The sequence below is a fragment of the Pseudophryne corroboree genome, chromosome 5 (assembly GCF_028390025.1).
Source record: "Pseudophryne corroboree isolate aPseCor3 chromosome 5, aPseCor3.hap2, whole genome shotgun sequence".
Classification (NCBI taxonomy): domain Eukaryota; kingdom Metazoa; phylum Chordata; class Amphibia; order Anura; family Myobatrachidae; genus Pseudophryne; species Pseudophryne corroboree.
In genome coordinates this window covers 28,856,072-28,917,019 of record NC_086448.1, presented here as the reverse complement: position 1 = coordinate 28,917,019, position 60,948 = coordinate 28,856,072, and the positions used below count along the sequence as shown (strand labels likewise).

Below are 60,948 nucleotides of genomic sequence, written 5' to 3'. Positions count from 1 at the left end.
CTGCTCTTGCTGGTTGGGCCGTGCCCACCTGAGTATTCTGTATGGTGCGATTAGACATAAAGAGAAAAGGTCGCACAAGTCATTTCTATTTCTTTTAAATGACCCCCTTACATTTTTAAATTTTATTCGTGTGAATTATCTTCACTGGGGGGTGCTACCACAGGCAAAATAGGGTAATATGTATACAAAGAAAAGAGAACAGAGTTGCATTTTTGTGATGCACACTACTAATAATAAAAATTAACTTTTAATTTGTATCAATAAAATCGTTGCGAAATATAGAACAAAATATAAAGAGGTGAAAAGATAGGAAGAGTCTTTAAAATATATGACTTCCTGAGCACAAGGCGTCCGCCAAACTATGGGTTCTGTATGCCTGTATAGTATACAGATATCTAAACGTCTTCCCGTATTTATGGGTAGACGTTATATGATCTCCGGCAGCAGTTCTAATCTTATTTCGTGTTGATATGCAAGTGTGCAGATGCTAGCAATTTGTATCTTATATCTTAATTTTTATATAGATGCCTTTGTTGGCATATCGTATGATTTTTAGGAATGTTTGTGTATTGCTTGTTAATTTTATATATTTTCAGTGTGACTATTATAAATCGTATATAGCAGAATAAGCTGTCATTCAATCCTGTATGTGGGGTGAGCACTGTGCTGATCTCTAAGGAATCCGTCTGCACACAGAGAGAGCCCTAAAGTATCGATCTCTTTAGTTGTCTCACTGGAAGATCCAAAAGGGTTCAATGTTATACATCTGTTTGTCTATGACTCATATATGTGCTCCTTATTGTACTTAATTGGATGGAATAAATCCCTTTTACACAAATATTTACTAGCAAATATAAATATAATCTCCCAGAGTGTGTGTCTTTTATTGTCAGTAAACGATGATACAGTCCAATCGTTTCTTGTATGTTACTTGAAAAGTTTCAATATTGTAGCTGTTTCTCACAGATGTAACCTCTGTTGGCACACACAGTTACGAGTTTATTATACTGTGTCTATTCCCTTCAATGATGATTGGATTGTGGAATCTTACTATGACTTATACAGCATTATGGCCCTCATTCCGAGTTGTTCGCTCGGTAAATTTCATCGCATCGCAGCGATTTTCCGCTTAGTGCGCATGCGCAATGTTCGCACTGCGACTGCGCCAAGTAAATTTGCTATACACTTAGTAATTTTACTCACGGCTTTTTCATCGTTCTGGCGATCGTAATGTGATTGACAGGAAATGGGTGTTACTGGGCGGAAACAGGCCGTTTTATGGGCGTGTGGGAAAAAACGCTACCGTTTCCGGAAAAAACGCAGGAGTGGCCGGAGAAACGGAGGAGTGTCTGGGCGAACGCTGGGTGTGTTTGTGACGTCAAACCAGGAACGACAAGCACTGAACTGATCGCAGATGCCGAGTAAGTCTGGAGCTACTCAGAAACTGCTACAAGGTGTGTAATCGCAATATTGCGATTACTTCGGTCGCAATTTTAAGATGCTAAGATTCACTCCCAGTAGGCGGCGGCTTAGCGTGAGCAACTCTGCTAAAATCGCCTTGCGAGCGATCAACTCGGAATGAGGGCCTATATATGTTACAATTCTGCAACAGTTTCAATAGGAGTGCCTCTCAGGCAAACAGCTATAATGACATGTATTTCACTGTTGTGATTGCTCCAATAAGATTAATTCCTGTTAGCATGGGCAGCTTTCAATGAATATAATTACACAGCGTCTGTCTATTGTTGTCAGTGCAAGTCACACATATTCTGGCCGTAGCTCAGTGGTCAGTATTGTTACTGTGTCTGTACAGATCAGCTACGGTTGACTGTCCCTTATTATCAGCATAAATCACAAGCACTTACAGTAGTCAGTATTATTACTGTCTCTAATGGACTCAGCTCCTGTTGATAATATGGTTACACTGCATTAACCCTTTATTGTCAACATGGGTTACACACGCTCTATAATATTGAACCCTTTTGGATCTTCCAGTGAGACAACTAAAGAGATCGATACTTTAGGGCTCTCTCTGTGTGCAGACGGATTCCTTAGAGATCAGCACAGTGCTCACCCCACATACAGGATTGAATGACAGCTTATTCTGCTATATACGATTTATAATAGTCACACTGAAAATATATAAAATTAACAAGCAATACACAAACATTCCTAAAAATCATACGATATGCCAACAAAGGCATCTATATAAAAATTAAGATATAAGATACAAATTGCTAGCATCTGCACACTTGCATATCAACACGAAATAAGATTAGAACTGCTGCCGGAGATCATATAACGTCTACCCATAAATACGGGAAGACGTTTAGATATCTGTATACTATACAGGCATACAGAACCCATAGTTTGGCGGACGCCTTGTGCTCAGGAAGTCATATATTTTAAAGACTCTTCCTATCTTTTCACCTCTTTATATTTTATTCTATATTTCGCAACGATTTTATTGATACAAATTAAAAGTTAATTTTTATTATTAGTAGTGTGCATCACAAAAATGCAACTCTGTTCTCTTTTCTTTGTATACATATTCTGTATGGTGGTTGCTAGAGAGAGTGCCGATATCGTGCTGGGCTTTTCTGCTCGCAGTCCTGGGGAAAATTTAAAATGGGATACAACTGGCAAGGGTTAACGTTAGTACATTTATCACCTATACTTTTATCTGATACCAATATACCATTGTCTGTAGCCACTTTCTCCCCCACAATATACGGTGGTGGTGGTGGTGCGGTTGCCATCATTTTCCTGCTAGGTTTGGAACCTGCTGCATGAGCTAATTCTCTTTGCATATCACCCTCTTGCTGCCATAAATTTAAACAATCTGTATGTCTGACCCTTTGTTTTGGGGATTTTATCAGACATATCCTAATCCTTAAATTCTGCAATACCTCTGGTTCAAAACTGCCTACCTTAGGGAATGGTTCCCTGTCTTCCGCAGTCATATGTTCCCATTCATTGCATAAAACTTCTGTGTATGAACCATACTTTTCACACATAATAAACCTCGCTGACCCCCTGGGCTTCGGTATGTCAACCTGAACCCTGGTTGCACGTCCCTTACTTGAGCAACTGGCCCCCATAATTTGCAGGTATTGGCCCTCATTCCGAGTTGATCGGTCGCAAGGCGAATTTAGCAGAGTTACACACGCTAAGCCGCCGCCTACTGGGAGTGAATCTTAGCTTCTTAAAATTGCGACCGATGTATTCGCAATATTGCGATTACTAACTACTTAGCAGTTTCAGAGTAGCTTCAGACTTACTCTGCCTGTGCGATCAGTTCAGTGCTTGTCGTTCCTGGTTGACGTCACAAACACACCCAGCGTTCGCCCAGGCACTCCCACCGTTTCCCCGGCCACTCCTGCGTTTTTTCCGGAAACGGTAGCGTTTTCAGCCACACGCCCCTGAAACGCCGTGTTTCCGCCCAGTAACACCCATTTCCTGTCAATCACATTACGATCGCCGGAGCGAAGAAAAAGCTGTGAGTAAAAATACTTTCTTCATAGTAAAGTTACTTGGCGCAGTCGCAGTGCGAACATTGCGCATGCGTACTAAGCGGATTTTCACTGCGATGCGATGAAAAATAACGAGCGAACAACTCGGAATGAGGGCCATTGCCCTTTCGGCTAATCCCACAAAAAAACAAAATACTCAATATAAGGCAACGGTGAAAGTTCTCCGAGTGCTTTCACCCACTCACGCCCACGTTGGCCAGTACTACCATACACTGTTGATAGCGAAGGCAATGTACCCAACCTAGGGCCCCTATGTAACCTCTATTTACTGGAAGTTTCTGGGAATAATTTACCCTTTCCAGTAAATATAGGCCGCTGGAGATTTCCTGAGAGAGGCCAGTGAAAACTCCCTAAACCTTTATTATACACAAATCACGCTTGCGTATGCTATATACAGCGCTAATGATACCGCGATTTTACGCAAAGCTCGTAAAAAGAGTATCACGTTGCGCTAGATATTGCACCCACGAACGCGCGGTCCAATCGCACAGCGTATAGGTACTTGTTACTTATCCGCCGTACGACCACTGGAATCGAATCACAAGCTGCGAAACCTCAGCCGGAGCGTATCAAAAACTATATGGGTAAACCTCGCTGACCCCCTGGGCTGCGGTACTCTAAACTTCGCTGATTTCCTGGGCCGCGGTACTCTAAACCTCGCTGACCTCCTGGGCCACGGTACTCTACTACCTTGCTCCTTTGTACTTCAATCTATATTAACATGAGTCAGCTGCCTCACGCCACCAAGCCTCCACTCACTTGGTGTACCACTCGACGGGATCCCGAATTCCTGGGGTCCACTACGTTCAATGTTACGTTCGCTCACTCACGTTCACTCACTCAAATACACTTTGGTTTTTCTGTACAGAAAATTATCTTTCATTCAGATAAACAGCTTTATTCCCAGAGGCAATACAGTAAAAAAGGTTTTATTTAAACTAAATCTTGGAAACCGTGCAATTTGTGCTAATGTAGCGTGGCTACTGTCCCGCCTTTAAACTAAACAATACTATTGTGTAATTTGTACTTAGCGGTCGTACACTTACGCACGTTGCGTAAACACGCGACCGTGCATATGTCTTTACGTTGCGTACGCAGTCCCGTACTTTGTCCGAGACACGTGTACAAAAACCGTACGTCCGCAATAGTACAAATCCCACACTTCTATAAATGTAAGCGATATTACCTATAATCGCTCACTTAACACAACACAGTGTCTTTCTGTATAAACCTTTTTAACTAGGCCAGACTGTGTTTGTGTTTTACGTTTACTTCCTTAATATTTATTCTATATTTTAACCATACTTGCCTACTTTTGGAAATTAGTTTCAGGGAGATTCTAAGTGGTATGAGAAGTCGCACAGAGCGTCGCTGAGCTGATATGTCATGCTACGCCTAAGGGGTGTGTCTATCTCCACCTATGGTCGTGTCAATTGCAGCTCTTGGTGATATTATGCAGTGGCAGGTGGAAACTAAGGGGGCAATGTTTTATAGCAGAAAGGATCATGCTGCTATAGTACTTCCTGCTTTGCCACATTACCGAGGCGAAGCAGGAAGCTACATTGACAGGATGTATGAATATCTTGTCTGCTTTAGCAGGGGAATGAAAACTTCCCCTTCGGTGATGCCCGCCTTAGGACACAGCACATCAGCTTAGTGCTGATGTGCTGTGTCTTCCTGCCCAGCCGGCTCCACTGCGCATGTGCGGGATCTTGCTACTCTCACTATCTCCTAAGCAGCCTGGAGCCGACACCTGCCACAGCCAGGGACAGCTCTGTCCCTGCCGTGGTGTGTGGGCATCGCCACCATGCAGCTGTTGAATTCGTTAGCTACAGGTGTCGGAACAGTCAGTGCTATTGACCGTTTATACATTGCCCTGCACGTCATCATGCTATCTTTTATATAGTTAGTAATACATGGAGGGGAGGGAGAGGGCAGTATCAGTGCAGACTATCTGGGCAAGTAATTCTCATCTGTTGTCAAATTCTATTTCCAGATGATACATCTACCCCTAAATTACTGCCAGAGGGGGACTGTGTATGGGCAGTCGGAAAATATTGCTAATTTATGTGATCATTAACACTGATCGACTCCTCTCAACATGAGCCCTCTTGTGCTTCTATAACTTCCACTGCTTGAGCACACAGGAGTCTGTGCCACCACCACACACACACACACACACACACACACACACACACACACACACACACACACACACACACACACACACACGAGTGCCACCACACACACACACACACATGTAACACTCTTGCTCACCAATGGGGTTCGATGGTTTGGGTAGGATGGTCTCTCTGGTAGTCACTCCATCCCCTTCCTTGGCAGAGAGGTAAAGGATCTCCCAAACCCAGACACAAATAACTCACCATATATAAATAATTTTTTATTTATTTATCAGGCTGCGTTTGGAGACAGCATATGGCTCTGGTGTTAGGTGATGCATAAGTTATTTAAGTTTAACATTAACACTTCCCATATACATACAATGGAAACATTTAAACATTCCCTAAGCAGATACCTTAAGATCAATATTTTAGAAATATCCTCTCCTTAGGGGTATTAAACCTGGTTTAAAGTGAACCTTATAGCGGATTCAGAAACACAGCGACAGGCAAGCATTCAATATACACATTTCTAGGTGAGGATACTTTAAAGATATAATATCAGCATATGTTTTTCTATTATGCAAAATAGATTAATCAGTTTCACAGCAGTAGTGAATATTTATATGGTATCAATAATTACCAGCAGTCCTATTCTAATATGAATCATAAGGTACTGTACATCTGTTCAGGTGTCAATATACAAAAACCACTTTGGAGTTCAAAAGTACTTCCTAAGTGAGTGAACTCTGAGCTTACACACTCACTTGTACTGAATTAGCTGACTCTCCTACGAAGCTAAACAACTGTAACCATACTGTACGGATAATTACTTAGTCCAGTTGCAAAATGTTTAACCTCAATAAACTGCAAAGATGAGTACTGTAGATTCAGCGGTAAAGAATTTGCCTCCTGAAAAGAATTGCTTGCCTGATCCTTATGGTGTATCAGGTTATACACAGTGGTGTATTTACTTTACAGTATAAAGTTGTAGGTGCTAGCAGAGGGTGTGTAATGTGGCCACTGTCTCTAGAGGTAAATTACTTGCAGATACTGGGAATAGAGGGGGTTAATATACTCAAGGAGGTGACTTGGAACACTGCAGCTGGGTGATAATTTCCTAGTTTAGTGGAGAAACTGCTGTATGGTAGATTATTGCCAGAGATAGTCATGAGGGCAGTTATTTCCGTATCCAGCGATCAGCATTCATCCCGATTTCTCTCAAATATCACCTTATGCGGGTTAGCAGTTTATTATTACCCCAGAAAGGGGAAGGAAGACATGCAGTGTATTAGCTACGAATGTATTCCTGCTAGCAGTGAGGGGCTGGTGTCTGTCCTACAGATGTGAGGTTGGGTACCTCTTGACTGACTTTTGGAGCTATTCACTTGTCAATCTGCAGAGCCATTACACATACATACAGTCTGATTGGCTGCTAAATGCAATGTGACAGCATTGAACAGGGATCTGAGGAACAGCAGCATATAGGTGTCATCATGGGTGCTGGAGAACTGCTCTGAGGCACTCTGATATGACCTGTTGTCAGTGTCAGTCTGTAGTTTTGTTGTACTGAGGTTACCTGGGTAGTCTGGTATCAGCAGCAAGCTCCCTCCATACTGATCTGAGGTATCAAGCCTCTCACAGGAGCTCCTTTTCTGTCAGTCTCTGAGGGGAATCACCTGTCTGCTTTCATAAGCCTCTCTTACTGAGGGTCTGGGATCACACAATGAAAGGCAGGTAGCTTTCTTCTGTTGAACACTGACTTACAGTCGCACACAGCCGCCCTGACACACGCAGTCAGCAGCAGTGCAGCTCCTTCCATTGTACCACTGCCTCACCAGACTCTGCCTCCGGAACTTTCTTTTCCACACAGCTGGTTTAGTCTCCGCCCCCTCTCACAGGCCCCGCTTCTGACACAGAGCACTTCAATCCTGAATTTCAACTGCTGCTGCTGAGCATCAGAGATCCATTTTTATATACAGCTGGGCTGAGTTCCCAGATCTTCCCCCTCTGACTGTTAAGTGATGCCCCATTTTAGGGGTATCACACACACACACACACACACACACACACACACACGGGAGTGCCACCACACACACACACACACACACACACACACACACACACACGAGTGCCAGCCTACACACACACACACACACACACACACACGGGAGTGCCACCACACACACACACACACACACACACACGGGAGTGCCAGCCTACACACACACACAGGGGAGTGCCACCACACACACACACACGAGTGCCAGCCTACACACACACACACACACACACGGGAGTGCCACCACACACACACACACACACACACACACACACACACACACACACACACACACACACACACACGAGTGCCAGCCTACACACACACACAGGGGAGTGCCACCACCAGTGGCGTAACTAGAAATTTTCCTCCCCCAAGCCAAAAAATCCTTCGGCGCAACCTGCACGCCCAGACGTTGGCCACCACAGGAAAGAAAAATAATCCTGATTCATGCCCCTTACATTATTTGTCATTTTTCCTCCTTATAGTAATGCCCAGTATACATTATGCCACATACTGCAATGGCCCTTAGACATTATTCCACACACAATAATGCACATGACACAATATGCACACACCGTAATGCCCCCGACACATTATGCCACACACCGTAATGCACGTGACACATTATGACAGGAATCGCAATGCCCGTTATACATTATGCTACACACTGCAATGCCCCTGATACATTATAGCACATACAATGTCTGTGACACATTATGACACACACCGCAATGATCCCGAGACATTATACCACATACCACAATGCTGTGATATAGTATACAACACACCGTAATGCCTGATACATTATGACACACTGCAATGCCCCTGATACATTATACCACATACAATGTCTGTGACACAGTATGACACACACCACAATGATCCTGAGACATTATACCACAATGCCCGTGATATAGTATACAACACACCGTAATGCCCGACACATTATGACACACACTGCAATGTCCGTGATACATTATGCCACACACCGTAATGCCCATTACACATTAAGTTCTACAGTAAGGCTTCTAATTACTTTTAAATTACCTGCTCGTTGCTAGGGGTTTCATGCTCTTGGTTCCATACATGGTGCCAGGGGTTTTCATGCTCAGGGTGTCATGCACAGTAGCAGCCTACACACAGTGCCAGCCTGTGGAGCTGCTAAGTTAGAACCATATACACTGACCTTCGGAACGGCCACTCATTCTCCTACAGCCTCTCCTATGAGCTCCCAGCCAGCCTGGACTGTAAAACTACCCAGCAGACCAAAGCTGCTTTCCGTGCCAGCTCCCCATCACACCCCCTCCTGTATGTCAGTCTGCAGCTCCCAGAATGCGAGGGGGGAGGGATCAGTTACTTCTGCCACGGCTAGTGGAGAGGGAGCAGCGCTGTAAACTCTCCAGAGTAGCTGGCTGTTTACAGACTCTGCTGGGCTGGCCTGGGAGGCTCTGAGGTTCCCCAGCGGTGCCAATGTTGCAAGCTCCTGCTTAGCTCCGCCCACACCTCGGCCGGACTCGTGCATGCGCTTTACGGATTTTTTCAGACGGGGCTGGGGGAATCCGGGGTACTTGGAGAACTTGGTGGGGGACGGAGGCATAATACGGGAGCCTCCCGCAGAATGCGGGAGTGTCGGCAAGCATGATTTTAACTATATAGCAACAAATTTCTCTGGCCTTTACACAGGTCTAAATGAATCTAGTAATCAGTACTTATGGCAACAATGCGAGCTGGTATACAGAGTATGTGTGTACGCTTGTGTTGTGTGCGCATTTGGCGCCAAACAGAAATTCACATACTTTTTAAATAGCTTTGTGTATTTACTTTACGGGTCCTACCAGCATCCCTACAAACCATGCAGAGCAGACGCCATCTAATCAGCAATAAAAATAGGGTTTTCCAGTGTATCCACCGACCAGAAAAAGGTTTTCGTAGGATACCTGTCCGCCCTTTGCTGATAGATAAAGTCTGCTTTAGCCTGCTAGGCTGCGGGTATGAGGAAAAACCGGACGATGCCCCCAATTGATAATGTCGATTTTATATTAAAACATAAAGCTATACCTTTAAACACACCTTTACCTAGACTTAATATGCACTCTACGTACCTTTTACGCTATTTACGTAATGAGTCCCGTACAATGTACGGACTCTGCGTACAAACGCCGCGCTGAAGGTACAAAGTACCCGCAGCGCGTACACACCCAATTGATAACGCTTTAAAACCTTATACAGATAAGCAATACAATAATGAATACACTTCAAACCTTAGCAGGGAAAATAGGACACGACACCAATTGCGATTTTACCACTGGGTTCCGACACCACAGTGGATTATTTCTGAAAGGGGGTTTACAATGCAAATTATGCACTACAATACAACAGAGTAAATGGCTACAGTCAATGTACATACGTGAGTAGATTCGCTTGCGCAACCCGGCCCGGTCCTCCGCAATCAGGTTGATAGCATTGTGAGTCTTGTGTGTGGCCAGGCTGCAGCAGGCTTTATTTATACAATTCTTCCAAAAGCAATACAATGAATACTGTAATTCCTTTGTCCATTGGACACAGGAATGCACCTTTACAGTACAGGAGAGTTCATAGGTTGATTTGAAAAGGTAGGCGATGTCTTTCCTAACTGCTCTTGTGGGTGGTCTCCTCTGGATTCCCGCCGCATACATAATATACAGTAAATACAGTTTATATCTATATTCTGCTTCTGCACCTAACTATCCTCAGGAACATGCGATCTTCCGCAAACCAACACCGGAATGTTACCCTTAAAATACCCTACAGCTGGATACCAAACACCACCTTATATCCTTAGTCTGTCCCCTCTTATCCTGTAAAGGTGAATCCCTTTGTTCTGGAATCATTTAAACTGTTGTTACTTTCTGATGTGATGCAGGGGGACTATGTGTACAATGTGCACTATTTGGATTAAATATGTAATGTTTTGATAGCTCTCCATGCGTTCACAAACTCTGCCGTAAATACCCACACCGCGCGCTGGACCGCGGGAGCGACCGTACGCAAATTGCGGATATGTGCACGCACGGCAGAACAAGTGCACGCGCAGCGGGCATGAGTGTGTGGTTTGTACTTGATGTGTGTGCTGCAATATTTTTCGACTTTGACACTGCAGTACAGGACAAAGTCACTTAAACATACCTCCCAACTGTTCTGATTTTCGCGGGACAGTCCCGTTTTTTGGGGACTATCCCGCTGGCCGCTGTGTCCCGCGGTGGGGGTGGGGCAGTTGGGAGGCTCATGCACTCGCTGCCCTGCTTAGCAGAGCAGTGGTGAATAGACGCTGTGAGCATGCGCACAGCGTCTATTCACTGGAGTCAGAGGGAGAGGGGGCATGCCAGCGGCTCACAGAGCGCTGGGCATGCCCTCTCAGTGATGAAAACAGGGCGTGGCTCACGAGTCCTCCCGGGAAGCCACACCCCCTTTTCTTATGCCACACCCTTTTTTCAGGAGGGCGCGAAAAGTTGGAAAATGTCAGCACAGTTTCAAGCCCAGAGTACCTTCAGAGAGTCACAGAGTATAAGGAGCCAGCCACACAGGGCCCCAGTAGGCAGTTATGATAAATGCCTGGCGCTGACTGAATAACCTCAATATATTACACAGTGAAATATAACACTCTCCCCCCTTTGACTAATACACCCTGGTACCGCAGCGGATATCTGGACTGAAGAGGAGAGCAGCGCTCCCTGTCAGCGTCTCTGTAGTGTGATCTGCAGGGAGAAAATGGCGCTGGTGAGTGCTGGATCTACTCTGAGGAAGAAGCCCCGCCCCCTGTAATGGCGAGTCTTTCCGCTGCTGAGATTATACTGGCCTGAGGTAAATGTGGTTGCTAACAGCGGGATTAGCCTCTGTATACCAGTGTAGGGTCTGTGTGCTGGCTCAGGGCACCCCTCACAGCGCTGCACATTATATCGCTGAGCCCTCCGGAGCGCAACTTCACAGGGCTGCGCTCCAACCCTTATGCCGCCATTCTCGGCGGCGACCCGCTTATCGGGGCGCCAGCGTCATACTCACCACTCCATCTTCTGGCTCTGTTAGGGGGTGGCGGCAGTGCTGCGGGAGTGAGCGGTCGCCTCGGGGGCTTGCGATCATCACCCTCAGGAGCTCAGTGTCCTGTCAGCGGAGATAGGAGCCATTAACCTCTAGGGTTGGATCCTACTCCCCCTCTAAGTCCCACGAAGCAGGGAGGCTATTGCCAGCAGCCTCCCTGTACCTTAAGGCCCATACACACGGTGAGATTCGGGCTATACCCGATTCTCACTATGCGACAGGGGCTAGGTTGGCACATAGTCAATATCGCAAGCACACTCATTATGTGCTTGCAATTCTGACTATGTGCGGTTCTGGCTAAGTGTCAATTTTGACTATCTCTTCTATAGAGATAGTCAAAATTGACTTGCCTGCACAGTCTATCTAGGCTTGCGATGCCAACCGCGCATCTGCATCGAATCGGGATCGCAAGGTGACTTTCACGTTGCGATCTGCACTAACTTTTCTTACGATTTTGACTATATAGTCAAGATCGTAAGAAAATATCTCACCGCGTGTACACACCATAACTCTTTTAAAAAACAATAAAACTAGAAAAACTCCTAGGAGCTCCCCTAGCTGTGACCAGCTCCTCCGCGTACATTTTGTAATCTGAGTCTGGTAGGAGGGGCATAGAGGGAGGAGCCAGCCCACACTCTCAAACTCTTAAAGTGCCCATGGACCCGTCTATACCTCATGGTACTAAATGGAACCCCAGCATCCTCTAGAGAAATAATAATACATACAAACACAGACCTGGGGTCCACTCCATTTCCCAGATACCCATACACCTAGGACTGGGAAATGTAAGGCTTCCTGATTGTCGTAGAACTAGAAGTCCCAGCATGTCCTTTCAGTCTGAAGAAGTAGATGGTGTTTGCTCTACTAACAGGGCTGGAAATACATTATATGTCACTAATATATCAGACTGTGCAATGTTCCAATGTTCTAGGGGGCTCTCTATCGTGTTTCACAGTCATGCAGTGCCGCCGTTCCGCCTGCAGGTGGCGCTGTCTCTCCCAGGACGCTCCGTGTCTTCGTGAGTAATCTCATTCTACTGCTCCCTGCTCTCTATGATGCGGAAGTGCCTGCAGTGTGACAGCTGATGCTGATGCCGGAGGTGAGGGAGCAGCTGACCGTCTGTCTGTTATACTATAGCCCCTGTATTTTATATCTATATCCCCTGTCTGTGGTATTATAGCCCTTGTATATTATACTATAGCTAATATCCACCCTATTATGCTATAACCCCTGTCCATGATCTAGCATCAACCATGGTACTATGGTTGGTTCTATATCGGAGGGGCTGAAGGGACCTTGTGACGTATTGAGAGGAGGAGCTACGTCACCAGGGGGAGGAGCTACGGGCGAACAGGGTACCCGAAAAGTACGCTCGCCACGCTTCGGGCACGGTGGCTCGCTCCGCTCCGCTTCGCTCACCACCTAATTACTAAAGGTAATAGTTGGTGGCGTGGATAGTAGAGGAACTATCCCGCTGGCCTAGCTCCTCCCCCTTACGGAAAAGGTCCCTTAGCCCACTTGATTCTAGCATCTACCATGGTTACTATAGTCCCTGTATGTTATGCTATAGCTAATATCCACCTTGTCTATTATACTATAACCCCTGCATATTATACTGTAGCTAATATCCACCCTATTATACTATAACCCCTGTATATTATACTGTAGCTAATATCCACCCTGTCTATTATACTATAGCCCCTGTATATTATACTGTAGCTAATATCCACCCTGTCTATTATACTATAGCCCCTGTATATTATACCATAGCTAATATCCACCCTGTCTATTATACTATAGCCCCTGTATATTATACCATAGCTAATATCCACCCTGTCTATTATACTATAGCCCCTGTATATTATACCATAGCTAATATCCATCCTATTATACAATAACCCCTGTATATTATACTGTAGCTGATCTCCACACTATGTGACACCTCTGCTATGTAAAACTAGTCCTTTACTCTCCATAAATGTATGATGCCATTAATCTAGTTGATTGATTGATTGATTGATTACTGATTATATATTTTTGTTGAGTTATCTACAGCCCAGATTTCATGTTTGGGTAAGAGGGGGTTTGTGGCTGACTGTGGCCCCTGTGTAATGAACAACTATATCTCTGTGGAACAGTAGCCTGGTGTTTAGTGAGCAGCCAGTTTGGAAGCATGAATGCAAGATAGAGTGTTCTACATTAACCCGACACCCACTACAGCTCTGCTAAAACTGAAACTGTTACCTCTCCATGTTATAGAAAGCTGAAGCTCCCCACCCCACATCTTTAGGACATTATCCTGATTAATCTAATGGCGAACTGAGACTACAGTCATTTCAGCTGCTGTGACTGTGCTGGGCCCACCCCTGTGTATGATTCTTCCCATCCACTCTTTATTTCTGCAGTGCAAGACTACAAAGCTGTCATTCACTCTGTGCCTGTTCTGTTAGAGGAGCCCCTCCCCTTTAACATGGGGGATTCATACACAGGGATCACCTACAGATGAGGCGAGAGAGCATTGTGGACCTATTTAGTTAGGTATATACTCAGGTTTTTTTAAGGAATATTTATCGGCTCAGTAACCCACAGTCTGCTATATATAAATGTGACATAGGTGGTCATTCCGAGTTGATCGCTCGCTAACAGTTTTTAGCAGCCGTGCAAACGCTATGCCGCCTCCCACTGGGAGTGTATTTTAGCTTAGCATAAGTGCGAACGAAAGGATCGCAGAGCGGCTACAAAATATTTTTGTGCAGTTTCAGAGTAGCTTCAGACCTACTCAGCGCTTGCGATCACTTCAGACCATTCAGTTCCGGATTTTACGTCACAAACACGCCCTGCGTTCTCCCAGCCACGCCTGCGTTCACCCAGCCACGCCTGCGTTCACCCAGCCACGCCTGCGTTTTTTCGAACACTCCCTGAAAATGGTCAGTTGACACCCAGAAACGCCCACTTCATGTCAATCACTCTGCGGCAGCCAGTGCGACTGAAAAGCTTCGCTAGACCTTGTTTGATACTACATCGGCCTTTGTGAAAGTACGTCGCGCGTGTGCATTGGGCCGCATACGCAGAAGTGCCGTTTTTTTGTATCATTGCTGCGCAGCGAACGAATGCAGCTAGCGATCAACTCGGAATGACCCTCATAGTGCTTTCACTTGCTCCTTAAAGTGTAGTCGTAGCTTGTATGTGGTGGTATGATGAAACATCGCTATACATTCACCAGCGACAGCATGGCTGGGGTGTACTACACTGCCCTGTAATTGCTATGGGGTATATTGTTTTTATTGATATCACATGTTTGGCTTCTATACATGGATTCAGGGAGAAACCATTGTGTGGAATCGGTGACTGTATAATATTGGATCTTCTAAGTGCCGACATGGTGATTTATGTATAGTATAAAGATATAATTGTTATCTGTGGGCTGTCTTTCTCTAGTTACCCTGCCGCTCTGGAGAGAGGAACGGGCACAGACACAGAATGGGCCTCCTTTTGGACCCGAATCGCCGACAGGCCCTGTCCCGCATTGTGACCAGGCTAAACGCCCCCCTCTGGTAAGTGACCACCTCTGTGTCTGATGTATATATGTACATAATGAATGTAATCTTAGGCTGCGGGGACAGAGATCACTGAATCATGTTACCTCCACCTGTAAAGGAGCGTATGTGAGTGGTGGGAGAGGGAGGTGAGTGTACGGTATGTAGGTGATATAAAGGAGCGTATGTGAGCGGTGGGAGAGGGAGCTGAGTGTACGGTATGTTGGTGCTATAAAGGAACGTATGTGAGTGGTGGGAGAGGGAGGTGAGTGTACGGTATGTAGGTGATATAAAGGAACGTATGTGAGTGGTGGGAGAGGGAGGTGAGTGTACAGTATGTAGGTGATATAAAGGAACGTATGTGAGTGGTGGGAGAGGGAGGTGAGTGTACGGTATGTAGGTGATATAAAGGAACGTATGTGAGTGGTGGGAGAGGGAGGTGAGTGTACAGTATGTAGGTGATATAAAGGAGCGTATGTGAGTGGTGGGAGAGGGAGGTGAGTGTACAGTATGTAGGTGATATAAAGAAACGTATGTGAGTGGTGGGAGAGGGAGGTGAGTGTACAGTATGTAGGTGATATAAAAAAACGTTTGTGAGTGGTGGGAGAGGGAGGTGAGTGTACTGTATGTAGGTGATATAAAGGAACGTATGTGAGTGGTGGGAGAGGGAGGTGAGTGTACAGTATGTAGGTGATATAAAGGAGCATATGTACTGTACTACTCACACTGGTACACCCTTACACCTCCCCTACTCCCACCTATACTACTCACACTGGTACACCCTCATACCTCCCCTACTCATACCTATACTACTCACACTGGTACACCCTCACACCTCCCCTACTCCCACCTGTACTACTCACACTGGTACACCCTCACACCTCCCCTACTCCCACCTGTACTACTCACACTGGTACACCCTCATACCTACCCTACTCCCACCTGTACTACTCACACTGGTACACCCTCACACCTTCCCTACTCCCACCTGTACTACTCACACTGGTACACCCTCAAACCTCCCCTACTCCCACCTGTACTACTCACACTGGTACACCCTCACACCTCCCCTACTCCCATCTGTACTACTCACACTGGTACACCCTCACACCTCCCCTACTCCCACCTGTACTACTCAAACTGGTACACCCTCACACCTCCGCTACTCCCACCTCTCCTACTCACACTGGTACACCCTCACACCTCCCCTACTCACACCTGTACTACTCATACTAGTACACCCTCACACCTCCCCTACTCCCACCTATACTACTCACACTGGTACACCCTCACACCTCCCCTTCTCCCACCTGTACTACTCACACTGGTACACCCTCACACCTCCCCTACTGCCACCTATACTACTCACACTGGTACACCCTCACACATCCCCTACTCCCACCTGTACTACTCATACTGGTACACCCTCACACCTCCCCTACTCCCACCTGTACTACTCACACTGGTACACCCTCACACCTCCCCTATTCCCACCCGTACTACTCACACTGGTACACCCTCACGTCTACCCTGCTCCCATCTATACTATTCACACTGGTACACCCTCACACCTCCCCTACTCCCACCTATACTACTCACACTGGTACACCCTCACACCTCCCCTACTCCCACCTATACTACTCACACTGGTACACCCTCACACCTCCCCTACTCCCACCTATACTACTCACACTGGTACACCCTCACACCTCCCCTACTCCCACCTGTACTACTCACACTGGTACACCCTCACACCTCCCCTACTCCCCCACCTGTACTACTCACACTGGTACACCCTCACACCTCCCCTACTCCCACCTCTTCTACTCACACTGGTACACCCTCACACCTACTCTACTCTCACCTGTACTACTCACACTGGTACACCCTCACACCTACCCTACTCCCACCTGTACTACTCACACTGGTACACCCTCACACCTACCCTACTCCCACCTGTACTACTCACACTGGTACACCCTCACACCTCCCCTACTCCCACCTCTTCTACTCACACTGGTACACCCTCACACCTACTCTACTCTCACCTGTACTACTCACACTGGTACACCCTCACACCTACCCTACTCCCACCTGTACTACTCACACTGGTACACCCTCACACCTCCCCTACTCCCACCTCTTCTACTCACACTGGTACACCCTCACACCTACTCTACTCTCACCTGTACTACTCACACTGGTACACCCTCACACCTACCCTACTCCCACCTGTACTACTCACACTGGTACACCCTTGCACCTCCCGTACTCCCACCTGTACTACTCACACTGGTACACCCTCAGACCTCCCCTACTCCCACCTGTACTACTGACCCTGGTACACCCTCACACCTACCCTACTCCCACCTGTACTACTCACACTGGTACACCCTCACACCTCCCCTACTCCCACCTGCACTACTCACACTGGTACACCCTCACACCTCCCCTAATCCCACCTCTCCTACTCACACTGGTACACCCCCACACCTCCCCTACTCCCACCTGTACTACTCCCACTGGTATACTCTCACACCTCCCCTACTCCCACCTGTACTACTCACACTGGTACACCCTCACACCTACCCTACTCCCACCTGTATTACTCACACTGGTACACCCTCACACCTACCCTACTCCCACCTATACTACTCACACTGGTACACCCTCACACCTCCCCTACTCCCAACTATACTACTCATACTGGTACACCCTCACATCTCCCCTACTCCCACCTATACTACTTACACTGGTACACCCTCACACCTCCCCTACTCCCACCTGTACTACTCACACTGGTACACCCTCACACCTCCCCTACTCCCACCTCTCCTACCCACACTGGTACACCCTCACACCTCCCCTACTCCCACCTCTCCTACCCACACTGGTACACACTCACACCTCCCCTACTCCCACCTGTACTACTCACAGTGGTACACCCTCACACCTCCCCTACTCCCACCTGTACTACTCACACTGGTACACCCTCACAACTACCCTACTCTCACCTGTACTACTCACACTGGTACACCCTCACACCTCCCCTACTCCCACCTGTACTACTCACACTGGTACACCCTCACACCTCCCCTACTCCCACCTGTACTACTCACACTGGTACATCCCCACACCTCCCCTACTCCCACCTGTACTACTCACACTGGTATACTCTCACACCTCCCCTACTCCCACCTGCACTACTCACACTGGTACACCCTCACACCTCCCCTACTCCCACCTGTACTACTCACACTGGTACACCCTCACACCTCCCCTACTCCCACCTGTACTACTCACACTGGTACACCCTCACACCTCCCCTACTCCCACCTGTACTACTCACACTGGTACACCCTCACACCTCCCCTACTCCCACCTGTACTACTCACACTGGTACACCCTCACACCTCCCCTACTCCCACCTATACTACTCACACTGGTACACCCTCACACCTCCCCTACACCCACCTGCACTACTCACACTGGTACACCCTCACACCTCCCCTACTCCCACCTGTACTACTCACACTGGTACACCCTCACACCTCCCCTACTCCCACCTGTACTACTCACACTGGTACACCCTCACACCTCCCCTACTCCCACCTGTACTACTCACACTGGTACACCCTCACACCTCCCCTACTCCCACCTATACTACTCACACTGGTACACCCTCACACCTCCCCTACACCCACCTGCACTACTCACACTGGTACACCCTCACACCTCCCCTACTCCCACCTGTACTACTCACACTGGTACACCCTCACACCTCCCCTACTCCCACCTGTACTACTCACACTGGTACACCCTCACACCTCCCCTACTCACACTGGTACATCATCACACCTCCCCTACTATCCCCTGTACTACTCAAACTGGTACACCCTCATACCTCCCCTGCTCCCACCTGTACTACTCACACTGGTACACCCTCACACCTACCCTACTCCCACCTGTACTACTCACACTGGTACACCCTCACACCTCCCCTACTCCCACACTGGTACACCCTCACACCTACCCTACTCCCACCTGTACTACTCACACTGGTACACCCTCACACCTCCCCTACTCCCACCTGTACTACTCACACTGGTACACCCTCACACCTCCCCTACTACCCCCTGTACTACTCACACTGGTACACCCTCACACCTCCCCTACTCCCTCCTGTACTACTCACACTGGTACACCCTCACACCTCCCCTACTCCCACCTGTACTACTCACACTGGTACACCCTCACACCTCCCCTACTCCCACCTGTACTACTCACACTGGTACACCCTCACACCTCCCCTACTCACACTGGTACATCATCACACCTCCCCTACTACCCCCTGTACTTCTCACACTGGTACACCCTCATACCTCCCCTACTCCCACCTGTACTACTCACACTGGTACACCCTCACACCTCCCCTACTCCCACCTGTACTACTCACACTGGTACACCCTCACACCTCCCCTACTCCCACACTGGTACACCCTCACACCTACCCTACTCCCACCTGTACTACTCACACTGGTACACCCTCACACCTCCCCTACTCCCACCTGTACTACTCACACTGGTACACCCTCACACCTCCCCTACTACCCCCTGTACTACTCACACTGGTACACCCTCACACCTCCCCTACTCCCTCCTGTACTACTCACACTGGTACACCCTCACACCTCCCCTACTCCCACCTATACTACTCACACTGTTGCACCCTCACACCTCCCCTACTCCCACCTATACTACTCACACTGGTACACCCTCACACCTACCCTACTCCCACCTGTACTACTCACACTGGTACACCCTCACACCTACCCTACTCCCACCTGTATTACTCACACTGGTACACCCTCACACCTACCCTACTCCCACCTATACTACTCACACTGGTACACCCTCACACCTCCCCTACTCCCACCTATACTACTCACACTGGTACACCCTCACACCTCCCCTACTCCCACCTATACTACTCACACTGGTACACCCTCACACCTCCCCTACTCCCACCTATACTACTCACACTGGTACACCCTCACACCTACCCTACTCCCACCTGTACTACTCACACTGGTACACCCCCACACCTACCCTACTCCCACCTATACTACTTACACTGGTACACACTCACACCTCCCCTACTCCCACCTGTACTACTCACACTGATACACCCTCACACCTTCCCTACTCCCAGCTGTACTACTCACACCTCCCCTACTCCCACCTGTACTACTCACACTGGTACACCCCCACACCTACCCTACTCCCACCTATACTACTTACACTGGTACACCCTCACACCTCCCCTACTCCCACCTGTACTACTCACACTGATACACCCTCACACCTTCCCTACTCCCACCTGTACTACTCACACTGGTACACCCTCACACCTCCCCTACTCCCACCTGTACTACTTACACTGGTACACCCTCACACCTCCCCTACTCCCACCTGTACTACTCACACTGGTACACCCTCACACCTCCCCTACTCCCAACTGTACTACTCACACTGGTACACCCTCACACCTACCCTACTCCCACCTGTACTACTCACACTGGTACACCCTCACACCTCCCCTACTCCCACCTATACTACTCACACTGGTACACCCTCACACCTCCCCTACTCCCACCTGTACTACTCGTACTGGTACACCCTCACACCTCCCCTACTCCCACCTGTACTACTCACACTGGTACACCCTCACACCTCCCCTACTCCCACCTGTACTACTCGTACTGGTACACCCTCACACCTCCCCTACTCCCACCTGTACTACTCACACTGGTACACCCTCACACCTACCCTACTCCCACCTGTACTACTCACACTGGTACACCCTCACACCTCCCCTACTCCCACCTATACTACTCACACTGGTACACCCTCACACCTCCCCTACTCCCACCTGTACTACTCACACTGGTACACCCTCACACCTCCCCTACTCATACCTATACTACTCACACTGGTACATCCTCACACCTCCCATACTCCCACCTGTACTACTCACACTGGTACACCCCCACACCTCCCCTACTCCCACCTGTACTACTCACACTGGTACACCCTCACACCTCCCCTACTCCCACCTGTACTACTCACACTGGTACACCCTCACACCTCCCCTACTCCCACCTATACTACTCACACTGGTACACCCTCACACCTCCCCTACTCCCACCTATACTACTCACACTGGTACACCCTCACACCTCCCCTACTCCCACCTGTACTACTCACACTGGTACACCCTCACACCTCCCCTACTCCCACCTATACTACTCACACTGGTACACCCTCACACCTCCCCTACTCCCACCTGTACTACTCACACTGGTACACCCCCACACCTCCCCTACTCCCACCTGTACTACTCACACTGGTACACCCCCACACCTCCCCTACTCCCACCTGTACTACTCACACTGGTACACCCTCACACCTCCCCTACTCCCACCTATACTACTCACACTGGTACACCCCCACACCTCCCCTACTCCCACCTGTACTACTCACACTGGTACACCCTCACACCTCCCCTACTCCCACCTATACTACTCACACTGGTACACCCTCACACCTCCCCTACTCCCACCTATACTACTCACACTGGTACACCCTCACACCTACCTATATCACCTACTGTACACTATTGTACCATTACAACTGTTCCAGTCCCCACTCTAAGCCAGTCCCAGCTTTTATGTTTTCAGCACTGGGTGGCGCTGCAAAGCATAGTGGTCAAATATAAATCACTAATAAAATAATAATAATTTTAATAATAAAGTGTTTTATAATAAAAACTGTTACATAATGCTTTACATTATTGTCCTGTATATTCTCAGCATTATCAGCTATATCGTTGGGGTCGGCTGGTTCTTGGGCCTGGCATTCCAGCCATTTACACTGCATTCTTATATATCGGAGAACTCAATGGGATCCACCATGGTGGATGAGAAATTTATCTACGGGGAACGAGCTCTCTCATATGCGCGAGAGTTTTCCGCTCACAAGAAGTCAGCCGGGTGAGTGACCGCGGGTATCGGTGTATGCAAATGCTCCCATGTTCTGTGCAGGCGGGTGTGCGGCCTGGTAAATGTTCTCTGAAATGTATAGGACCACGTTCATCGGTAGCTATAAGATTTTCTCTATCGTCCTAGTGGATGCTGGGGTTCCTGAAAGGACCATGGGGAATAGCGGCTCCGCAGGAGACAGGGCACAAAAAGTAAAGCTTTTCCAGATCAGGTGGTGTGCACTGGCTCCTCCCCCTATGACCCTCCTCCAGACTCCAGTTAGATTTTTGTGCCCGGCCGAGAAGGGTGCAATCTAGGTGGCTCTCCTAAAGAGCTGCTTAGAAAAAGTTTAGCTTAGGTTTTTTATTTTACAGTGAGTCCTGCTGGCAACAGGATCACTGCAACGAGGGACTGAGGGGAGAAGAAGTGAACTCACCTGCGTGCAGGATGGATTGGCTTCTTGGCTACTGGACATCAGCTCCAGAGGGACGATCACAGGTACAGCCTGGATGGTCACCGGAGCCGCGCCGCCGGCCCCCTTGCAGATGCTGAAGTCAGAAGAGGTCCAGAATCGGCGGCTGAAGACTCCTGCAGTCTTCTAAAGGTAGCGCACAGCACTGCAGCTGTGCGCCATTTTCCTCTCAGCACACTTCACACGCAGTCACTGAGGGTGCAGGGCGCTGGGGGGGGGGCGCCCTGGGAGGCAAATGTAACCTATATAAAGGCTAAAAATACCTCACATATAGCCCCCAGAGGCTATATGGAGATATTTAACCCCTGCCTGGATTCACTAAATAGCGGGAGACGAGCCCGCCAAAAAAGGGGCGGGGCCTATCTCCTCAGCACACGGCGCCATTTCCTCTCACAGCTCCGCTGGTCAGGACGGCTCCCAGGTCTCTCCCCTGCACTGCACTACAGAAACAGGGTAAAACAGAGAGGGGGGGCAAATTTATGGCGATATTTTGATATATATAAAGCAGCTATAAGGGAGCACTTATTATAAGGCTATCCCTGTTATATATATAGCGCTTTTGGTGTGTGCTGGCAAACTCTCCCTCTGTCTCCCCAAAGGGCTAGTGGGTCCTGTCTTCGTTAGGAGCATTCCCTGTGTGTCTGCTGTGTGTCGGTACGTGTGTGTCGACATGTATGAGGACGATATTGGTGTGGAGGCGGAGCAATTGCCAAATATGAGGATGTCACCCCCTAGGGAGTCGACACCAGAATGGATGCCTTTATTTATGGAACTACGGGATAGTGTCAACACGCTAAAGCAGTCGTTTGACGACATGAGACGGCCGGACAATCAATTAGTGCCTGTCCAGGCGACTCAAACACCGTCAGGGGCTGTGAAACGCCTTTTGCCTCAGTCGGTCGACACAGACCCAGACACAGGCACTGACTCCAGTGGTGACGGTGACGAATCAACCGTATTTTCCAGTAGGGCCACACGTTATATGATTTTGGCAATGAAGGAGGCGTTACATTTAGCTGATACTACAGGTACCACTAAATAGGGTATTATGTGGGGTGTGAAAAAACTACCTATAGTTTTTCCTGAATCAGAAGAATTAAATGACGTTTGTAATGAAGCGTGGGTTGCCCCTGATAAAAAGCTGATAATTTCAAAGAAATTATTGGCATTATACCCTTTCCCGCCAGAGGTTAGGGAGCGCTGGGAAACACCTCCTAGGGTGGACAAGGCGCTAACACGCTTATCTAAACAAGTGGCGTTACCCTCTCCTGAGACGGCCGCACTTAAAGATCCATCAGATAGGAGGATGGAAAATATCCAAAAAAGTATATACACACATGCAGGTGTTATACTACGACCAGCTATAGCGACTGCCTGGATGTGCAGTGCTGGGGTAGTTTGGTCAGAGTCCCTGATTGAAAATATTGATACCCTGGACAGGGACAATATTTTACTGTCGTTAGAACAAATAAAGGATGCATTTCTTTATATGCGTGATGCACAGAGGGATATCTGCACACTGGCATCACGGGTAAGTGCTATGTCCATTTCGGCCAGAAGAGCTTTATGGACGCGACAGTGGACAGGCGATGCGGATTCAAAACGGCATATGGAAGTTTTGCCGTATAAAGGGGAGGAGTTATTTGGAGTCGGTCTATCAGATTTGGTGGCCACGGCTACAGCCGGGAAATCCACCTTTCTACCTCAAGTCACTCCCCAACAGAAAAAGGCACCGACTTTTCAACCGCAGCCCTTTCGTTCCTTTAAAAATAAGAGAGCAAAGGGCTATTCATATCTGCCACGAGGCAGAGGTCGAGGGAAGAGACAGCAACAGGCAGCTCCTTCCCAGGAACAGAAGCCCTCCCCCGCTTCTACAAAAGCCTCAGCATGACGCTGGGGCTTCTCAAGCGGACTCGGGGACGGTGGGTGGTTGTCTCAAAAATTACAGCGCGCAGTGGGCTCACTCGCAGGTAGATCCCTGGATCCTGCAGATAATATCTCAGGGGTACAGGTTGGAATTAGAGACAGATCCACCTCGCCGTTTCCTGAAGTCTGCTTTACCAACGTCCCCCTCCGAAAGGGAGACGGTTTTGGAAGCCATTCACAAGCTGTACTCTCAGCAGGTGATAGTCAAGGTACCTCTTCTACAACAAGGGAAGGGGTATTATTCCACTCTTTTTGTGGTACCGAAGCCGGATGGCTCGGTAAGGCCTATTCTAAATCTGAAGTCCTTGAACCTGTACATAAAGAAGTTCAAGTTCAAGATGGAGTCACTCAGAGCAGTGATAGCGAACCTGGAAGAGGGGGACTTTATGGTATCCTTGGACATCAAGGATGCGTATCTCCACGTTCCAATTTACCCCTCACACCAGGGGTACCTCAGGTTCGTTGTACAAAACTGTCACTATCAGTTTCAGACGCTGCCGTTCGGATTGTCCACGGCACCTCGGGTCTTTACAAAGGTAATGGGCGAGATGATGATTCTTCTTCGAAGAAAAGGCATATTAATTATCCCATACTTGGACGATCTCCTAATAAGGGCAAGGTCCAGAGAACAGCTAGAGATGGGATTAGCACTGTCTCAAGAAGTGCTAAAACAGCACGGGTGGATTCTGAATATTCCAAAATCCCAGTTAATGCCGACAACTCGTCTGCTGTTCCTAGGGATGATTCTGGACAAGAAAAAGGTTTTTCTCCCGGAGGAAAAAGCCAAGGAGTTATCCGAGCTTGTCAGGAACCTCCTAAAACCAGGAAAGGTGTCTGTACATCAATGCACAAGAGTCCTGGGAAAAATGGTGGCTTCTTACGAAGCAATTCCATTCGGCAGATTCCACGCAAGAATTTTCCAAAGGGATCTGTTGGACAAATGGTCAGGGTCGCATCTTCAGATGCACCTGCGGATAACCCTGTCTCCAAGGACAAGGGTGTCTCTTCTGTGGTGGTTGCAGAGTGCTCATCTATTGGTGGGCCGCAGATTCGGCATACAGGATTGGATCCTGGTGACCACGGACGCCAGCCTGAGAGGCTGGGGAGCAGTCACACAAGGAAGAAACTTCCAGGGAGTATGGACGAGCCTGGAAACGTCTCTTCACATAAACATTCTGGAACTAAGAGCAATATACAATGCTCTAAGCCAGGCAGAACCTCTGCTTCAGGGAAAACCGGTGTTGATCCAGTCGGACAACATCACGGCAGTCGCCCATGTGAACAGACAGGGCGGCACAAGAAGCAGGAGTGCAATGGCAGAAGCTGCAAGGATTCTTCGCTGGGCAGAGAATCATGTGATAGCACTGTCAGCAGTGTTCATCCCGGGAGTGGACAACTGGGAAGCAGGCTTCCTCAGCAGACACGATCTTCACCCGGGAGAGTGGGGACTTCATCCAGAAGTCTTCCACATGCTGGTAACCCGTTGGGAAAGACCAATGGTGGACATGATGGCGTCTCGCCTCAACAAAAAACTGGACAGGTATTGCGCCAGGTCAAGAGATCCGCAGGCAATAGCTGTGGACGCGCTGGTAACGCCTTGGGTGTACCAGTCGGTGTATGTGTTTCCTCCTCTGCCTCTCATACCAAAAGTATTGAGAATTATACGGCAAAGAGGCGTAAGAACGATACTAGTGGTTCCGGATTGGCCAAGAAGGACTTGGTACCCGGAACTTCAAGAGATGATCACGGAAGATCCGTGGCCTCTACCTCTAAGGAGGGACTTGCTTCAGCAGGGTCCCTGTCTGTTTCAAGACTTACCGCGGCTGCGTTTGACGGCATGGCGGTTGAACGCCGGATCCTAAAGGAAAAAGGCATGCCGGAAGAAGTCATTCCTACTTTGATTAAAGCAAGGAAGGAAGTAACCGTGCAACATTATCACCGAATTTGGCGAAAATATGTTGCGTGGTGCGAAGATCGGAGTGCTCCGACGGAGGAATTTCAACTGGGTCGATTCCTACATTTCCTGCAATCAGGATTGTCTATGGGTCTCAAATTGGGATCTATTAAGGTTCAAATTTCGGCCCTGTCGATTTTCTTTCAAAAAGAATTGGCTTCAGTCCCTGAAGTCCAGACCTTTGTTAAGGGAGTGCTACATATACAGCCTCCTGTGGTGCCTCCAGTGGCACCGTGGGATCTCAATGTGGTTTTGGACTTTCTAAAATCTCATTGGTTTGAACCACTAAAGAAGGTGGATTTGAAATATCTCACATGGAAAGTGACCATGCTTCTAGCCCTGGCTTCGGCCAGGAGAGTGTCAGAACTGGCAGCTTTATCTTACAAAAGCCCATATCTGATTTTCCATTCGGACAGGGCAGAACTGCGGACTCGTCCGCATTTTCTCCCTAAGGTGGTGTCAGCATTTCATCTGAACCAGCCTATTGTAGTGCCTGCGGCTACAAGTGACTTGGAGGACTCCAAGTTACTGGACGTTGTCAGAGCATTAAAAATATATATTGCAAGGACAGCTGGAGTCAGAAAATCTGACTCGTTGTTTATATTGTATGCACCCAACAAGATGGGTGCTCCTGCGTCTAAGCAGACGATTGCTCGTTGGATCTGTAGCACAATCCAACTTGCACATTCTGTGGCAGGCCTGCCACAGCCTAAATCTGTAAAGGCCCACTCCACAAGGAAGGTGGGCTCATCTTGGGCGGCTGCCCGAGGGGTCTCGGCATTACAACTTTGCCGAGCAGCTACGTGGTCAGGGGAGAACACGTTTGTAAAATTTTACAAATTTGATACTCTGGCTAAGGAGGACCTGGAGTTCTCTCATTCGGTGCTGCAGAGTCATCCGCACTCTCCCGCCCGTTTGGGAGCTTTGGTATAATCCCCATGGTCCTTTCAGGAACCCCAGCATCCACTAGGACGATAGAGAAAATAAGATTTTACTTACCGATAAATCTATTTCTCGGAGTCCGTAGTGGATGCTGGGCGCCCATCCCAAGTGCGGATTATCTGCAATAATTGTACATAGTTATTGTTAACTAATTCGGGTTATTGTTGAAGGAAGCCATCTTTCAGAGGCTCCGCTGTTATCATACTGTTAACTGGGTTTAGATCACAAGTTGTACGGTGTGATTGGTGTGGCTGGTATGAGTCTTACCCGGGATTCAAAATCCTCCCTTATTGTGTACGCTCGTCCGGGCACAGTACCTAACTGGAGTCTGGAGGAGGGTCATAGGGGGAGGAGCCAGTGCACACCACCTGATCTGGAAAAGCTTTACTTTTTGTGCCCTGTCTCCTGCGGAGCCGCTATTCCCCATGGTCCTTTCAGGAACCCCAGCATCCACTACGGACTCCGAGAAATAGATTTATCGGTAAGTAAAATCTTATTTATAACCTCTCTATATATATATATATATATATATATATATATATATATATATATATATATATATATATATATATATATAATCAATGTTCTCTTAATATTTATTATTGACTTAATATTCATATTGGCAGCCACTCATCATCTCCCATGGGGAGTTATGATTATAGTATCTTTTTGTATAACTTTTGTGTTCCTCTGTACTGGTTTAATATGAATGTGAATCCCGGGGATAGAGCGATCACTGTCATTTCGTTGTGTATAGGGGGTCTCCTGTTGCCTGGCTGGAGAGGACCATGCGAGGCATAGGGCTGGAGGTGTACACGCAGACCTTTGTCCGTACACTCCCCTTTCCTGATGAGACCACGGAACGATACGTATGTATATCTGGATTTATGTTCTGGCCTCAGAGATAATTGTATAGCCTGTTACCTGTGTATAGATAGATGATGATGAGATGTACAGTCCCTGAAAGCCTTCGCAAGTGCCAGAGACGGAACCCCACTCTGCTTGGTCCCCACTACTTCTGGCAGCTCTCTGCAACTGCTCCCTTCCTCCACATCACCCACAGCCTGTCCCCACTACCTCCAGAAGCTCTCTGCCACTGCTCCCTCTCTGCACATCACCCACAGCCTGTCCCCACTACCTCCAGAAGCTCTCTGCCACTGCTCCCTCTCTCCACAGCACCCACAGCCTGTCCCCACTACCTCCAGAAGCTCTGTGTCACTGCTCCCTCTCTCCACATCACCCACAGCCTGTCCCCACTACCTCCAGAAGCTCTCTGTCACTGCTCCCTTCCTCCACATCACACACAGCCTGTCCCCAATACGTCCAGAAGCTCTCTGCCACTGCTCCCTCTCTCCACATCACCCACAGCCTGTCCCCACTACCTCCAGAAGCTCTCTGTCACTGCTCCCTCTCTCCACATCACCCACAGCCTGTCCCCACTACCTCCAGAAGCTCTGTCACTGCTCCCTCTCTCCACAGCACCTGCAGCCTGTCCCCACTACCTCAAGCAGCTTTCTGTCACTGCTCCCTCTCTCCACAGCACCCACAGCCTCTCCCCACTACCTCCAGAAGCTCTCTGTCACTGCTCCCTCTCTCCACAGCACCCACAGCCTCTTCCCACTACCTCCAGAAGCTCTCTGTCACTGCTCCCTTCCTCCACATCACCCACAGCCTGTCCCCACTACCCCCAGAAGCTCTCTGTCACTGCTCCCACTCTCCACAGCACCCACAGCCTGTCCCTACTACCTCCAGAAGCTCTCTGCCACTGCTCCCTCTCTCCACATCACCCGCAGTCTCTCCCCACTACCTCCAGAAGCTCTCTGCCACTCCTCCCTCTCTCCACAGCACCCGCAGTCTCTCCCCACTACCTCCAGAAGCTCTCTGCCACGCCTCTCCACAGCACCCACAGCTTGTCCCCACTACCTCCAGAAGCTCTCTGTCACTGCTCCCTCTCTCCACATCACCCACAGCCTGTCCCCACTACCTCCAGAAGCTCTCTGCGACGCCTCCCTCTCTCCACAGCACCCACAGCTTGTCCCACTACCTCCAGAAGCGCTCTGCCACTGCTCCCTTCCTCCACATCACACACAGCCTTTCCCACTACCTCCAGAAGCTCTCTGTCACTGCTCCCTCTCTCCACATCACCCACAGCCTGTCCCCACTACCTCCAGAAGCTCTCTGTCACTGCTCCCTCTCTCCACATCACCCACAGCCTGTCCCCACTACCTCCAGAAGCTCTCTGTCACTGCTCCCTCTCTCCACATCACCCACAGCCTGTCCCCACTACCTCCAGAAGCTCTCTGCCACTGCTCCCTCTCTCCACAGCACCCACAGCCTGTCCCCACTACCTCCAGAAGCTCTCTGTCACTGCTCCCTCTCTCCACATCACCCACAGCCTGTCCCCACTACCCCCAGAAGCTCTCTGTCACTGCTCCCTCTCTCCACATCACCCACAGCCTGTCCCCACTACCCCCAGAAGCTCTCTGTCACTGCTCCCTCTCTCCACATCACCCACAGCCTGTCCCCAATACCTCCAGAAGCTCTCTGCCACTGCTCCCTCTCTCCACATCACCCACAGCATGTCCCCACTACCTCCAGAAGCTCTGTCACTGCTCCCTCTCCCCACAGCACCCACAGCCTGTCCCCACTACCTCAAGCAGCTTTCTGTCACTGCTCCCTCTCTCCACAGCACCCACAGCCTCTCCCCACTACCTCCAGAAGCTCTCTACCACTGCTCCCTTCCTCCACATCACACTCAGCCTTTCCCACTACCTCCAGAAGCTCTCTGACACTGATTCCTCTCCACATCACACACAGCCTGTCCCCACTACCTCCGGCTGCTCTCTGACACTGATTCCTCTCCACATCACACACAGCCTGTCCCCACTACCTCCGGCTGCTCTCTGTCACTGCTCCCTCCACAGCACCCACCGCCTGTCCCCACTACCTCCAGCAGCTCTCTGTCACTGCTCCCTCCACAGCACCCACAGCCTGTCCTCACTACCTCCGGCAGCTTTCTGTCATTGCTCCCTCCACAGCACCCACAGCCTCTCCCCACTACCTCCAGCAGCTCTCTGTCACTGCTTCCTCCACATCACCCACAGCCTCTCCCCACTGCCTCCGGCTGCTCTCTGTCACTGCTCCCTCTCTCCACAGCACCTGCAGCCTGTCCCCACTACCTCCGGCTGCTCTTTGTCACTGCTTCCTCCACAGCACCCACAGCCTGTCCTCACTACCTCCGGCAGCTCTCTGTCACTGCTCCCTCCACAGCACCCACAGCCTCTCCCCACTGCCTCCGGCAGCTCTCTGTCACTGCTCCCTCCACAGCACCCACAGCCTGTCCTCACTACCTCCGGCTTTTCTCTGTCACTGCTGCCTCCTCCACAGCACCTGCAGCCTGTCCCCACTGCCTCCGGCAGCTTTCTGTCATTGCTCCCTCCACAGCACCCACAGCCTCTCCCCACTACCTCCGGCTGCTCTCTGTCACTGCTCCCACCACATCACCCACAGCCTGTCCCCACTACCTCCAGCAGTTCTCTGTCACTGCTTCCTCCACAGCACCCACAGCCTGTCCCCACTGCCTCCGGCTGCTCTCTGTCACTGCTCCCTCTCCACAGCACCTGCAGCCTTTTCCCATTGCCTCCGATGTCTCTCCACTACAGCTCCCTTTCTCCTACCCTCCACAGCACCCACAGCCGCTCCCTTTCTCCTCGGCACCCTTAGCCATGCTCCCACTACCTCTGGTGACTCGGCTCTCTTTTAATGCCACTTCCCACCTCTCCTCCTTGGCATCCTAGAGGAAAAGTGTCTGAATTCTAAATCGCTGGCTCCGCAGAAAGAGACACTTTTTGGAAGCGATATTTCAGTTAATGAGACATGATGAATGTCTCCAGAACTCGCAGCGAGTTCATGTCATGATGAATCGTCCCCATAAAGATAGATCTCCACCGCTGTAATCCCAGGTCAGGGATGCAGGAGAAATGTTAATTTCTCCTTCATCCACTAGGGGCCACTGGAGAGCAGTTACAATGGGATATAGTAGGCAGTAACTGGGAGCTGGCACTTTAAAACTCTAACACTGTGGCTAGCTCCTCCCCTACTATATCTCCCTCCAAGCCAGTCTTTAGTGCCCAAGGGAGCTGGTCACTCTTGGGTTTTCTCTGTAAATTTTTTTTCCTTTTCTTTTCTTTAAAAGCATGAAATACAGTATATGTATGGCCCCTAGTAAACCACAGTCTAGTTTGTGGCTGGTGCTACAAAGGGACTGAGGGAAAATAGGTGTCGATAAAGTATTTGCTGGCTCTGTGTTTCAGCCCTTGGACGCCATCTTTATAATCCTCTACAGGAAGATCATGTGTTTTTCTCTCTTGTAATAACCCAGTTCCTGCTTGCTTACAGATGGTTAAAGGCACTAACGTGTATGGCATCCTGCGGGCACCAAGGGCAGCAAGTACGGAGTCCCTGGTCCTAAGTGTCCCCTGCAGCGAGGGGCAGAATAACAACCAGGCAGTGGGGCTCCTGTTATCTCTGGCGTCTTACTTCCGAGGTGAGACCCCCCCTCGTCCCGACTGTATCCGCCGCAGTCTCAGGCCCTATAGATATAGAATGAACATCTTTATGAAGGACGCGCAGTGATCAGAATATTCAGCCGTATCAGGACGGGTAGACATAAGGGATTGGAACATATATGAAAATGTGAGCAGTGGTATTATCTGGCGGGCGTTCTGCATTCTGATGAGTGCAAGCTCACATGGTTAGCAGACGTTTATCGGAAAACATTTTAGTGCAGCGATATATATCCCATACGTATTATCTATAAACGATTGATATTTTCTGTATAGTGCGTGGTAATCCTGACTAAGCAGAATATATCCTGTGCATGTATTAGGGTTAAGGTAACGTAGACGCCTGCGCTGGTGATTGTATGACTTGGGGCATACAGACTGATGTGATTAGCGCTGATTGTGTCCCCGCAGGTCAGATCTATTGGGCGAAGGACATCATCTTCCTGGTAAACGAACATGACCTAATCGGGATGGAGGCCTGGCTGGAAGGCTACCATGATGTCAATGTAACAGGTACAGGGGCAGTGTGGTGACACAGAGGACACCAGGAATATCCGACATTAGCGGCTGCCTAGAGAAGTCCAAGATAATGGATAATGCTGATCTTACACACAGTACATGGGTAATGATACCTTTGGGGAAGGGTTAAGGTTGTAGGTTTCTGGGAGTCAATAGGTTGAGTAATATGTCTGTAGGCCTCTGGCAGGGGAAGGGTTAAATTTTTCTGTTCCCCTCTATGGAAGAGGACCAAGCAAAGGGGTCCCCCTACAGCTGGCTTCTGTTAATGCTGGGCTAATCCTGGAGGGGGTCTCACTTCCATGTATTACTGCATGTGGGGCAGGTGAGGAAAAGGGGTGGTGGTCCTGAACTAAACCTTCCTATAGGCTGGTTGTCTGGCAGTGATAGGGTGTAATGCTCTGGCAGTAATAGGGTGTAATGCTCTGGCTGCAGCTGTCTGGCAGTGATAGGGTGTAATGCTCTGGCAGTGATAGGGTGTAATGTTCTGGCTGCAGCTGTCTGGCAGTAATAGGGTGTAATGCTCTGGCTGCAGCTGTCTGGCAGTGATAGGGTGTAATGCTCTGGCAGTGATGGGGTGTAATGCTCTTGCTGCAGCTGTCTGGCAGTGATAGGGTGTAATGCTCTGGCTGCAGGTGTCTGGCAGTGATAGGGTGTAATGTTCTGGCTGCAGCTGTCTGGCAGTGATAGGGTGTAATGCTCTGGCTGCAGCTGTCTGGCAGTGATAGGGTGTAATGCTCTGGCTGCAGCTGTCTGGCAGTGATAGGGTGTAATGCTCTGGCTGCAGATGTCTGGCAGTGATAGGGTGTAATGCTCTGGCTGCAGATGTCTGGCAGTGATAGGGTGTAATGCTCTGGCTGCAGATGTCTGGCAGTGATAGGGTGTAATGCTCTGGCTGCAGCTGTCTGGCAGTGATAGGGTGTAATGCTCTGGCTGCAGCTGTCTGGCAGTGATAGGGTGTAATGCTCTGGCTGCAGCTGTCTGGCAGTGATAGGGTGTTATGCTCTGGCTGCAGATGTCTGGCAGTGATGGGGTGTAATGCTCTGGCTGCAGCTGTCTGGCAGTGATAGGGTGTTATGCTCTGGCTGCAGCTGTCTGGCAGTGATAGGGTGTAATGCTCTGGCTGCAGCTGTCTGGCAGTGATAGGGTGTAATGCTCTGGCTGCAGCTGTCTGGCAGTGATAGGGTGTAATGCTCTGGCTGCAGCTGCCTGGCAGTGATAGGGTGTAATGCTCTGGTTGCAGATGTCTGGCAGTGATAGGATGTAATGCTCTGGCTGCAGCTGTCTGGCAGTGATAGGGTGTAATGCTCTGGCTGCAGCTGTCTGGCAGTGATGGGGTGTAATGCTCTGGCAGTGATGGGGTGTAATGCTCTGGCTGCAGGTGTCTGGCAGTGATAGGGTGTAATGTTCTGGCTGCAGCTCTCTGGCAGTGATAGGGTGTAATGCTCTGGCTGCAGCTGTCTGGCAGTGATAGGGTGTAATGCTCTGGCTGCAGGTGTCTGTCAGTGATAGGATGTAATGCTCTGGCTGCAGCTGTCTGGCAGTGATAGGGTGTAATGCTCTGGCTGCAGGTGTCTGGCAGTGATAGGGTGTAATGCTCTGGCTGCAGCTGTCTGGCAGTGATAGGGTGTAATGCTCTGGCTGCAGCTGTCTGGCAGTGATAGGGTGTAATGCTCTGGCTGCAGCTGTCTGGCAGTGATAGGGTGTAATGTTCTGGCTGCAGCTGTCTGGCAGTGATAGGGTGTAATGCTCTGGCTGCAGATGTCTGGCAGTGATAGGATGTAATGCTCTGGCTGCAGCTGTCTGGCAGTGATAGGGTGTAATGCTCTGGCTGCAGCTGTCTGGCAGTGATAGGGTGTAATGCTCTGGCTGCAGCTGTCTGGCAGTGATAGGGTGTAATGTTCTGGCTGCAGCTGTCTGGCAGTGATAGGGTGTAATGTTCTGGCTGCAGCTGTCTGGCAGTGATAGGGTGTAATGCTCTGGCTGCAGCTGTCTGGCAGTGATAGGGTGTAATGCTCTGGCTGCAGCTGTCTGGCAGTGATAGGGTGTAATGCTCTGGCTGCAGCTGTCTGGCAGTGATAGGGTGTAATGCTCTGGCTGCAGCTATCTGGCAGTGATAGGGTGTAATGCTCTGGCAGTAATAGGGTGTAATGCTCTGGCTGCAGCTGTCTGGCAGTGATAGGGTGTAATGCTCTGTCTGCAGCTGTCTGGCAGTGATAGGGTGTAATGCTCTGGCTGCAGATGTCTGGCAGTGATAGGGTGTAATGCTCTGGCTGCAGCTGTCTGGCAGTGATAGGGTGTAATGCTCTGGCTGCAGCTGTCTGGCAGTGATAGGGTGTAATGCTCTGGCTGCAGATGTCTGGCAGTGATAGGGTGTAATGCTCTGGCTGCAGCTGTCTGGCAGTGATAGGGTGTTATGCTCTGGCTGCAGATGTCTGGCAGTGATGGGGTGTAATGCTCTGGCTGCAGCTGTCTGGCAGTGATAGGGTGTTATGCTCTGGCTGCAGCTGTCTGGCAGTGATAGGGTGTAATGCTCTGGCTGCAGCTGTCTGGCAGTGATAGGGTGTAATGCTCTGGCTGCAGCTGTCTGGCAGTGATAGGGTGTAATGCTCTGGCTGCAGCTGCCTGGCAGTGATAGGGTGTAATGCTCTGGTTGCAGATGTCTGGCAGTGATAGGATGTAATGCTCTGGCTGCAGCTGTCTGGCAGTGATAGGGTGTAATGCTCTGGCTGCAGCTGTCTGGCAGTGATGGGGTGTAATGCTCTGGCAGTGATGGGGTGTAATGCTCTGGCTGCAGGTGTCTGGCAGTGATAGGGTGTAATGTTCTGGCTGCAGCTCTCTGGCAGTGATAGGGTGTAATGCTCTGGCTGCAGCTGTCTGGCAGTGATAGGGTGTAATGCTCTGGCTGCAGGTGTCTGTCAGTGATAGGATGTAATGCTCTGGCTGCAGCTGTCTGGCAGTGATAGGGTGTAATGCTCTGGCTGCAGGTGTCTGGCAGTGATAGGGTGTAATGCTCTGGCTGCAGCTGTCTGGCAGTGATAGGGTGTAATGCTCTGGCTGCAGCTGTCTGGCAGTGATAGGGTGTAATGCTCTGGCTGCAGCTGTCTGGCAGTGATAGGGTGTAATGTTCTGGCTGCAGCTGTCTGGCAGTGATAGGGTGTAATGCTCTGGCTGCAGATGTCTGGCAGTGATAGGATGTAATGCTCTGGCTGCAGCTGTCTGGCAGTGATAGGGTGTAATGCTCTGGCTGCAGCTGTCTGGCAGTGATAGGGTGTAATGCTCTGGCTGCAGCTGTCTGGCAGTGATAGGGTGTAATGTTCTGGCTGCAGCTGTCTGGCAGTGATAGGGTGTAATGTTCTGGCTGCAGCTGTCTGGCAGTGATAGGGTGTAATGCTCTGGCTGCAGCTGTCTGGCAGTGATAGGGTGTAATGCTCTGGCTGCAGCTGTCTGGCAGTGATAGGGTGTAATGCTCTGGCTGCAGCTATCTGGCAGTGATAGGGTGTAATGCTCTGGCAGTAATAGGGTGTAATGCTCTGGCTGCAGCTGTCTGGCAGTGATAGGGTGTAATGCTCTGGCTGCAGATGTCTGGCAGTGATAGGGTGTAATGCTCTGGCTGCAGCTGTCTGGCAGTGATAGGGTGTAATGCTCTGGCTGCAGATGTCTGGCAGTGATAGGGTGTAATGCTCTGGCTGCAGCTGTCTGGCAGTGATAGGGTGTAATGCTCTGGCTGCAGATGTCTGGCAGTGATAGGATGTAATGCTCTGGCTGCAGCTGTCTGGCAGTGATAGGGTGTAATGCTCTGGCTGCAGATGTCTGGCAGTGATAGGGTGTAATGCTCTGGCTGCAGCTGTCTGGCAGTGATAGGATGTAATGCTCTGGCTGCAGATGTCTGGCAGTGATAGGGTGTAATGCTCTGGCTGCAGCTGTCTGGCAGTGATAGGGTGTAATGCTCTGGCTGCAGATGTCTGGCAGTGATAGGGTGTAATGCTCTGGCTGCAGCTGTCTGGCAGTGATAGGGTGTAATGCTCTGGCTGCAGATGTCTGGCAGTGATAGGGTGTAATGCTCTGGCTGCAGATGTCTGGCAGTGATAGGGTGTAATGCTCTGGCTGCAGCTGTCTGGCAGTGATAGGGTGTAATGCTCTAGCTGCAGATGTCTGGCAGTGATAGGGTGTAATGCTCTGGCTGCAGATGTCTGGCAGTGATAGGATGTAATGCTCTGGCTGCAGCTGTCTGGCAGTGATAGGGTGTAATGCTCTAGCTGCAGATGTCTGGCAGTGATAGGGTGTAATGCTCTGGCTGCAGATGTCTGGCAGTGATAGGATGTAATGCTCTGGCTGCAGCTGTCTGGCAGTGATAGGGTGTAATGCTCTGGCTGCAGCTGTCTGGCAGTGATAGGGTGTAATGCTCTGGCTGCAGCTGTCTGGCCGTGATAGGATGTAATGCTCTGGCTGCAGATGTCTGGCAGTGATAGGGTGTAATGCTCTGGCTGCAGCTGTCTGGCAGTGATAGGGTGTAATGCTCTGGCTGCAGCTGTCTGGCAGTGATAGGGTGTAATGCTCTGGCTGCAGCTGTCTGGCAGTGATAGGGTGTAATGCTCTGGCTGCAGCTGTCTGGCAGTGATAGGGTGTAATGCTCTGGCTGCAGATGTCTGGCAGTGATAGGGTGTAATGCTCTGGCTGCAGCTGTCTGGCAGTGATAGGGTGTAATGCTCTGGCTGCAGCTGTCTGGCAGTGATAGGGTGTAATGCTCTGGCTGCAGCTGTCTGGCAGTGATAGGGTGTAATGTTCTGGCTGCAGCTGTCTGGCAGTGATAGGGTGTAATGCTCTGGCTGCAGATGTCTGGCAGTGATAGGATGTAATGCTCTGGCTGCAGCTGTCTGGCAGTGATAGGGTGTAATGCTCTGGCTGCAGCTGTCTGGCAGTGATAGGGTGTAATGCTCTGGCTGCAGCTGTCTGGCAGTGATAGGGTGTAATGTTCTGGCTGCAGCTGTCTGGCAGTGATAGGGTGTAATGTTCTGGCTGCAGCTGTCTGGCAGTGATAGGGTGTAATGCTCTGGCTGCAGCTGTCTGGCAGTGATAGGGTGTAATGCTCTGGCTGCAGCTGTCTGGCAGTGATAGGGTGTAATGTTCTGGCTGCAGCTGTCTGGCAGTGATAGGGTGTAATGTTCTGGCTGCAGCTGTCTGGCAGTGATAGGGTGTAATGTTCTGGCTGCAGCTGTCTGGCAGTGATAGGGTGTAATGCTCTGGCTGCAGCTGTCTGGCAGTGATAGGGTGTAATGCTCTGGCTGCAGCTATCTGGCAGTGATAGGGTGTAATGCTCTGGCAGTAATAGGGTGTAATGCTCTGGCTGCAGCTGTCTGGCAGTGATAGGGTGTAATGCTCTGTCTGCAGCTGTCTGGCAGTGATAGGATGTAATGCTCTGGCTGCAGATGTCTGGCAGTGATAGGGTGTAATGCTCTGGCTGCAGCTGTCTGGCAGTGATAGGGTGTAATGCTCTGGCTGCAGATGTCTGGCAGTGATAGGGTGTAATGCTCTGGCTGCTGCTGTCTGGCAGTGATAGGGTGTAATGCTCTGGCTACAGATGTCTGGCAGTGATAGGGTGTAATGCTCTGGCTGCAGCTGTCTGGCAGTGATAGGGTGTAATGCTCTAGCTGCAGATGTCTGGCAGTGATAGGGTGTAATGCTCTGGCTGCAGATGTCTGGCAGTGATAGGATGTAATGCTCTGGCTGCAGTTGTCTGGCAGTGATAGGGTGTAATGCTCTGGCTGCAGCTGTCTGGCAGTGATAGGGTGTAATGCTCTGGCTGCAGCTGTCTGGCCGTGATAGGATGTAATGCTCTGGCTGCAGATGTCTGGCAGTGATAGGGTGTAATGCTCTGGCTGCAGCTGTCTGGCAGTGATAGGGTGTAATGCTCTGGCTGCAGCTGTCTGGCAGTGATAGGGTGTAATGCTCTGGCTGCAGCTGTCTGGCCGTGATAGGATGTAATGCTCTGGCTGCAGCTGTCTGGCAGTGATAGGATGTAATGCTCTGGCTGCAGCTGTCTGGCAGTGATGGGGTGTAATGCTCTGGCTGCAGCTGTCTGGCAGTGATAGGGTGTAATGCTCTGGCTGCAGATGTCTGGCAGTGATAGGGTGTAATGCTCTGGCTGCAGATGTCTGGCAGTGATGGGGTGTAATGCTCTGGCTGCAGCTGCCTGGCAGTGATAGGGTGTAATGCTCTGGTTGCAGATGTCTGGCAGTGATAGGATGTAATGCTCTGGCTGCAGCTGTCTGGCAGTGATAGGGTGTAATGCTCTGGCTGCAGCTGTCTGGCAGTGATGGGGTGTAATGCTCTGGCAGTGATGGGGTGTAATGCTCTGGCTGCAGATGTCTGGCAGTGATAGGGTGTAATGCTCTGGCTGCAGATGTCTGGCAGTGATAGGGTGTAATGCTCTGGCTGCAGCTGTCTGGCAGTGATAGGATGTAATGCTCTGGCTGCAGCTGTCTGGCAGTGATAGGGTGTAATGCTCTGGCTGCAGATGTCTGGCAGTGATAGGATGTAATGCTCTGGCTGCAGCTGTCTGGCAGTGATAGGGTGTAATGCTCTGGCTGCAGCTGCCTGGCAGTGATAGGGTGTAATGCTCTGGCTGCAGATGTCTGGCAGTGATAGGGTGTAATGCTCTGGCTGCAGCTGTCTGGCAGTGATAGGGTGTAATGCTCTGGCTGCAGATGTCTGGCAGTGATAGGGTTTAATGCTCTGGCTGCAGATGTCTGGCAGTGATAGGATGTAATGCTCTGGCTGCAGCTGTCTGGCAGTGATAGGGTGTAATGCTCTGGCTGCAGCTTCCTGGCAGTGATAGGGTGTAATGCTCTGGCTGCAGATGTCTGGCAGTGATAGGGTGTAATGCTCTGGCTGCAGGTGTCTGGCAGTGATAGGATGTAATGCTCTGGCTGCAGCTGTCTGGCAGTGATAGGATGTAATGCTCTGGCTGCAGCTGTCTGGCAGTGATAGGGTGTAATGCTCTGGCTGCAGCTGTCTGGCAGTGATAGGGTGTAATGCTCTGGCTGCAGATGTCTCGCAGTGATAGGGTGTAATGCTCTGGCTGCAGATGTCTGGCAGTGATGGGGTGTAATGCTCTGGCTGCAGCTGCCTGGCAGTGATAGGGTGTAATGCTCTGGTTGCAGATGTCTGGCAGTGATAGGATGTAATGCTCTGGCTGCAGCTGTCTGGCAGTGATAGGGTGTAATGCTCTGGCTGCAGCTGTCTGGCAGTGATGGGGTGTAATGCTCTGGCAGTGATGGGGTGTAATGCTCTGGCTGCAGATGTCTGGCAGTGATAGGGTGTAATGCTCTGGCTGCAGATGTCTGGCAGTGATAGGGTGTAATGCTCTGGCTGCAGCTGTCTGGCAGTGATAGGATGTAATGCTCTGGCTGCAGCTGTCTGGCAGTGATAGGGTGTAATGCTCTGGCTGCAGATGTCTGGCAGTGATAGGATGTAATGCTCTGGCTGCAGCTGTCTGGCAGTGATAGGGTGTAATGCTCTGGCTGCAGCTGCCTGGCAGTGATAGGGTGTAATGCTCTGGCTGCAGCTGCCTGGCAGTGATAGGGTGTAATGCTCTGGCTGCTGATGTCTGGCAGTGATAGGATGTAATGCTCTGGCTGCAGCTGTCTGGCAGTGATAGGGTGTAATGCTCTGGCTGCAGCTGCCTGGCAGTGATAGGGTGTAATGCTCTGGCTGCAGATGTCTGGCAGTGATAGGGTGTAATGCTCTGGCTGCAGGTGTCTGGCAGTGATAGGGTGTAATGCTCTGGCTGCAGATGTCTGGCCGTGATAGGGTGTAATGCTCTGGCTGCAGATGTCTGGCAGTGATAGGATGTAATGCTGTGGCTGCAGCTGCCTGGCAGTGATAGGGTGTAATGCTCTGGCTGCAGATGTCTGGCAGTGATAGGGTGTAATGCTCTGGCTGCAGAAGTCTTGCCATGATAGGGTGTAATGCTCTGGCTGCAGATGTCTGGCAGTGATAGGGTGTAATGCTCTGGCTGCAGCTGTCTGGCAGTGATAGGGTGTAATGCTCTGGCTGCAGCTGCCTGGCAGTGATAGGGTGTAATGCTCTGGCTGCAGATGTCTGGCAGTGATAGGATGTAATGCTCTGGCTGCAGATGTCTGGCAGTGATAGGGTGTAATGCTCTGGCTGCAGATGTCTGGCAGTGATAGGATGTAATGCTCTGGCTGCAGCTGCCTGGCAGTGATAGGGTGTAATGCTCTGTCTGCAGTTGCCTGGCAGTGATAGGGTGTAATGCTCTGTCTGCAGATGTCTTGCCATGATAGGGTGTAATGCTCTGGCTGCAGATGTCTGGCCATGATAGGGTGTAATGCTCTGGCTGCAGATGTCTGGCAGTGATAGGGTGTAATGCTCTGGCTGCAGCTGCCTGGCAGTGATAGGGTGTAATGCTCTGGCTGCAGATGTCTGGCAGTGATAGGGTGTAATGCTCTGGCTGCAGATGTCTGGCCGTGATAGGATGTAATGCTCTGGCTGCAGATGTCTGGCAGTGATAGGGTGTAATGCTCTGGCTGCAGATGTCTGGCAGTGATAGGGTGTAATGCTCTGTCTGCAGCTGCCTGGCAGTGATAGGGTGTAATGCTCTGGCTGCAGATGTCTGGCAGTGATAGGGTGTAATGCTCTGGCTGCAGATGTCTGGCAGTGATAGGGTGTAATGCTCTGGCTGCAGATGTCTGGCAGTGATAGGGTGTAATGCTCTGGCTGCAGATGTCTGGCAGTGATAGGATGTAATGCTCTGGCTGCAGCTGCCTGGCAGTGATAGGGTGTAATGCTCTGTCTGCAGCTGCCTGGCAGTGATAGGGTGTAATGCTCTGGCTGCAGATGTCTGGCAGTGATAGGGTGTAATGCTCTGTCTGCAGCTGCCTGGCAGTGATAGGATGTAATGCTCTGGCTGCAGATGTCTGGCAGTGATAGGGTGTAATGCTCTGGCTGCAGATGTCTGGCAGTGATAGGATGTAATGCTCTGGCTGCAGCTGCCTGGCAGTGATAGGGTGTAATGCTCTGTCTGCAGTTGCCTGGCAGTGATAGGGTGTAATGCTCTGTCTGCAGCTGCCTGGCAGTGATAGGGTGTAATGCTCTGTCTGCAGCTGCCTGGCAGTGATAGGGTGTAATGCTCTGTCTGCAGCTGTCTGGCAGTGATAGGGTTTCCGCTCCCTGCATACAGTATGCCTGGTAGGTACTTTATATCCAGTCTCTGGCGCCATCTAGCATCTTCTCCTAATATTGCACAGTTTTCTGACATTCTTATTCCACCCACCCTGACCTGTGCTTGCGTTGCTCCCTCCAGAGATAACGTCATCTGTGATGATGGGCCGTGCTGGTGCCATACAAGCTGCAATATCGCTCGAGATCAGCAGTGACGTCATCACCAGCTTTGATGTTGTGGTTGAGGGGCTGAACGGGCAGCTGCCCAATCTGGACATGGTGAACCTGTTCCTAGCCTTCTGCAAGAAAAACCAGCTGCTCTGCACCATCCAGGGCAAGGTGAGGCCGCTGTCCGCCTGCACCTCTTACACAGATATCACCTGCTTACATCACTGTTCTGCTTCTACTTATTGCTACATTTTATCCCGTGTTGTACGTTTGTTTTGTATTAAGATTTTCCCCCATCTCAACCACACTGCGTTCCTTCCTGCTCCCTGTAATGCTTCTCCTCCCTGTTACAGGGTGTCATCTCCTGCTGGTGCGCGGATGTGTGCTAGGTCGCCCCCTAGTGTGCTGACTTGTGTCTGTCTTCCACAGTTACAGCGCAATGACTACGACACCTTCCCGGTGTATGTGCACAACCTGCAGACTATGCTGCTTATGGTACTCAAGCAGGGCTCCGGCCGACCTCAGGGGGACCACGGCCTCTTCCTGCGCTACCACATTGAGGCCATTACCCTGCGAGGCATCAACAGCTTCCGCCAGTACAAATACGACATGGTCACCATAGGAGAGTAAGTTGTTATTCGTCATTATAATTAGTTCCCTGGTGCTTGGCTGGCAGCACATCGCAGCTCGCTCCCAAGTGCCCTGGCTACAACTTTGGTAAACAGGAAACACCGTCAGTTCCTGTTTGTAACTTTCTGCCTTCTAGTAGCATTGCCGCTTCCAGCCATCTAATTACAGCTAAGTGATATGCCTCGTTAGCTGCAGTGCCTCAAAGTTTGCTGATGCAGCGTTTTGTTGTTATTACAGTCACGTATCTGAAACCTCTCCAGTAGGGGTACAATGGGGTTCTCCGCATAGCTTGCAGTACCATTGTTTTCAAACCATTGCTAACTCCTCTGCTACCTTTCCAATGAAAAATAATCCGATAGTAAAGTTCCATGTAACCTACCTACTTGTGAGCTGCAAATTCCAGCAGACGTGTGTCTGTCAAGTGATTATGGCAAGATAACCTGAGTGCAATTCCTGCAGTTCTACAAGTGTCCCGCAGAGGGAGCTGTTCACATCCACCTGCTTTTAGGTCATGTTTTTGTTTATTTCCTTCTCCAGGACCATCGAGGGGATGTTCCGCAAGCTGAACAACCTGTCCGAACGTCTCCATCAGTCGTATTTCTTCTACCTGCTCCCGTCACTGGCCCGATTTGTGTCTATCGGGATCTACATGCCGGCCATTGGTTTCATCATCCTCATCCTGATCCTCCGCATATCCTTCCTTGTAGCTCAGATGACGCCTATGTCATTGCAGACTCGGTGCTCTGTTTGTGTTCTTCATTCTCCACTGGCTGGTGCAATGGTGTCTGCTCTGTGTATGTGTGAGTGACGTATGCATGTGCAACACTAGAGAGGGTTACAGCCAGCTGCAGTTTTGCATTCAGTGGGTAAAGCTGGCACTGCCACCTTACTTATCTCCTCCTGTGATCAGATAATCTGGTTCCACGCAAAACTACATCAGTGGACTTACTGCTCTCTCCCTCCCCATCATGTCACACCTACCCTGGCGCTCCAGTAGGTGGATGGTCCCTAGAATGTATCTGCACATCCCATAATGTCCTTATCTGCTCTCAGGGAAGTCTGTTAGAGTCATCCAAGCTGCCTTCCAGTCTGTGTTGTTCATCATTGCGATGCAGAGCTGTAACACTTTCCCTGAGCACCAGATATAGATAAATACAGCATCACATGACTCCATATCACCACACTTATGTAAACACTATGGGGTAAATTTGATAAGATTGCGACGCACAGGCATCGGCGACTTCCCGACGAGTATGCCCGATGTTTAAATAAGAATTTACTTACCGATAATTCTATTTCTCGTAGTCCGTAGTGGATGCTGGGAACTCCGTAAGGACCATGGGGAATAGCGGCTCCGCAGGAGACTGGGCACAAAAGTAAAGCTTTAGGACTACCTGGTGTGCACTGGCTCCTCCCCCCATGACCCTCCCCCAAGCCTCAGTTAGGATACTGTGCCCGGACGAGCGTACACAATAAGGAAGGATTTTGAATCCCGGGTAAGACTCATACCAGCCACACCAATCACACCGTATAACCTGTGATCTGAACCCAGTTAACAGCATGATAACAGAGGAGCCTCTGGAAAGATGGCTCACAACAATAATAACCCGATTTTTGTAACAATAACTATGTACAAGTATTGCAGACAATCCGCACTTGGGATGGGCGCCCAGCATCCACTACGGACTACGAGAAATAAAATTATCGGTAAGTAAATTCTTATTTTCTCTGACGTCCTAGTGGATGCTGGGAACTCCGTAAGGACCATGGGGATTATACCAAAGCTCCCAAACGGGCGGGAGAGTGCGGATGACTCTGCAGCACCGAATGAGAGAACTCCAGGTCCTCCTCAGCCAGGGTATCAAATTTGTAGAATTTAGCAAACATGTTTGCCCCTGACCAAGTAGCTGCTCGGCAAAGTTGTAACGCCGAGACCCCTCGGGCAGCCGCCCAAGATGAGCCCACCTTCCTTGTGGAATGGGCTTTCACAGATTTTGGCTGTGGCAGGCCTGCCACAGAATGTGCAAGCTGAATTGTACTACAAATCCAGCGAGCAATAGTCTGCTTAGAAGCAGGAGCACCCAGCTTGTTGGGTGCATACAGGATAAACAGCGAGTCAGATTTTCTGACTCCAGCCGTCCTGGAAACATATATTTTCAGGGCCCTGACTACGTCCAGCAACTTGGAGTCCTCCAAGTCCCTAGTAGCCGCAGGCACCACAATAGGCTGGTTCAAGTGAAACGCTGAAACCACCTTAGGGAGAAATTGAGGACGAGTCCTCAATTCTGCCCTGTCCGAATGAAAAATTAGGTAAGGGCTTTTATAGGATAAAGCCGCCAATTCTGAGACACGCCTGGCTGAAGCCAGGGCCAACAGCATTACCACTTTCCATGTGAGATATTTTAAGTCCACAGTGGTGAGTGGTTCAAACCAATGTGATTTTAGGAACCCCAAAACTACATTGAGATCCCAAGGTGCCACTGGAGGCACAAAAGGAGGTTGTATATGCAGTACCCCCTTGACAAACATCTGAACTTCAGGAACTGAAGCCAGTTCTTTCTGGAAGAAAATTGACAGGGCCGAAATTTGAACCTTAATGGACCCTAATTTTAGGCCCATAGACAGTCCTGTTTGCAGGAAATGCAGGAAACGACCCAGTTGAAATTCCTCTGTAGGGGCCTTCCTGGCCTCGCACCACGCAACATATTTACGCCAAATACGGTGATAATGTTGTGCGGTTACATCCTTCCTGGCTTTGATCAGGGTAGGGATGACTTCATCCGGAATGCCTTTTTCCTTCAGGATCCGGTGTTCAACCGCCATGCCGTCAAACGCAGCCGCGGTAAGTCTTGGAACAGACAGGGTCCCTGCTGGAGCAGATCCCTTCTTAGAGGTAGAGGCCACGGTTCCTCTGTGAGCATCTCTTGAAGTTCCGGGTACCAAGTCCTTCTTGGCCAATCCGGAGCCACGAGTATAGTCCTTACTCCTCTCCTTCTTATGATTCTCAGTACCTTGGGTATGAGAGGCAGAGGAGGGAACACATACACTGACTGGTACACCCACGGTGTTACCAGAGCGTCCACAGCTATTGCCTGAGGGTCCCTTGACCTGGCGCAATACCTGTCTAGTTTTTTGTTGAGGCGGGACGCCATCATGTCCACCTTTGGTTTTTCCCAACGGTTTACAATCATGTGGAAGACTTCTGGATGAAGTCCCCACTCTCCCGGGTGGAGGTCGTGTCTGCTGAGCAAGTCTGCTTCCCAGTTGTCCACTCCCGGAATGAACACTGCTGACAGTGCTATCACATGATTTTCCGCCCAGCGAAGAATCCTTGCAGCTTCTGCCATTGCCCTCCTGCTTCTCGTGCCGCCCTGTCTGTTTACGTGGGCGACTGCCGTGATGTTGTCCGACTGGATCAACACCGGCTGACCCTGAAGCAGAGGTCTTGCTTGGCTTAGAGCATTGTAAATGGCCATTAGTTCCAGGATATTTATGTGAAGTGACGTTTCCAGGCTTGACCACAAGCCCTGGAAATTTCTTCCCTGTGTGACTGCTCCCCAGCCTCTCAGGCTGGCATCCGTGGTCACCAGGATCCAGTCCTGAATGCCGAATCTGCGGCCCTCTAGAAAATGAGCACTCTGCAACCACCACAGGAGAGACACTCTTGTCCTTGGGGACAGGGTTATCCGCTGATGCATGTGAAGATGCGATCCGGACCATTTGTCCAGCAGATCCCACTGAAATGTTCTTGCGTGGAATCTGCCGAATGGAATCGCTTCGTAGGAAGCCACCATTTTTCCCAGGACCCTTGTGCATTGATGCACTGAGACCCGGTCTGGTTTCAGGAGGTTTCTGACTAACTCGGATAACTCCCTGGCTTTTTCTTCCGGAAGAAACACCCTTTTTCTGGACTGTGTCCAGAATCATCCCTAGGAACAGCAGATGTGTCGTCGGAATCAGCTGTGATTTTGGGATATTTAGAATCCACCCGTGTTGTCGTAACACTACTTGAGATAGTGCTACTCCGACTACTAACCGTTCCTTGGATCTTGCCCTTATCAGGAGATCGTCCAAGTAAGGGATAATTAAGACGCCTTCTCTTCGAAGAAGTATCATCATTTCGGCCATTACCTTGGTAAAGACCCGGGGTGCCGTGGACAATCCAAACGGCAGCGTCTGAAACTGATAGTGACAGTTCTGTACCACAAACCTGAGGTACCCTTGGTGAGAAGGGTAAATTGGGACATGGAGGTAAGCATCCTTGATGTCCAGAGACACCATATAGTCCCCTTCTTCCAGGTTCGCGATCACTGCTCTGAGTGACTCCATCTTGAACTTGAACCTTTGTATGTAAGTGTTCAAAGATTTCAGATTTAAAATAGGTCTCACCGAGCCGTCCGGCTTCGGTACCACAAACAGCGTTGAATAATACCCCTTGCCCTGTTGCAGGAGGGGTACCTTGATTATCACCTGCTGAGAATACAGCTTGTGAATGGCCTCCAATACCGCCTCCCTGTCGGAGGGAGACGTCGGTAAAGCAGACTTTAGGAACCGGCGAGGGGGAGGTGTCTCGAATTCCAATTTGTACCCCTGAGATACCACCTGAAGGACCCAGGGGTCTACCTGCGAGTGAGCCCACTGCGCGCTGAAATTCTTGAGAAGTGCCCCCACCGTGCCCAAGTCCGCTTGTAAAGCCCCGGCGTCATGCTGAGGACTTGGCAGAAGCGGGAGAGGGCTTCTGTTCTTGGGGATTTGCTGTCTGTTGCAGCCTTTTTCCCCTTCCTCTGCCCCGGGGCAGAAATGAGGAGCCTTTCGCTCGCTTGCCCTTATGGGGTCGAAAGGACTGCGCCTGATAATACGGCGTCTTCTTATGTTGAGAGGCGACCTGGGGTAAAAATGTGGATTTCCCAGCTGTTGCCGTGGCCACCAGATCTGACAGACCTACCCCAAATAACTCCTCCCCTTTATAAGGCAATACTTCCATATGCCGTTTGGAATCCGCATCACCTGACCACTGTCGCGTCCATAACCCTCTTCTGGCAGAAATGGACAACGCACTTACTCTTGATGCCAGTCGGCAAATATCCCGCTGTGCATCACGCATATATAGAAATGCATCTTTTAAATGCTCTATAGTCAGTAATATACTGTCCCTGTCTAGGGTATCAATATTTTCAGTCAGGGAATCCGACCAAGCCACCCCAGCACTGCACATCCAGGCTGAGGCGATTGCTGGTCGCAGTATAACACCAGTATGTGTGTAAATACATTTTAGGATACCTTCCCGCTTTCTATCAGCAGGATCCTTAAGGGCGGCCATCTCAGGAGAGGGTAGAGCCCTTGTTCTTACCAGCGTGTGAGCGCTTTATCCACCCTAGGGGGTGTTTCCCAACGCGCCCTAATCTCTGGCGGGAAAGGATATAATGCCAATAATTTTTTAGGAATTATCAGTTTTTTATCGGGGGAAACCCACGCCTCATCACACACCTCATTTAATTCATCTGATTCAGGAAAAACTACAGGTAGTTTTTTCTCACCGAACATAATACCCTTTTTAGTGGTATTAGTATTATCAGAAATATGTAAAACATTTTTCATTGCCTCAATCATGTAACGTGTGGCCCTACTGGAAGTCACGTTTGTCTCTTCCCCGTCGACACTGGAGTCAGTATCCGTGTCGACGTCTGTATCTACCATCTGAGGTAACGGGCGTTTTAGAGCCCCTGATGGCTTTTGAGACACCTGGACAGGCACAAGCTGAGTAGCCGGCTGTCTTATGTCGTCAACTGTTTTTTGCAAAGAGCTGACACTGTCACGTAATTCCTTCCAGCATCTCATCCACTCAGGTGTCGACTCCCTAGGGGGTGACATCTCTATTATAGGCAATTGCCCCGCCTCCACATCATTTTCCTCCTCATACATGTCGACACAACGTACCGACACACAGCACACACACAGGGAATGCTCTGACAGAGGACAGGACCCCACTAGCCCTTTGGGGAGACAGAGGGAGAGTTTGCCAGCACACACCAGAGCGCTATATATATACAGGGATAACCTTAAATAAGTGTTTTTCCCCCTTATAGCTTTGTAATTATTACGCCAATTAGTGCCCCCCTCTCTTTTTTACCCTGTTTCTGTAGTGCAGGACTGCAGGGGAGAGTCAGGGAGACGTCCTTTCAGCGGAGCTGTGAAGGAAAATGGCGCCTGTGTGCTGAGGAGATAGGCTCCGCCCCCTTCTCGGCGGCCTTTTCTCCCGCTTTTATGTGGAATCTGGCAGGGGTTAAAATTCATCCATATAGCCCTGGGGGCTATATGTGATGTATTGTTGCCAGCCAAGGTGTTTCTATTGCTGCTCAGGGCGCCCCCCCCTAGCGCCCTGCACCCTCAGTGACCGGAGTGTGAAGTGTGCTGAGGAGCAATGGCGCACAGCTGCAGTGCTGTACGCTACCTTGGTGAAGACAGGATGTCTTCTGCCGACGATTTTCCGGACCTCTTCTTGCTTCTGGCTCTGTAAGGGGGCCGGCGGCGCGGCTCTGGGACCGGACTCCGAGGCTGGGCCTGTGTTCGGTCCCTCTGGAGCTAATGGTGTCCAGTAGCCTAAGAAGCCCAATCCACTCTGCACGCAGGTGAGTTCGCTTCTTCTCCCCTTAGTCCCTCGATGCAGTGAGCCTGTTGCCAGCAGGTCTCACTGAAAATAAAAAACCTAAAACTAAACTTTCACTAAGAGCTCAGGAGAGCCCCTAGTGTGCACCCTTCTCGGTCGGGCACAAAAATCTAACTGAGGCTTGGGGGAGGGTCATGGGGGGAGGAGCCAGTGCACACCAGGTAGTCCTAAAGCTTTACTTTTGTGCCCAGTCTCCTGCGGAGCCGCTATTCCCCATGGTCCTTACAGAGTTCCCAGCATCCACTAGGACGTCAGAGAAAAAGGAATTCCTTATAATGTAAAAGTAAAGTAGAACTAGACACATAGACAAGATTAAACTACTAATAAACTTCAAGTCAATGCACACATCCGTTCCCTTCCTCTTGATAAGATCAAATGGACTTTCATGCTGCACTGATTGCAAATAAGATTCTTAGAATGTGAGCAGATGGAAGAGCCACAATGCTACAGTAGTGGCCTACGTGGGTGGGTTTACGAATCAGTCAGCCAATCAGAATTAGCCATCACTCATCATCATCCATTTTCATTTTGCATTAGGCATGCGCATATGTGTCTTTGCTATAGTCATTATGGGATGCATTTCACACATTTAAATGCCCCCTCCTTCCCCCAGTCCACATCCCTAAGTGCAGAGGGGCTGTTAGCACACAATGAATCTCAGTCGGCTTGGGATTGGATGCATATTGGGTGTTCATACACATTTGTAAATATAGCAAACCGCATTTGCATTCAACTCTACGTGAACGAAGTGTCTCCCTGATCTTAATTCATTATCAGTAGGAGTGATTATGGAGCAGGAGCGTTATATGAACCTGACGACTTGCATATTTATTGCTTTAATGCAGTTTTAGATGAATGCATGTTTGGAAGACGCTGTTAGTGTATCACACATATCTGTGGCAAGTCCCCAACGTACCGGCCTACTTGCGGCTTGTCTGTCATTACACTAACCTGCCGATCCTTAACGTTGTGTCCACGCTCTGGATCTGTGGATTAAGCTGAGCCGGCCAGAAGCGGTGGCAGAGGACGGGGTGGCGGGCGCTGAGCAGGTAGAGCATCACCATCTTCCCTTAGCTGCATTATGATGGGAGGGAATGTCGCGTCTTCGGTTTGTGCTGACCTCCTGTATCGCTGTACTCAGGACACGAAGCCTAGCATCCTGTCCCTGGCCACTCCGATTGTCATCTGCCACGCCACGGGGCTCTGCCTGTACTACATCCCGGTGCTGAGCCAGGAAATGGCCACGGATCACTTTCCGGTATCGGAGTCCGAAGCTGTGGTACTCATCGCCATCGCTATCTATGTGGCAGGTTTGGCGCTGCCCCATAATACACACAGGTACGTCCCCTGACTGAGCCTACCGCCTTACACAAAGTCCCAGGCTTAGGCAATACTAATTTAAGTGCAGTTTATCAATTTATGTGGAACTAGTGACATCACTGAGGCAAAAAAGGACGACGTTCCCTGTGAATTTAAAGAATATATACTCATCCCTGCCCAGGCGATGGATACACGTTAGATACACTAACAGGTTCTGATACTGGCCAAAAATAGGGGTTGGTACGGGATCTCGACTGTATCCTTACGGTCAGAATACTGACACTTTGTGAAAGGTAAGCTGCCCCTTACCCTCTCCCTAACCCTCCTTACCCACAGCTTACCCCTAACCTCCCTCTGCAGGCTAACCTTCCATACCTGCAACCTAACCCTAACCTCCCCTCCCACAGCCTAACCCTCCTTACCCGCAGCTTACCCCTAACCTCCCCTCCCACAGCCTAACCTCCCTCTGCAGGCTAACCTGACATACCTGCAACCTAACCCTCCCCCTAGTGCCTAACCCTAACCTCCCCTCCCACAGCCTAACCTCCCCCCACAGCCTAACCCTCCTTACCCGCAGCTTACCCCTAACCTCCCCTCCCACAGCCTAACCTCCCTCTTCAGGCTAACCTGACATACCTGCAACCTAACCCTCCCCCTAGTGCCTAACCCTAACCTCCCCTCCCACAGCCTAACCTCCCTCTGCAGGCTAACCTGACATACCTGCAACCTAACCCTCCCCCTAGTGCCTAACCCTAACCTCCCCTCCCACAGCCTAACCTCCCTCTGCAGGCTAACCTGACATACCTGCAACCTAACCCTCCCCCTAGTGCCTAACCTCTCCCTGCAGCCTAACCCCAACTTCCCTCTGCAGTCTAACCCTTCTTACCCGCAGCCTAACCCTAACCTCCCTCTGCAGCCTAACCTTCTATACCTGCAACCTAACCCTCCCCCTAGTGCCTAACCCTAACCTCCCCTCCCACAGCCTAACCTCCCCCCACAGCCTAACCCTCCTTACCCGCAGCCTAACCCTAACTTCCCTCTGCAGCCTAACCTTCCATACCTGCAACCTAACCCTCCCCCTAGTGCCTAACACTAACTTCCCTCTGCAGTCTAACCCTTTCCTACCCATAGGCTAACCCTAACCATCCCTTTACGCAGCCTAATTCTCCCCTCCCGCGTCCTAACCCTAACCGTCCCAGGCATACTTTTGTTTGGGACTCTGGCTGTCGGGATTCTGGTGCTGGTCTTCTGACCACCAACATTTTGAACGTCGGGATACTCATATATTCTTATGTATAACGACAAAACTGTTGTTCTGTGACCATACAAAGCAAAAACCCATTGACTGTATGCAGGTCACAGAAAGCCATGGTGCACAATAAAGTAAGTAGGTATAGTAGTGTTCATTCTAGCACCCTGCACCTTTCAAATCCTGTGCAGTTCCTCTTTCCTGCCAGGGGTGTTGCTCTCTGCTCTGGTGCTTTACGGCACCCACAGGTCTGTATCACAGCACTGAGTAACAGATCAGAGTGTGCTGAGAAGCACCACAGCAGAGAGCGACACCCCTGGCAGGAAAGAGTAACTGCACGGATTTTGAAAGGTGCAGGGTGCTAGAATGAACACTACGGTATAGTACAGAATTCTCTCTCTCTCGCCCTCCTCTCTCTCTCTCTCCCCCTCTTCCTCCCCCCCCCCTCCCCCCCCCTCCCTCCCCTCCCTCCTCGCTCTCTCCTGGTAAGACCCTTGTTACACACTGTTGCTTGCTCTGCCACTTCTGTGATCCCCACTTTGTGAGAACGCATCCAGTGGTAATAATTCTTGGAAGTCCTACATATTGAGTAGAATGCAAGTGTATCACGCTTCTCGGAGCTCGCAGAGGGCTAACCTGATTTCTTTGGGCATGAGACAATCGCCTTCACACACATCATACAAATATAACGTACAGACCCACCAAATGCACATTGCCAGTTTAGCAACGTCGGATGTGATTTATGTACATATGATGTCTGTATGCCGCACATTGCACCCAAGAGTTATTCTCTGAAGCTGTAGGTAGGCCCGTCGGGCTCACCACGTGTTTGTCAGCCTCAGGCGTGCTGGGACCTGTGATTCGACTACAGCTGGAGACCCGCAGGCTCCCTCCGCATACCCTGAAACCTGTATTAGGTAGAGAGTAACGCATCCATGGCACATGTGTAGGGCTAAATCCTTTCCTGTCCTTCTCCACAGGGTCCTGACTGGCACCGGCTCTGACCAGGGCTGGATGACCCTGAAGCTCATCTCTCTCTTGTACTTGGCCGTCCAGCTGGGCTGTATCGCTGTCATTAACTTCTCTCTGGGATTCATCCTGGCTGTTACCATCGTGCCAGTGGCAGCCGTTGTCCAGCCCGTCGGACCCAAGTAAGTGAATCCTGTGCACCCATCGCAGATAGGGGGGTTTGGCTACAAGCAGACAAATGATAAACCCATTTACGGCAAGTCCTTCAGTTACTCGGATTTTGTATCCAGGGCTTTCATATACGATGCCAAAGATAACAAACATTGTACCAAAATAATTGCCGTGTCCAACCTGCGAGGATACGGCCTGTTTCTGCCGCTGTTTGAAATTGTCTGCTGACGCGTTTCTCTATTTTCAGGCTCTTGTTCGCTGCCCTCCTGGTTCTGGTCACGCCAGCCACCACGCTCCTGGGCAGCATCTTCCTGTACCGCGAGCTCATCGAGTACCCCGTCACCTTTCTGGAGTGCTGGCAGATATTCCTCCAAGCCATTGCGGGGGGCATGTTGGACCACTACCTCTACGGTTCCCTCCTCTTTCCCTTCATTGCATTCTTTGTTTACCCGTGCTGGCTGCAGTTGTGGAACGTGGTCTTCTGGAAGTGAGCTTCCTCTAAAAAAAAAACTCCTTTGCGTGTCGTCCAAGGCTGTGCTTTCTGGAGTAATGTCCCCCTTGGAGAAACAACGAGGTATTCCGAGAAAGAGAGAACTTTCAGGCAAGCGGTGGACCGGCAGTGAAGGACAAGCCGGATGAGTCCGGGGGAATAAGGGCGCAAACTGTGGAAAATATTTATTTCCGTTTGTTGATTTGATGCATGAGATGTTTCGCTCAGTGGCAGATTTTCTGGACATTTTATTTTGTTTTTTGCGGAACAATGTTTGATGACGTCTAAGGTAAACAAACTGTGAGAAGACCGCGGGGGCCGGGAAAGGGAGCACAGGTTTTTTGCAGGTCTCTAGTGATGACACCGTTGTTGTGGAGCAGCTTGCGTGACTACAGGCACCAAACACAAACGTGGGCAACTCTTGGGTCAAGTTGTCTTGAACACCGAAAAAATTAAAATAAAGGGCATTTTTTTTAAAGGAATTGTTCACTGTTTAATTTCTCTAGATCTGTCCTGCAGATAAGAGTATGATAATGTGGCATGAATATATTTGTATTTAATAGGCCTAATGAAACCACAATAAAGGTGTGAAAAACTGTACAATATTATGTGATGAGCAAACAGACACTATGTGATAAATATAGGTCAGAGGGCCTGTGTTACTCAGCTGAATAATAATAAGATTTTACTCACCGGTAAATCTATTTCTCGTAGTCCGTAGTGGATGCTGGGAACTCCGTAAGGACCATGGGGAATAGCGGCTCCGCAGGAGACTGGGCACAACTAAAGAAAGCTTTAGGACTACCTGGTGTGCACTGGCTCCTCCCTCTATGACCCTCCTCCAGACCTCAGTTAGGACACTGTGCCCGGAAGAGCTGACACAATAAGGAAAGGATTTGGAATCCCGGGTAAGACTCATACCAGCCACACCAATCACACCGCATAACTCGTGATATTATACCCAGTTAACAGTATGAAATATAACTGAGCCTCACTAACAGATGGCTCATAACAATAACCCTTTAGTTAGGCAATAACTATATACAAGTATTGCAGACAATCCGCACTTGGGACGGGCGCCCAGCATCCACTACGGACTACGAGAAATAGATTTACCGGTGAGTAAAATCTTATTTTCTCTGACGTCCTAGTGGATGCTGGGAACTCCGTAAGGACCATGGGGATTATAACAAAGCTCCCAAACGGGCGGGAGAGTGCGGATGACTCTGCAGCACCGAATGAGCAAACTCAAGGTCCTCCTCAGCCAGGGTATCAAACTTGTAGACTTTTTCAAAAATGTTTGAACCCGACCAAGTAACAGCTCGGCAAAGTTGTAAAGCCGAGACCCCTCGGGTAGCCGCCCAAGAAGAGCCCACCTTCCTCGTGGAATGGGCTTTTACAGATTTAGGGTGCGGCAGTCCAGCCGCAGAATGTGCAAGTTGAATCGTGCTACAGATCCAGCGAGCAATAGTCTGCTTAGAAGCAGGAGCACCCAGCTTGTTGGGTGCATACAGGATAAATAGCGAGTCAGTTTTCCTGACTCCAGCCGTCCTGGAAACATATATTTTCAGGGCCCTGACTACGTCCAGTAACTTGGAGTCCTCCAAGTCCCACGTAGCCGCAGGCACCACAATAGGTTGGTTCACATGAAAAGCTGATACCACCTTAGGAAGGAATTGGGAACGAGTCCTCAGTTCCGCCCTATCCATATGAAAATCAGATAAGGGCTTTTGCATGACAAAACCGCCAATTCTGATACACGCCTGGCCGACGCCAAGGCCAACCGCATGACCACTTTCCACGCGAGGTATTTTAGCTCCACGGATTTAAGTGGCTCAACCCAATGCGACTTCAGGAAATCCAACACCACGTTGAGATCCCACGGTGCCACTAGAGGCACAAACGGGGGCTGAATATGCAGCACTCCCTTAACAAAAGTCTGAACTTCAGGCAGTGAAGCCAGTTCTTTTTGGAAGAAAATGTACAGAGCCGAAATCTGGACCTTAATGGAACCCAATTTTAGGCCCGTAGTCACTCCTGACTGTAGGAAGTGCAGAAATCGACCCAGTTGAAATTCCTCCGTTGGGGCCTTCCTTGCTTCACACCAAGCAACATATTTTTGCCATATGCGGTGATAATATTTTGCGATCACATCTTTCCTAGCCTTAATCAGCGTAGGAATGACTTCCTCCAGAATGCCTTTTTCCTTTAGGATCCGGTGTTCAACCGCCATGCCGTCAAACACAGCCATGGTAAGTCTTGGAACAGGCAGGGCCCCTGCTGCAGCAGGTCCTGTCTGAGCGGCAGAGGCCATGGGTCCTCTGAGATCATTTCTTGAAGTTCTGGGTACCAAGCTCTTCTTGGCCAATCCGGAACCACGAGTATAGTTCTTACTCCTCTCCTTCTTAGTATTCTCAGTACCTTGGGTATGAGAGGCAAAGGAAGGAACACATACACCGATTGGTACACCCACGGTGTTACCAGAGCGTCCACAGCTATCGCCTGAGGGTCCCTTGACCTGGCGCAATATCTTTTTAGCTTTTTGTTGAGGCGGGACACCATCATGTCCACCTGTGGCCTTTCCCAATGGTGTACAATCATTTTGAAGACTTCTGGATGAAGTCCCCACTCTCCCGGGTGGAGGTCGTGCCTGCTGAGAAAGTCTGCTTCCCAGTTGTCCACTCCGGGAATGAACACTGCTGACAGTGCTAACACATGATTTTCCGCCCATCGGAAAATCCTTGTGGCTTCTGCCATCACCATCCTGCTTCTTGTGCCGCCCTGCTGGTTTACATGGGCGACCGCCGTGATGTTGTCTGACTGGATCAGCACCGGCTGGTGTTGAAGCAGGGGTCTAGCCTGACTTAGGGCATTGTGAATGGCCCTTAGTCCCAGAATATTTATGTGTAGAGAAGTCTCCTGACTTGACCATAGTCCTTGGAAGTTTCTTCCCTGTGTGACTGCCCCCCAGCCTCGAAGGCTGGCATCCGTGGTCACCAGGACCCAGTCCTGTATGCCGAATCTGCGGCCCTCTAGAGGATATGCACTCTGCAGCCACCACAACAGCGACACCCTGGCCCTTGGAGACAGGGTTATCAGCCGATGCATCTGAAGATGCGACCCGGACCACTTGTCCAACAGATTCCACTGGAAGATCCTTGCCTGGAACCTGCCGAATGGAATTTCTTCGTCTGAAGCTACCATCTTTCCCAGGACTCGCGTGCATTGATGCACCGACACCTGTATTTGTATTAGGAGGTCTCTGACTAGAGATGACAACTCCTTGGCCTTCTCCTCCGGGAGAAACCCTTTTTCCTGTTCTGTGTCCAGAACCATACCCAGGAACAGTAGACGCGTCGTAGGAACCAGCTGCGACTTTGGACTATTCAGAATCCAGCCGTGCTGTTGTAGCACTTCCCGAGATAGTGCTACTTCGACGAACAACTGCTCCCTGGACCTCGCCTTTATAAGGAGATCGTCCAAGTACGGGATAATTATAACTCCCTTTTTTCGAAGGAGTATCATCATTTCGGCCATTGCCTTGGTAAAAACCCTCGGTGCCGGGGACAGACCAACGGCAACGTCTGGAATTGGTAATGACAGTCCTATACCACAATTTTGAGGTACTCCTGGTGAGGAGGGTAAATGGGGACATGCAGGTAAGCATCCTTGATGTCCAGTGATACCATGTAATCCCCTTCGTCCAGGCTTGCAATAACCGCCCTGAGCGATTCCATTTTGAACTTGAACCTTCGTATATAAGTGTTCAAGGATTTCAATTTTAGAATGGGTCTCACCGAACCGTCTGGTTTCGGTACCACAAACATTGTGGAATAGTAACCCCGGCCTTGTTGAAGGAGGGGTACCTTGATTATCACCTGCTGGAAGTACAGCTTGTGAATTGCCGCCAGTACTACCTCTCCTCGAGGGCAGCAGGCAAGGCTGATTTGAGGTAACGGCGAGGGGGAGTCGCCTCGAACTCCAGCTTGTATCCCTGTGATACTACTTGCACAACCCAGGGATCCACCTGTGAGCGAGCCCACTGGTCGCTGAAGTTCCCGAGACGTGCCCCCACCGCACCTGGCTCCACCTGTGGAGCCCCAGCGTCATGCGGTGGACTCAGAGGAAGCGGGGGAAGATTTTTGGTCCTGGGAACTGGCTGTCTGGTGCAGCTTTTTCCCTCTTCCCTTGTCTCTGTGCAGAAAGGAAGCGCCTTTGACCCTCTTGCTTTTCTGAAGCCGAAAGGACTGTACCTTTATAATACGGTGCTTTCTTAGGCTGTGAGGAAACTTGAGGTAAATTATTTTCCTTCCCAGCTGTTGCTGTGGATACGAGGTCCCAGAGACCATCCCCAAACAATTCCTCACCCTTATAAGGCAGAATCTTCATGTGCCTTCTAAAGTCAGCATCGCCTGTCCACTGCCGGGTCCCTAATACCCTCCTGGCAGAATGGACATTGCATTAATTCTGGATGCCAGCCGGCAAATATCCCTCTGTGCATCCCTCATATATAAGACGATGTCTTTAATATGCTCTATGGTTAGCAAATAGTATCCCTGTCCTGACAGGGTAATAGACCACGCTGCAGCAGCACTATCCATGCTGAGGCAATTGCAGGTCTCAGTATAGTACCTGAGTGTGTATATACAGACTTCAGGATAGCCTCCTGCTTTTTATCAGCAGGCTCCTTCAAAGTGGCCGTATTCTAAGACGGCAGTGCCACCTTTTTTGACAAACGTGTGAGCGCCTTATCCACCCTAGGGGATATCTCCCAACGTGACCTATCCTCTGGCGGGAAAGGGTACGCCATCAGTAACTTTTTAGAAATTACCAGTTTCTTATCGGGGGAACCCACGCTTCTTCACACACTTCATTCACTCATCTGATGGGGGAACAAAACACTGTCTGCTTTTTCTCCCCAAACATAAAACCCCCTTTTTTTTTTTGGTACACGGGTTAATGTCAGAAATGTGTAACACATTTTTCATTGCCGAGATCATGCAACGGATGTTCCTAGTGGATTGTGTATATGTCTCAACCTCGTCGACACTGGAGTCAGACTCCGTGTCGACATCTGTGTCTGCCATCTGAGGTAGCGGGCGTTTTTGAGCCCCTGATGGCCTTTGAGACGCCTGGGCAGGCGCGGGCTGAGAAGCCGGCTGTCCCACAGCTGTTACGTCATCCAGCCTTTTATGTAAGGAGTTGACACTGTCGGTTAATACCTTCCACCTATCCATCCGCTCTGGTGTCGGACCCACAGGGGGCGACATCACATTTATCGGCATCTGCTCCGCCTCCCCATAAGCCTCCTCATCAACCATGTCGACACATCCGTACCGACACACCGCACACACACAGGGAATGCTCTGACTGAGGACAGGACCCCACAAAGTCCTTTGGGGAGACAGAGAGAGTATGCCAGCACACACCAGAGCGCTATATAATGCAGGGATTCACACTACCCACAGTGATTTTTCCCTTATAGCTGCTATAATACACAGATTTGCGCCTAAATTTAGTGCCCCCCCTCTCTTTTTAACCCTTCGAGCCTGAAAACTACAGGGGAGAGCCTGGGGAGCTGTGTCTTCCAGCTGCACTGTGAAGAGAAAATGGCGCCAGTGTGCTGAGGGAGATAGCCCCGCCCCTTTTTCGGCTGACTTTCTCCCGCTTTTTTATGGATCCTGGCAGGGGTATTTTACACATATATAGCCTCTAGGACTATATATTGTGATTATTTTGCCAGACAAGGTGTTAATATTGCTGCTCAGGGAGCCCCCCCCCAGCGCCCTGCACCCATCAGTGACCGGAGTGTGAAGTGTGCATGAGGAGCAATGGCGCACAGCTGCAGTGCTGTGCGCTACCTTGTTGAAGACCGAAGTCTTCTGCCGCCGATTTTCAGGACCATCTTCTTACTTCTGGCTCTGTAAGGGGGACGGCGGCGCGGCTCCGGGACCGGACGATCGAGGTCGGGCCCTGTGTTCGATCCCTCTGGAGCTAATGGTGTCCAGTAGCCTAAGAAGCCCAAGCTAGCTGCAAGCAGGTAGGTTCGCTTCTTCTCCCCTTAGTCCCTCGTAGCAGTGAGTCTGTTGCCAGCAGATCTCACTGAAAATAAAAAAAACTAAAATAAACTTTCTTTTTCTAGGAGCTCAGGAGAGCCCCTAGTGTGCATCCAGCTCAGCCGGGCACAAGATTCTAACTGAGGTCTGGAGGAGGATCATAGAGGGAGGAGCCAGTGCACACCAGGTAGTCCTAAAGCTTTCTTTAGTTGTGCCCAGTCTCCTGCTGAGCCGCTATTCCCCATGGTCCTTACGGAGTTCCCAGCATCCACTAGGACGTCAGAGAAAAACATTACCTGCTAGTATTCTTACTTTACTAGACGTGTCCCCCAGGCTCCCGTCTTGCTCACCTACAGGCTTCCATGTTAGGAGGGAGGAGCTTCCGTCGCTGAGCAGGCACAGAGTGACTGACAGATTTGTAGCCTTGCTTTGTGTAAATGCACCGTGTAGATTGCCGGATACATACACAAGGGTTTATGTGTTTTGTTTTTCTCTAGCATCCTTAAGGGATATTGGGGAGACTTAGTACGATGGGGTATAGACGGGGTACAAAGGAGCCGGTGCACTTTAAATTTCTTCACTGGGTGTGCAGGCTCCTCCCTTCTATGCCCACTCCCACAGGCAGTTTAGAAAAAAGTGCCCTCAGGAGAGGATGCACATCTCTGAGCTCCAGAGAGTTTTCTTCAATTTATTTTAAACTTTTATTATTTTTGGTATGGTGTCTGGGCAACAGCATACCTGCACCGTGGGAGTTGGGGGGGAGGGGCAGTCACCGGCCTTGCGAGGTGCAGAGCCGCTACCCCGCTGCAGGACCACCATCCTGAGAGGTTATTTGTTCAGCGGGGCACTGCGCCTTGGCTGTCGCAATCGCACCACTTCGCACACTCCTAACACTAGCCTGAAGGTGACATCTGTGGTGAGTATAAACCGGAGGCCCCGGTTCACTGTGCGGCTGAACGCGGGTGCGGCATACGGGACCTTCCTGGGGGGGTCCCGCTAAGATCCCCCGTGTAGACTGCCTCACAATTGTTTAGACTAGCCCTTGTTGTGATGTTTTTAAGATGAAAGGAAACATTGCCAGTATAAATAATAACTATAGCTCCGGTGCCATTGGAGGGGGCGGAGCTACATCAGAGCGGGACCAGAGGCATTTTGGCGCCTTCCTCTGCTTACTGCAGCCGTGGACAGCACACACAGCGCTTCCTGACTCCTCAGACACGCTGGATATCTGGTACAGGGTGTAGCAAAGGTGGAGAGCCGCTATTGTACACTATCTGGGTCCTCTACAGGACAGAATTTCTT

General features: G+C 50.1%; 1 protein-coding gene across 4 annotated transcripts; it reads left to right on the top strand.

Moving 5' to 3' along the window:
- The first annotated feature begins 12,792 nt into the window (after nt 1-12,792).
- On the top strand, nt 12,793-54,072 carry GPAA1 (glycosylphosphatidylinositol anchor attachment 1). 4 transcript variants are annotated; one of them, XM_063921159.1, is made up of 13 exons: nt 12,793-12,891; nt 15,231-15,346; nt 22,201-22,380; nt 28,420-28,531; nt 32,061-32,208; nt 32,639-32,740; nt 42,069-42,265; nt 42,524-42,720; nt 43,262-43,415; nt 50,369-50,440; nt 50,533-50,729; nt 52,941-53,111; nt 53,348-54,072. In XM_063921159.1, exons 1-13 carry the CDS (start codon nt 12,877-12,879, stop codon nt 53,589-53,591), a joined length of 1,905 nt encoding a protein of 634 aa, XP_063777229.1. In that variant the 5' UTR covers nt 12,793-12,876; the 3' UTR covers nt 53,592-54,072. The 4 variants fall into 4 exon arrangements, with proteins under 4 accessions (XP_063777229.1, XP_063777230.1, XP_063777228.1 ...); XM_063921160.1 differs by lacking the exon at nt 12,793-12,891 and adding an exon at nt 13,087-13,227; XM_063921158.1 differs by lacking the exon at nt 12,793-12,891 and adding an exon at nt 13,259-13,346.
- Nucleotides 54,073-60,948: the final 6,876 nt, after the last annotated feature.

Coding starts and splice junctions, on each gene's coding strand:
- GPAA1 (XM_063921158.1), top strand. Junction 42,266..42,523: donor TCTGCACCATCCAGGGCAAG/GTGAGGCCGCTG, acceptor TGTCTTCCACAG/TTACAGCGCAATGACTACGA. Junction 50,730..52,940: donor CTGCCCCATAATACACACAG/GTACGTCCCCTG, acceptor CCTTCTCCACAG/GGTCCTGACTGGCACCGGCT.